Source organism: Oncorhynchus tshawytscha, linkage group LG06, assembly GCF_018296145.1.
Source record: "Oncorhynchus tshawytscha isolate Ot180627B linkage group LG06, Otsh_v2.0, whole genome shotgun sequence".
Classification (NCBI taxonomy): Eukaryota; Metazoa; Chordata; class Actinopteri; order Salmoniformes; family Salmonidae; genus Oncorhynchus; species Oncorhynchus tshawytscha.
The window spans coordinates 24,877,742-24,949,830 of NC_056434.1; the positions used below are offsets into that span (position 1 = coordinate 24,877,742).

The 72,089-nt window shown below is 42.6% G+C and overlaps 3 protein-coding genes and 1 pseudogene across 4 annotated transcripts; 2 read left to right on the forward strand and 2 right to left on the reverse strand.

Moving 5' to 3' along the window:
• The first annotated feature begins 3,967 nt into the window (after positions 1-3,967).
• LOC112252314 (hyaluronan synthase 3-like) lies at positions 3,968-14,307 on the forward strand. Its single transcript, XM_024423433.2, has 4 exons — positions 3,968-4,662; positions 9,262-9,906; positions 10,682-10,783; positions 10,911-14,307. Exons 2-4 carry the CDS (start codon positions 9,262-9,264, stop codon positions 11,838-11,840), a joined length of 1,677 nt encoding a protein of 558 aa, XP_024279201.1. The 5' UTR covers positions 3,968-4,662; the 3' UTR covers positions 11,841-14,307.
• On the reverse strand, positions 14,275-16,054 carry LOC112252316 (annotated as a pseudogene).
• Positions 16,055-16,068: 14 nt separating this feature from the next.
• Positions 16,069-24,725, forward strand: LOC112252313 (U3 small nucleolar RNA-associated protein 4 homolog). Its single transcript, XM_024423432.2, has 17 exons — positions 16,069-16,184; positions 16,574-16,742; positions 16,958-17,146; positions 17,254-17,338; positions 17,477-17,566; positions 17,690-17,901; positions 18,132-18,306; positions 18,412-18,503; positions 18,679-18,775; positions 18,941-19,005; positions 19,202-19,324; positions 19,740-19,896; positions 20,058-20,164; positions 20,280-20,375; positions 20,543-20,728; positions 20,966-21,076; positions 24,379-24,725. Exons 2-17 carry the CDS (start codon positions 16,584-16,586, stop codon positions 24,493-24,495), a joined length of 2,061 nt encoding a protein of 686 aa, XP_024279200.1. The 5' UTR covers positions 16,069-16,184; positions 16,574-16,583; the 3' UTR covers positions 24,496-24,725.
• A 109-nt stretch (positions 24,726-24,834) lies between these two features.
• Positions 24,835-36,318, reverse strand: LOC112252315 (WAP four-disulfide core domain protein 1). Of its 2 annotated transcripts, XM_024423435.2 has the most exons (8): positions 35,772-35,904; positions 31,908-32,082; positions 26,776-26,974; positions 26,516-26,599; positions 26,275-26,415; positions 26,142-26,192; positions 25,985-26,050; positions 24,835-25,862 (listed from the first exon to the last, which is right to left on the reverse strand). In XM_024423435.2, exons 2-7 carry the CDS (start codon positions 31,989-31,991, stop codon positions 25,986-25,988), a joined length of 624 nt encoding a protein of 207 aa, XP_024279203.1. In that variant the 5' UTR covers positions 31,992-32,082; positions 35,772-35,904; the 3' UTR covers positions 24,835-25,862; position 25,985. The 2 variants fall into 2 exon arrangements, with proteins under 2 accessions (XP_024279203.1, XP_024279202.1); XM_024423434.2 differs by lacking the exon at positions 31,908-32,082 and having other exon boundaries at positions 35,772-36,318.
• Positions 36,319-72,089: the final 35,771 nt, after the last annotated feature.

The window sequence follows — 72,089 nt, forward strand, 5'->3', positions numbered from 1 at the left end:
TTTACATACACCTTAGCCAAATACATTTAAACTCAGTTTATCACAATTCCTGACATTTAATCCTAGTAAAAAATCCCTGTTTTAGGTCAGTTAGGATCACCACTTTATTTTAAGAATGTGAAATGTCAGAATAACAGTAGAGACAATTATTTCTTTCAGCTTTTATTTCTTTCATCACATTCCCAATGGGTTAGAGGTTTACATACACTCAATTAGTATTTGGTAGCCTTCCACAAGCTTCCCACAATGAGTTGGGTGAATTTTGGCCCATTCCTCCTGACAGAGCTGGTGTAACGGAGTCAGGTTTGAAGGCCTCCTTGCTCGCACACAATTTTTCAGTTCTGCCCACAAATTTTCTATGGGATTGAGGTCAGGGCTTTGTGATGGCCACTCCAATACCTTGACTTTGTTGTCCTTAAGCCATTTTGCCACAAATGTAGAAGTATGCTTGGGGTCATTGTCCATTTGGAAGACCCATTTGCGACCAAGCTTTAACTTCCTGACTGATGTCTTAAGATGTTGCTTCAACATATCCACATAATGTATTGCCTCATGAAGCCATCTATTTTGTGAAGTGCACCAGCCTCTCATGCAGCAAAGCACCCCCACAACATGATGCTGCCACCCCCATGCTTCACGGTTGGGATGGTGTTCTTCGTCTTGCAAGCCTCCTCCATTTTCCTTCAAACATAACGATGGTCATTATGTCCAAACAGTTCTATTTTTGTTTCATCAGACCAGAGGACATTTCTCCAAAAAGTATGGTCTTTGTCCCCATGTGCAGTTGCAAACCATAGTCTGGCTTTTTTTATGGCGGTTTTGGAGCAGTGGCTTCTTCCTTGCTGAGCAGCCTTTCAGGTTATATCAATATAGGACTCGTTTTACTGTGGATATAGATACATTTGTAACTCTGTCCTCCAGCATCTTCACAAGGTCCTTTGCTGTTGTTCTGGGATTGATTTGCACTTTTCACACCAAAGTATTTTATTCTCTAGGAGACAGAACGCGTCTCCTTCCTGAGCGGTATGACGGCTGCGTGGTCCCAAGGTGTTTATATTTGCGTACTATTGTTTGTACAGATGAACGTGGTACCTTCAGGCGTTTGGAAATTGCTCCGAAGGATGAACCAATTTTTTCTGAGGTCTTGGCTGATTTCTTTTGATTTTCCCATGAAGTCAAGCAAAGAGGCACTGAGTTTGAAGGTAGGCCTTGAAATACATCCACAGGTACACCTCCAATTGACTCAAATGATGTCAATTAGACTATCAGAAGCTTCTAAAGCCATGACATAATTTTCGGGAATTTTCAAAGCTGTTTAAAGGCACAGTCAACTTACTGTAGGTAAACATCTGACCTAATGGAATTGTGATACAGTGAATTATAAATTAAATAATCTGTCTGTAAACAATTGTTGGAAAAATGACTTGTGTCATGCACAAAGTAGATGTCCTAACTGACTTGCCAAAACTATAGTTTGTTAACAAGAAATTTGTGGAGTGGTTGAAAAATGAGTTTTAATGACTTCAACCTAAGTGTATGTCAACTTCCGACTTCAACTGTATATAACTGCCTTAATGTTGCTGGACTGCAGGAAGCTGCCTTAGCAGCAGCTAATGGGGATCCTTAATATATACAAATTCAAAATTGGAGAATTAGTACTATAATGAATTTGCATAACAGGGGATACAGTACCTTTATAAGAAACGTGAGGTTCAGGTGAGTTACATTAGTGAACCCGGACACAGAAATTGCGGAAATGGTGTGTGTGCCAGCCTGCCAGGAACTGTGTCTCCTCAGCTTGACTGCCAAGGACATTCTTACAGTGAGAGAGATGCTCGGATACTGTGATGCTATGCTCTGTTTAATCTTGGCTCATCACGTGACAGTTACCAACACTAACTGAAACCCACAGCCAGCAAAGTGTCATGCACAAAGTAGATTTCCTAACCGTCTTGCCAAAACTATAGTTTGCTATCCATGAAATTGCAATCCATGAAATGGCTATTAATGTGTATGCTTGTGTGTGTATATATGTGTGTATATTCAGTGCATTCGGAAAGTATTCAGACCCCTTCCCTTTTTCCACATTTTATTACGTTACAGTCTTATTCTAAAATTGATTAAATCCATTTTTCCCTCATCAATCTACACACAATACCCAGTAGTGACAAAGCGATAACAGGTTTCTAGAAAATACATGCTAATTTATACATTTTGCTATGAGACTCAAAATTGAGCTTGGGTGCATTCTGTTTCCTTTTATCATTCTTGAGATGTTTTTACAACTTGATTTGAGTCCACCTTTGATAAATTCAATTGATTGGATATGCTTTGGAAAGGCACACACCTGTCTATGTAAGGTCCCACAGTTCACAGTGCATGTCAGCGCAAAAACCAAGCCATGAGGTCGAAGGAATTGTCCATAGAGCTCTGGGACAGAATTATGTTGAGGCAAATGTCTGGGGAAAGGTACCAAAACATTTCTGCAGTATTGAAGGTCCCCAAGAACACAGTGGCCTCCATCATTCTTGGAATCAATTTGGAACCATCTAGCGTAAAGGGTCTGAATAGTTACATGTATGTAAATGTGATATTAGCTAACATTTCTAAAATCTGCTTTTGCTTTGTCATGATGTAATATTGTGTGTAGATTGATGAGGGGGGAAAACGATGTAATCCATTTTAGAATAAGGCTGTAATGTAACAAAATGTGGAAAAAGTGAAGGGGTCTGAATATGTTACAAATGCACTGTATGTATATATACAGTACCAGTCAAAAATTTGGACACACCTACTCATTCTAGTTTATTTTTTATTTTTACTCTTTACTACATTGTAGAATAATAGTGCAGGCATCAAAAGTAGCCACCCACAGCTTTGCACACGCTTGACATTCTCTCAACCGGCTTCACTTGGAATGCTTTTCCAACCGTCTTGAAGGAGTTCCCACATATGCTGAGCACTTGTTGGCTGCTTTTCCTTCACTCTGCAGTCCAACTCATCCCAAACCATCTCAATTGGGTTGAGGTTGGGTGATTGTGGTGGCCAGGTCATCTGATGCAGCACTCCATCACTCTCCTTCTTGGTCAAATAGCCCTTACGCAGCCTGGAGGTGTGTTGGGTCATTGTCCTGTTGAAAAACAAATGATAGTCCCACTAAGCTCAAACCAGATGGGATGGTGTATCGTTGCAGAATGCTGTGATAGCCATGCTGGTTAAGTGTTCCTTGAATTCTAAATGAATCACTGACAGTGTCACCAGCAAAGCACCACCACATCATCACACCTCCTCCTCCTCCACGCTTCAAGGTGGGAACCACACATAGCGGAGATCATCCATTCACCTACTCTGCGTCTTGGCCCAATCAAGTCTCTTCTTCTTATTGGTGTCCTTTAGTGGTGGTTTCTTTGCAGCAATTCAACTATGAAGGCCTGATTCACACAGTCTCCTCTGAACAGTTGATGTTGAGATGTGTCTGTTACTGTGTTATTTCATAGTTTTGATGTCTACATTATTATTCTACAATGTAGAAAATAGTACAAATAAAGAAATGCCCTCGAATTAGTAGGTGTGTCCAAACCTTTGACTGGTACTGTTTATATATATATAAATGATGTGTGTGTTATATGGTAATTGGTAACTTGTTGTTCAGGGTATAACTTGAGTAGTGTGTTTGATTACAGCATGTATTGATTGTGTGTCAGAGCTTGCTGCAGTTTCTTTCTTTCCCTCACTCTACCAGCCTGTGTTGGACCTGAAGGCTGTCGGCAGCACCGGGAGAGGAGGGGTGGGTAAGTAAATAAGCCCATAAAGGATGCTTTGAGCCAGGCAGTGTGGAGGAGAGAAGAGGGGGTCTGTCTGAACAGTCCTGAGTCTTGTTGGAAGCTGGCTGCACTGCAGTGAGCTGGGACAGGGAGGGGGAGAGGACAGGAGAGGAGGGTGAGCTAGTGAGAGAGTAGAGGGATCTTGAAGAGGAAAAGCAACGTCAGTTTGGGCAGCTATGCACCGAGCCAGGACAGTGTGACAGAGGAGAGGGGAGCAGGGATTTGGGCTGTGCTGCAGAGGGATGCAGAGAGGAGCTGCCACTGCAGTAGGAGAGAAAGACTGAGACAGAGAGGGGGACTGAAGGACGGGTACCAGCCAGGAGGCTACAGAGATCCATTCTTAGACATCCAACCTCTACCACATCGTGGCCTGGCTGCTTGCCCATGGGAGAGACCTGTGAGCAGGCATGGACTCCAGACCAGATGGGCAAGATACTGCCAGGACCAGGGATGGGATCAGATCATCTGCTATCCTCCTGTACATTTCTCCCTGCCTAACACCCTCAATTGCTGGCTGAGATACTGGGATTTGAGGGCCTTCATGCCCCAGGACAGTCCGGGTAGATAGAGGAGAGGGAGAGGAGGTGGGTCAGGGGAGACAGAGGATAAGGAGGAGGCAGTAGCTGTAGTTTTTTGATGAGGGCCTCCTAAATTAAGTGAGTTGGAATAAAGATGTAGTGTGAGTGGGACGCAGAACAAGGAGTGAGCTGTGCTGCAGAGTGTGGTGGAGTGGAGTGGGGCAGACCGGGAGCTGGGTGGACTGACGGACACACTGCCTGAGCTGCAAGGGTAACTCCAGAGGAGAGACGGAGCCCGAGTTGTACTCTGGGTCAGGAAGGTACGGGACAATATATACTGTGTTTTATATGTGTATGTGTGCGAGAGAACATAAAATCATTCTAAAGGATGTCTTGTGTGTAGTGTTATGTGGAGCAAATTCGTTTCCTCTCTGTGCCAATGGCCAAAACAGGATATTGGTAGTAACATTTGCCTAAAACAAACCTTCTCAGAATATTTTCATGGTTATTATATGTGAGTAGTAGAAATAGAGGGAGTATGTGGTGGGGTGAGAGTAAATTACATTCTGTTCATGGATAGATGAATGTGTCTATGTGAGTGTTGTGTGTCGGCTTGTGTCAGGTTAGTATGTTAAGTGTGTGGTATAGGCTTCTGTATTTCATGGCAGAGCTCAGTGGTTGGTTCCCTGAGGCTGGTGCAATGTTAGAAAGACAGACCGACAGGAACTAACGCCTCAGAATTCCATTTGAAGACGTGACCTGTGCAAGGAAAACGTTGCCTGTTTGACGTTCCATTGGATCACTGGTTGACTCCAAATTTGAAGGCCCTGTTGGGTTTTGTCAGCAGACTAAAACAGGCCTTAAGGGAAGTGGTGCTACTCTAGCTGCTCATACATTCTATTTGACTAACAGTCAGCCCCAGAGTGTACAGTTACCAGCAACCTCAGTCTGCCAGAGAAGGGCTTTAGCTCTGCAACCACACACCTCTTTGTATTGGGGAACGAGAAAGATGGTCGGGCTGTTTTTCATGATACGAGCTAGGCCCCTTTGTTCCAGTGAAGATACGTTTTTTTATTTTACCCCTTTTTCTCCCTAATTTCGTGGTATCTAAATGGTAGTTACAGTCTTGTCCTATCGCTGCAACTCCCGTATGGACTCGGGAGAGGTGAAGGTCGAGACCCGTGCGTCCTCTGAAACACAACCTCGCCAAGCCGCACTGCTTCTTGACACAATGCTCGCTTAACCTGGAAGCCAGCCGCACCAATGTGTCAGAGGATACAACGTACAACTGGCGACCATGTCAGTGTGCATGCACCCGGTCCGGAGGAGTCGCTAGAGCGCCATGTGAAAAGGACAACCCAGCCGGCCAAACCCTCTCCTAACCCAGACGTCGCTGGGCCAATTGTGCGCCGCCTCATTGGTCTCCCAGTCACGGCCGGCTGCAACACAGCCTGGGATTGAACCAGGATTTATTGTGACGCAGCTAGCACCGAGATGCAGTGCCTTAGACCGATACGCCACTCTGGAGGCCCGTGAAGAGAAAGCTTAACGCTACAGCATACAATGACATTCTAGACGATTCTGTGCTTCCAACTTTGTGGCAACAGTTTGGGGAAGGCCCTTTCCTGTTTCAGCATGACAATGCCCCTGTGCACAAAGCCCACACAGAAGGTCCACACAGAAGATTTGTTGAGATGGGTGTGAAAGAACTTGACTGGTCTGTACAGAGCCCTGACCTCAACCCCATCGAACACCTTTGGGTGTTCCTAATGCTCTTGTGGCTGAATGGAAGAAAGTCCCCACAGCAATGTTCCAACATCTAGTGGAAAGCCCTCCCAGAAGAGTGGAGGCTGTTATAACAGCAAAGGGGGGACCAACTCTGTATTAATGCCAATGATTTTGGAATGAGATTTTCTACGAGTAGGTGTCCACATACCTTTGGTCATGTAGTATATGTTGTGAGATTGAAAGAGAGCCCTCTAGTGGGGAGTAGATGTGAATTGTTATACTGAAGATTACATAATATAATATTCTTAGTCCTGGTGACAATGTTTATATAGACATACTGTAAGCAGCTGATTCTTTTTTGCATGGGAAGCAGAAAGATCTCTGGCCCACTGAGTTTATCATTGTAATTTGCAGACACTGTGCCCTGGCTCCAGAGCTTTGATTCACAGGCTTGGTGGAAAACTATGACTCTTTAAAGAAAGGCTGTGGAAGTTACAGTTAGATTGATAAATTATCAAGTTTAAACCCAGCCAGCAGGAGACTCCACACACTTGCCCCATCGCTCTCTCCCTTCACACGGTCATCCACTCCCTCTCCTTTCCTCTTTGGTTTCTCACCCCTCCCTTCCTCCCTCCTTCCCTTCTTCTGTAGTCACTGTAAAAGTGCCTGTCCCACAGCCAAAATGCTCATTCAGTCTGCACCAGCCTGCCATTACACCTGAGAATACAGTCCATTCAGTCTGCTGGAGGGAGGCATTACACCTGAGAATACCTGCCTGGGACCCACCTGGGAATAGCTACCTGTGCCTGAGCTTGGATCTCGCCTGAAAATACCTGCCAGCCTTTCCTCTGTGAATGCTGACCTGCAGCTCGCCCGAGAGCCGCTGAATTGCAAAGCAGATTCTTAATGTGAATGGGAAATCCAAGCCAGAGGAGATACATGTACTACACCAGGATATGTATGTTTAAGTAGCAGGGACAAAGCCTTGATCATGAGATGATACCCTAATCCTCCAGGTGTGAGCCAGCTATCACCTCTACCACCACAGTGAGTACTGGGCTTTGACCATTAACTACCATGGAGACTACAGTATTGTTCAGATATAGCCTTAAGTGGTGATGAAGGGTTACAGTCTGTGTTGGTTAGTGCATTGTATAGTAGTGGAATGGTCTCTCTCTCTCTCTCTTTCTTTTTGGGGGAGATGTTAATTAGAGGGTTTAGTGCTGAAAGGAATGGTGGTTATAGAATTGATTTTGTGATTGTTTTGTCGATGTGACATTTCAGAGGCTAGAATTCTATGGGTTTCTGCATCAGTGATCAGTGACACTGTTCATCTTCATGATGCCTTAAAAACAGCAACAACTAACGTTACTCTTCGTTTTATTTATTTATTGTTTATACATTGGCTGTGCAGTTCAACTTGGAAGTCCTAGTTTCTACCTGAAACATGATATTTAGTCCATAGAGTTTGACATGGAGCCCCCTCTCTATTATTTTCTAATCCTGGCTGCTAACAGCCCCCCAATGAATGTGGCTCTCTAATTAGGGTCAAACAGACCCTGTCCCTGTCTGTCTGCTTGCCTGTCATCTTCTCTATGCCCAGGGGGCATTTAGAGCATGCTGGCTGCCTCGCCCCTCATATTGCCCCCCATGGTCCATGGATCGTAGACTGGCCTTCAGAGGGGAATGTGTTGTCAGTCGACACTGAATTAATCTGCACTCACTTTCCAAAAACAATTCTAGATACAATACCATGCATGGTGGAATACATTTGGAATAATGTGATATCCTGGAAATTGAGTTTGGGTAGTGTACTACTTATTCTGGTGGAGTACCATATTTACCCTAATTACAAGTTGCTTAAATAAAATAAAATCTACATGTTATTCGTCACATACACAGTTTACAGTAGGTATAAAAGGTGCAGTGAAATGCTTATGTGCTATCTCCCTCAATACAGTACATTAATCAATATAAATAACCATAAAAGAGTCAAAAATAACAAGTATTAGGAGAGGTAGTATGCATAGTAATGATGGACTTTATTTACACTGTATTTACAAATATAAAGTGGGTAGTGACTTGGTCACGCAGTAGAATAAATAATATATACACCAGTGTATTATTACATTGAAAGCGGGTCTCATAGAAACATGATGAGTGAATGTACTGTATGTGTGACAGTGCCAGGATGTAAATCCACTTGGTGAGTAGTTATTTACATTTCTGCCAGTGTTTTCCAAAGAAGTGTATGTTATGATATGAGGGCTGTGAATGAGGGCCGTCTTTCTCCAGCCGAACCGAGAGGGGTGCACAGGGAGGTAATTTAATCAATGAAAGGGGGGCAATTGTTCTCCAGTCTGGCCACTCCTGAGTGTCTGCCAAGCCCTGCCTCGCCTTTAATTAACGTCATTAACCTGGGAGGAGAGAGAGAGTCTGACTGAGTCTGAAGACTGCTGGAGATGCCAGACAGAAGTTACTCTAGCCAGTTGTTTCTGTCTGTCAGGAAAATGAAGGCCAACTGATGAACTAGGCATCATTTCCAGAGATTGTTTAAAGGTTGTAAACGGCTATGCTGTTTCTCCGTGTTTATTCTGCATTTTTTAGGTGAGGTCTTTCACATTCTTTCATTTGGAAAAATGTGGGTATTGCTTGAATCTTAATCTTTACTTTTCGACGTAGCCAAAAATCCCATTATTTAGTGTTATGAAGAGTGGATAGCCTAGTTAGTGTAGGTTTCAGAAGAGTACTGGTCGTTAAGGGTGTGACAGAAAAGACAGGAAATTACAATTACATTCACTGAAATAAGGGAGCAAATAAACATGTCTAATATGTAAACCTGTGAACTCATCATCTGCCTGTAGTTCCTAGGAGCTTATCAGGGCAAGCCTGTGTGAGCTATTCCCGGGTGTTCTCTATCACTGTATAGACAACTACTGATGTGGGCAATATAAAATAGATTCACCACTAAACAAACCCAACCACATGTATTTATACATTCAAGGCCTGGCTAAAAATGGTATTTGATGAATGCATATAAGGCATCTCAAAGTGTATTACCTGCTTTGGATTTTCTTAAACACATGTGGTTTCTTGTCTGCCTCCATCCAAACCCAGCCTGAGGTCTGTCTGTCCTCCAACATTTCTGTCTGTCCCCATTCTGACTCCTTCCCCTCTCCTTTCCCCCTCAGATGCCCTCTCGCTGTAGGACTGTGCTGCATATCGTAACCACCACCCTCTTCGCCACGGTGGTCCTGTTTGGGATCCTGCTGGCCTATGTGACTGGCTATCAGTTTATCCACACAGAGCAGCACCACCTGTCCTTCGGCCTGTACGGAGCCATCCTGTCCCTGCATCTTTTCCTCCAGAGCCTGTTTGCCTTCCTGGAGCACAGACACATGCGCAGCCCTGCCCGGCCCCAGCACCTGCGGCGCTCTGTGGCCCTGTGCATCGCAGCCTACCAGGAGGACCCAGACTACCTGAGGAAGTGCCTCTGCAGCGTGCGCCGCATCTCCTTCCCCAGCCTGAAGGTGGTGCTGGTGGTGGACGGGAACAGACCGGAGGACCACTACATGATGGACATCTTCCAGGAGGTGATGGGTGGAGTGGACCAGGCTGGCAGCGTGGTGTGGAAGGGGAACTACCACAGTGACGGGGGTGGAGGGGTGGGCAGAGGGGGGACTGGAGCAGCGTCCCTGCATGCGCAGGAGGCTGCATGTGTGGCCAGGCTAGTGAGAGGCTGTCGCTACTCCTGTATCATGCAGGAGTGGGGAGGGAAGAGAGAGGTGATGTACACAGCCTTCAAAGCCCTGGGAGACTCTGTGGACTATATGCAGGTAAGTCTCTTTGTGTTTAAATTTTGCATCTCTCAACGGGTCCTCTGTTCTCCTTGATATAAATAGGTAACCTCATCTCCTTGTGACTGAGTCTCCACAGACTTTGGCACAAGGCCTTGTATCGATGCTCTTCCATTACAGAGCAATATCTCAAAGTTGCGAACCCACACACACACACACACACACGCGCGCGCGTGCACACACACATTACTCAAAGGCCAGTCACAAGCAGCATTTCCCCCCCTCCCAAGTGAGTACTCTTTTATACACTCTCAAGTGTTACATATTATAGCAACTGATTGAAATGTCTGCATTTCTCCTGGGCTTGCATACTGTATACATAGAGCAATAATACATTATATTACTGCATTGCCAGGGTCAAAGTTCAGTTGTTCAGCTGGATCTCTTCTGTATACTTCTTGAACACCAGTGTGCTGTCAGAAGTCTCTAATATCTTTCAGCTAACTTGAGTGGCACCTGATGAAACACAGGGGACCTGAATCACCTGCTGTGTCCCTAAGCCTTCATTCTTGGGTCTTTTGCAATCATTTATAAACACTTAACCACTCATTTATTAATGTAGACCACATCAGTGTTTATTGCACACATATCATCCCTACAGCAATCGTAGTAAGATCAATAGCTGATTTTGTGATGGGATAAGCAAATTAGATTAATCCACTGTCAAAGCCAATCCCATTACCACCAACTTGGCTCCATGTCAGTTATATTATAAGGATGGAAATAATACACCTGTGTATGTGTGGCTTTGCAGGTGTGTGATTCAGACACAGTTCTGGATCCAGCGTGCACCATAGAGATGCTGAAGATTCTAGAAGAGGATGCAAAGGTGGGCGGAGTAGGTGGAGATGTTCAGGTGAGAGACTTCTTTCTCTAAGAAGACCCTTCACATTGTTGTTATTGTCATCCTTTCTAAATGTATTTACTAGTTCTACTGAATCACCAGTAACAGTTTCTCCTCACTTGTCTCTGTTTCCCTTCAGATCCTGAATAAGTATGACTCGTGGATCTCCTTCCTGAGCAGTGTTCGTTACTGGATGGCCTTCAACGTGGAGCGGGCCTGCCAGTCCTACTTTGGCTGTGTGCAGTGTATCAGTGGTCCCCTGGGCATGTACCGCAACTCCCTGCTGCAGCAGTTCCTAGAGCCCTGGTATCACCAGACCTTCCTGGGCAGCAAGTGCAGCTTTGGCGACGACCGCCACCTCACCAACCGCGTGCTGAGCTTCGGTTACAAGACCAAGTTCACGGCCCGCTCCAAGTGCCAGACTGAAACGCCAACGCGCTACCTCCGCTGGCTCAACCAGCAGACCCGTTGGAGCAAGTCCTACTTCAGAGAGTGGCTATACAACGCCCTCTGGTTCCACAAGCACAGCCTTTGGATGACATACGAGTCTGTGGTGACGGGTTTCTTCCCCTTCTTCCTTGTTGCCACAGTGATCCACCTGTTCTACCGCGGGCGCCTGTGGAACATCCTTCTCTTCCTGTTGACAGTGCAACTGGTTGGCATGGTGAAGGCCACCTACGCCTGCTTCCTGAGGGGCAGTCTGGTCATGATCTTCATGTCTCTCTACTCCCTCCTCTACATGTCCAGCCTGCTACCAGCCAAGATCTTTGCCCTGCTCACTATCAATAAGGCTGGCTGGGGCACGTCAGGGCGGAGGAAGATTGTGGTGAACTTCATAGGGGCGGTGCCCGTCACAGTGTGGGGGGCTGTGCTGCTGGGTGGGGTTGCCTACACCATCTACTGTGAGACCCAGGAGCCCTTCAGTGAAACCGAGAAAGCGCTTCTCATCGCTGGGGTCATCCTGTACGCCTGCTACTGGCTCATTCTGCTGGTTCTCTACCTGGCTATAGTGGCCAAGCGCTGCAACAAGAGGGAGGAGCAGTATCACCTGCCGTACGCAGAGGCATAAGACATGGATCCTTGTTCAGTCCCTTGTGTGCTGCTAGAACAACTGAGCCAGTCTGTGGCCCCACCACTCTGTCTCCATGGTGCTAAACCTCTGGGACCTATGGGGCATGAATGTGTTGTAGAATGACAATGGACGGACAGTTCTCACATTAACCTGGGAGACTTGGTTAAGTAGGTTACAAACCTTTTCTACAGTACAGAGTCCTCTACCAGTGGCCATGGTGCTTACCATGGATATAAAGCACATTATCACACAGCCCGTTTGGCCATGGTGGGACAAGGTGTGGTCAGGATATACCAGAGATCATAAGAGTTATGACACGGTGTGTGTCAGTATGAAGCAATGTTGATATGTTACTTGATGCACTGAGCTGAGGGCCTTCTCTGCCTCAATCAGGAGACACAATGATCTACAGTTGTATTTTTGTAATACAAAAATTGATAGACAATCTAACATTTATACAAACATAACTTACAAATACATTTGGTGCTGATGAACAGGCCCAGGGTAAACTTTTAGCTCGTAAGCTAATGGCTTGCAAGAGTATTGACACTCAATTGAATGAGTCAGTGTGTTTCAGTGGACATTTTGTTCTATGGGTACCAAATTGTATTCACATTATACTGCAGTGTTCATTATAGGATGTACTTTTCCAAGTGAGGATAATCCCACATTAATTCCATCATGTAGACTATGACCAAAGAGCACTTGTTTTTTGACATGTCGTACCATTAATTCAATACAAGTACTAACTCCATTGCTGTTATTAGTTGTAAATCCATGAGAAAAAATAAAAACATGATCCCATTTTATCAAGGTCAGGTGGTATTAGTGTAGGTGCTACCATGTCTAAGTTGACATGTGTTTTTTGTTGTTGGAGAATGGAGATAACGTCGTGGAAGTTTCCACTTGTGTGCTATTTAAGTTGTGTTCATATTATTTTATTAAATGAGGATTGCATAACTTGAAACTTGAACGTGCAAACAAGACACATAAAACAATGTTTGTTTACAGACTTGCTCAGCCTCTATCTACCAATGGTGCAGTAGGTCAATTTGATGGTACAGTACATTTCCAGAGGTGATATAGATGTTCAAGTACAAACTTTGTGGGCCACCAGGAATATGTTTTCAGTGTTGTCTTGGCAATGACTTAGAGTTTGCTGTTGTTGGGGCTCATCATTATTCATCTGTCTTAACATGTAGATGAGGCCTACCTTTCCCTTTTCAACTCCTGAGGGTGTATGTCAGGTGACTGTGTAATAAGACTATGCACATGTATGATGTGTGTAAACTAGCAGCACCATATCAGCAAGTAAAATTATGAGTATGTGTACATTTATTTGGCGAATAAAGGTGATTTTGATTCTTCGGATTTTGACATATTTGGATTATGTGAAGAAATGAGAGGCAAGGACACCATAGAGACGACTGTGACAGTGTTGTCTGACATTCGTTTGTGTGGTGTGGAGATGTCAAATACAATCTTTGTTATAGCCTATCTATCAGGCTGAACATCTGCTTTTAGTCTACAATATTGTCAGCAATTTTTGATTTCCTTGATACAGCCTGCCACTGTTTGACAACAAATCAATCGGTCTCATAATGCTGAGTGACTATAGATGTTCAGCCATATGATGTAAGCATATTTGACATGAAAAAACCCAGTCTTATAATTGTTTTGAATATAATTATGTAACTATTCAATACGTCTGTGACTGAAAATGTATGCCTTTTCTAAGGTGTCTCAATGCCGCAGAACAACTGTTGAGCCTATCGAACAAACCATGGTATCTCAGCTCATACAACATTCAATGTTACATAAAGGCAATGTTTCACAGTATATTGCAAAGTAATATATTTTGTGTATTGTATATATTCAAAGATATTTTGAAGATGTACAAGAATTATGGGTTTAAGAATAGACCTATATTTAAAAGGAACTATGGGATTTGTACATTTCCTGAAACAAGTGTTTTATATTATTTTTACAATGTGATGTAGTTAGCACAATGATCTGTTATTCAGTGTAGTTTGGTCTCTAGTGTTCAACATTGCCACACTTGTCTTTTTGTAGTTTCATGGATGAGAAATCCCTCATATCACCATTATCCCTATTATGATTTAGGGATGATGCTTCATGTAGATTTAGAACAGGCAGTTATAACTGTCATGTAAAAGTAGTAAACCAAGATAGCATTTCTAATACAGTAGTAGGGTACAAAAAAAATCAGAATCATGCACCAGCATATGGCTATTGAAACATAAAATACACATTTTATTGGTATGTAATAGCTGAAAATGAAGTATTGTAACCACCTATGTATTTCATTATGTTTAAATATAGAAGGCAAGACATGTTGTTGGAAAAAGGTTTTGTATTTCAAATCAAAACAGTTATTTTTCCGACTTGTACAGCAGTTGAAAAAAAATGTATTTTTTATCTGAATAAAAAAATATTCTCATTCGACTGTTGTGATTTCTTCCCCATCTGAAAGTAATCACTGTACAAATGTCATGTCAAGACATTACTAAATCATGTCATCTGATAAGTGCAATAATAAAGATATTTTAATAATACACCACAGCATTAAGCAAATTCCAGCAAATTCCAGCACTCAAGCCAGAGGAGTCTGTCCCAAGTACAGTCTTGCAATGGGTGCTCCATACTTGTGGGTCTGGCGTCATTAAGAGTGCGGCATGTCCTTTGCTCCCATAGAGGTGACCAGGGTCAAGGTCGTTAGGCACAAAACGGGAGAAAACAGACTGCAACAGGCACAAAACAGAAGAAAACAGACTGCAACAGGGACTATCTGAACTTGTCCATTTTTTTCCAGTTAAAGGTGTTTTGCGACAGTGAGCCCTATAATGCATATGACCAAGCACTTCACTACACTTTCTTGGGCACATTAGTGATGATGGGCTTTGGGCGAGTATTGAAGATGAGCTTCTTGATGAGGGCGGAAATAAGAGTAGGTGGTGGGGTTCTGCTGGTTGATTTCCATGGGAACCTTCTCCCCCTGTGGGAGGCCAGAGTGTTTCATCAGGACAGCGAAGGGCTTCTCCAGTTTGACCACCTTCCCATAGAGGATGTGGTATCCCACAATGAGCACAGGTACACCCTGGGGAGGGGGCACAGGTGAGTACAGTAAAAACAAGACACAACATCTCTGAGTGGAAAGAGGTAACAGAAGAGTGTACTAGCACTGCATTATAGTGCCATGTTGTAAAGTGCCTCTTTGGTGTAGAGCAGATCTCCCATCAGGTTCCCAGCCAATCCAGAGTTCTACCTGGACATCATCTCCCCCTGGAGTTCAACCAGCAGCCACTCAGTAGGACCAGGTCCATCCACACTGGACAGGGATGGATAGGGGAGTAGAAACAGATGTTCTCACCAAATACATAGACATCAAACATTGTCACTAAGCATGATGAAATTCATCTTTCATACACTACAGCTGACTGATTGCGAGTGTCAATGCTGTCAGTCTCTCAACATATCGAACTCTGTTTATAACCATCTGACAAAATGAAATAGTTAGCTAGCTAGGGAAGTTATACTATCCTGAATGTTTTCATACTCTGCGACGAGACAGAAAAAACTTATCTGAATTGACCATGTATAAGAATTCAGATGATTGAGAAGTCTTACCTTGAAGTTTTAACTATTTGAACCATTGTGCTGCTCGCAGAAAGGTAACTGAAACACTGACAGGGGAGGAGAAGAGAGATGCAACACAGGCAACAATGAAATATTGTTAGGTAAATATAATGACGCATTAACGCTAATTCTGTCACTGACAAGTCCTGTTTGTTTTAAGATGAAACATTGTTATGTAATTAATTTCATTATTCTTTTGGCCAAATTTCATATATACAAATGTCAATTTACAAACAAAAAACACATTTTCTTACCCTAGAAAAAGAAATTGAACTGTATTTTAAGACAATTAAATACTCTACTAACAAAAAAGCTGTTCGAAATATAAGTGTATGTAAGTTATGTCCTTTAAGGTCCTTGTGTAATTGTAATGTGATATTGTAGCCCCTAGGTCGATTGTCCATTGTATATAATCTATATATACTTGTGTTCCCTCATGTACCTTCTGTATTGATTTGTTGTTAATAAAATAAAATAAAATTAAAAATCCTGTTTGTTTTCATGTTTTTCCCGCCACGAAGATGTACCACCTTCATCCGGCGCACATTTGCGTCACTTGCATGTAGTGGTTTTCGTTTCCAGTTCAAAGGTGTCCAACGTGGTGTCTGCTGTAATTCGACGTGTGAACATAGGAATTAATGTTTGGTAAAAGTGAAGAAAATACTAAAGAAAGGGACGATAAAAGTAAGCGTTTTCTTTAACTGTTTGTATGTGCATTGTACATTGTTACATGTCAACAATATAATGATTTGCGCATAGGCAAGCGGTGTTCTTTCAGTGTCAAACGAGCAGCTAGTTTACCAGCCAAATTTTGTGCTAGCTAACGTAACGTTAGCTATCCAAGTAACGTAGCTAGTTAGTTAGCTAACTAACGAGAACTAATTAGCGTGCTATTTTTTTTAGTTGCTAAGATAGCCATTTTGTTGCTTACATGTTTCAAATTATGACTTGCATCACATTATGACAGTTTAGTCGGTAGTTAAACGGCACGAGGCTAGCTAACTCCATAACAATAATGACTTCCATGCAAAACTCTTAATCCTCTTAATTTTAGCATCTAACTGTTTTCTTAGATTAGCGACAATGGGGGAGTTTAAAGTGCACCGGGTTCGATTTTTCGACTACATGCCAACTGCCATCAGAGCTATGGCATTCAATGCCCACACAGAGAGATTGGCCCTGGGACGAATGGATGGGAGTGTGGAGATTTTCAACTTCGCAGACCGCTATTTCCAGGAAAAGGTTAGTAACTCGTTTTAAACATGTATGGCCTATTCAGAATGAAAATAAACATTATGCTTGATCCTTAGTCTACATTATAGCACACTTAAAAGGCTTTACACCTACCTCCTTAGGACATTGTTGATGCTTATTGTCGATTAACATTGTCGACAGAAATACACCCACGGTTGGTTGTCACACTTGCCATTAATTAACACTTGTTTTGGAATCTGCAGGTTATTCCAGGGAAGGACTCCCGGTCAATCGAGGCCCTGTGTTGGGTTGGAGGACGCCTGTTCAGTGCTGGCCTAAATGGAGAGATCACAGAATATGATCTGGAAACCCTGAGACCCAAGTACTCCCTGGAGGCATACGGGGGCCCCATTTGGACCATCACCAGCAATTCTCAGGGGGCACACTTAGCAGTCAGTCACATCTCTGTAATAGTGTCCTTTCAAACATATTGGAATTTGTGTTTTTCATGCTGACTTCAGATGGAATTTAATATTGTTTTTTTTTCTAATCATGTTAGATTGGATGTGAAGATGGGACAGTGAAGTTGTTTGAGGTGCTAGAAGAGAGCATTCAGTTTGAGCGCAATCTGGACAGACAGAAAGGTGAGTGGAACAGAGTATTGATTCACCTGTCTAAACATTACATTACAACCTTTCTTGATATGTTTTGTCATCCTTGCTGTCAATGGGGTTGCAGCTGTATTGACAACAAAGCTTAAACTGTGTAATCCTGTCTTTCAGGTCGCATCATATCCCTCTCCTGGCACCCCTCTGGCACACAGATTGCTGCTGGCATGATGGACATGATCCGTGTCTTTGATGTCCCGACAGGTAAGTTAAAAACAGCCATGTGAAAATATTGTCAGGCAGTTAGTATCCTAACCACAGTGCAATTTTGATAGGTTTTCAATTTTGGACTTGTTTGATCCTGACCTCCAGTGTTTGTTGTTTCAGGTCGTGCTGTACAGAGGCTCCTGGTGGACCGGGGCTTTGGAGGCTCTAAGAGTCGGGAGACTGTAGTCTGGAGTGTAGTCTTCCTGTCAGACTGTACTATCATCAGTGGTGACTCTGCTGGGAAGGTCCAAGTCTGGGACGGACACACCGGTACGCTCGTCAAAACACACCTGGTGACCAAGTGGGATGTGCTGGCACTGTCTGTCTCCAAGGTGAGAGGGTGTTCAATGTGATGGACACTTGCCCTTTACCAATATTTTATCCCTCCTTCCAGATTTTTGCCCTCTGTTTATTAGGAGGTGCTAGAGAATGTAGATGTCTCTTTGATTGTCTGAATCCATATGTTGCAGGTGAACATGATTTGTTTGACCCAACTAATGTGAATTCGTAGGCTTGACTAGAGTGGAGCTTCCTTGTAGACTGGTTTGTGTGTGATTGACAGGATGAGAGCAGCGTGGTGGTGGGGACGTCAGAGGGTACTGTGATCCAGTTCCAGTTCATTGCTCCTACTCTGCAGCAGCAGCAGGACAAGGAGTGGGTCAGAACCAGGACCTTCAAGAACCACACGCATGATGTCAGAGCCCTGGCTGAGATCGAGACCGCCATCGTCTCTGGAGGTCAGTGCTAATGTTCAAATGGATAAGGGGGAAATGCTACTGTAGTACAACAAATGCTGCTCTATATTGACTGCATTACTAATTCTGGATACATTCTCTCCTCAGGTATGGATACCCAGCTTGTAGTGAGACCCCTCTTGGAGAAGTTTGATGAGAGGTCACATGCTTCGGCACTTCGCAAGATCCAGTTTCCCCATGTGAGTACTAGTAGAAATTACTCTGGTATCAGAGCTGTTGCAAATAATGTTAATTGCATAGATTGTGAATAGTGAATTCAACAGAATGTTCATATTAACGTTGAACAGATTGTTATAGAATTGTAGAATTGCACAAAAAATCTTGATTTCATCCTGTTTGTACTGTTCTTTTCAGCGGAATCTAGTATTTTGTGCAAAGAAGGCAGGGCTGCTGCTCTTCCAGTTCCCTGGCCAGCTGGAGCTGTGGAGACTGGGAGAGAGTGATGGACATGGTGAGAATCTCACTCACATGGATGGAAAGAGGGAGATTGGAAAATACAGTCAATATCATGCACATTATTGTAGCAACTTTTCAAACAAAGGGGAATGATTATCACACTTGTTATAGGTATAGTTATTGTGTGCTTTATTTGACAACACATCTCTCTAACTTTCAGGGAAGCCAGGAGACAGCTTGCCTCTGAAGAGGAAACCTGAGAAACTCCTCCATCTCAAGAGAAAGGTAGGCATTTCTCCTGCATACAACTGTTTATCACCTCAGTCTGTAGAACTATCCAAAATCACCTCACCTTTGGGAGTTTCATTTTAACTGATCTAATGACAGTATGCATTGAATTTGAGTGGCATAGTCTGAGTTTATGTAATGCTGAAGAAACCCTCCAACTGTAGTTTTGTTTTTCTGTGATATTTGCCTTCAGGGTGAGGATCATATCTGCTGCAGTGCTCTGTCCTCCTGCGGAGGATGGCTAGCCTACTCCACCATGTCCAGTGTACGTCTCTACAGGCTGCAGACGGACAATAACGACATCAGTATAAGCAAGGTATAAACAAGTCTTGATTGTGGTCTCCATTATGTTAGATACACAATCAGCCTCCTCACCTACTTTATCATGTTTGCTAAAGTGGTTTGCTGATCTGCTACACAAATCCCATTTCATTGATTGACTAATTCATAAAATCCTGTTTAGTTGAATGTCATTTGAGCTTGTTGAATCTGAAAATAGATTGTGTGCTTTCACTCTCCCAAGGGACAGTCAAATTTATAATCATTCAGATTGTCCAGCTTTGATTGGGCAATAATTTTACTCTAATATTTAGACTAAGCATCCAGTAGATGGCACCATTTGTCAGTGCTTTAAAATATCAGTTTAAAATGCTAACATTGCTGGTTTAGCCCAGTCTTGTTCTCCTCGTACGTTGTTCAGTAAGATAAGTATAACAAATGTCTCTCCCCAGGTACCCAAGCTTCCAAAGATCCTGCGATCTGCACACCAGCTGTGTTTCTCTTCAGACTCCTCCAAACTGTTTGCTGCTTCCAGCCAATCATCAGTCCTCGTTATTGCCCTTAGCCAATCTGAGTGCAAGTATGTGCACACCCTCAAGCCTAAGTCAGGTCAGTGGATCATCAGCAATATTGGTTATCTGACCTGTCAACTGGCAAACTGCTTGCTGACACTGCAATGTTGATGTTCACTTAAAAACCAAAGCTTTGTGCTGGATAACCTAATCTCTGTTTTTGGTAACATGGCCTCACTTTGCTGTTTCCTTCTCTAGGATCCAGACAGCCCATTCACTTAATGACTAACAGTGTGGATGGGAAGTGGCTGGCGACAGCAAATAGTGACTGTGAGATCCACGTCTACAATGTACAGAAACTAAAGGTGATTGGGTTTTCCACTGATCCAGTCAAGCTCTACAGCTGTTCTGTAAGACTAAACGTAGCGTAATCTGTTTCCAATGACAGCCTGTTTCCATGACCCTGTTCTTGTGTTCCAGCTCCACTGTATAGTACCTGTGTATGGTTCCTGTCCCAGTGCCATGGGGATCCACCCCACCACCAACAACCTGACCATGGTGCACGCTGACCAACAGGTAAACACCATGCCATCTCTCATACTGCCACTGCAGATATTAGTATCTCTCAAGTATACTTTTAACAGGAGTAATCTTGTTGAAACTTGTGATTTCTGCTGTAGTTTTATGATTTAGTACTCTGACACGTGTAGATATGCTGACTGTTCTTTGGTTCATGTCTATAGATATTTGAGTACTCCATAGTGGAGAAGCAGTACACAGACTGGAGCCGAAAGCTTCAGAAGCAGGGGCTTCACAACTTGTGGTTGGACCGGGACACACCTGTCACCCATGTGACCTTCAACCCTAAAAATCCTGAACAGATCCTCTTGCACGACATGCACATGTTCTGCATCATCGACCAAAGTCTGGTAAGAAACCTGCATCTCTCCTACAGACATCCTTCTTTTTTGTTTTTCTTTAAAGTGTTTATCCATCAATGTCCTTGTCATAGTGGCCTTTAGCAGTCCTTCTCGGTTGAGCCTTTTCATCTATTTAAAGGAACAGTGTTGGTTAAGTGGCCTGTTATGGGTCATATTGACTATCATTAGAATACACCTGCTTTTACCGGCCTGTGAGGTTAACACTGTCACCCTCTTCCCTTTCAGCCCCTCCCTGACCAGAAGACCCAGTTCTACAATCAGATGACCCTCAGAAGCCTATCAGAGCAGGAGAGGCCCAGTCATCTCCATGCTTTCAAAATATGTAAAACCTTCCAGGTGAGTGTCTGTTTGGCCAGGTAGAACCCAAACTGGGACAATATCAGGATTCTGTTGGATATATTTTATATACAGTAGGATTGTAACAGTACACATTCGTACCAAACTGTTTGATGGGGGACCTTGGTTCAGTCTCTGTGAACCCAAATGAATACATACAAATAAAAACACTGCCTATTGTTTCAACAGAATAGCCTGAAACAATTTTTCAGCTCAGATTTACTTGAGGCATGGGTCTACAACAATAGCGTAGTAAATCTGAGCTGAAAAATTGTTTCAGGCTATTCTGTTGAAACAACGAGCCTATGCATAATCAAAATTATAATCTTAATTGGCATGTTTCAAACTGTCCTTTTGTGAGGTGCAGCCGGGAACTAATGTAGCTCTGTACGGTGGTGGGGGTGGTAAACCAGGAGGAAGATTCTCCAGTTTGGGAACATTTAGACTTCCTAGTCGATTACAAGGATGATTGACAGAGAGTTGTGGATAAAATGTTAACAGTATGTCTCCACGCTCAACAAGAATAGCCTATGCCGCTGCCAACACCTCAAATATGTTGACACATTTACATTGACATCGCCCCAGTCTTCCAGAGCAAAGAAACAACACATTGTCTCCCCTCTGCATTCAAGCAGTTGATTTTGACCGGTCCAAAGAAATTACAAGATCGATAGGTAGGCTATATTTAAGCAATAAGGCACGAGGGGTGTGGTATATGGCCAATATACCACGGATACAGCCCTTAGCCGTGGTATATTGGCCATATACCTCAAACCCCCGAGGTGCCTTATTGCTATTATAAACTGGTTACCAACGTAATTAGAGCAGTAAAAATACATGTTTTGTCATACTCGTGGTATACAGTCTGATATACCACAGCTGTCAGCCAATCATTATTCAGGGCTCGAACCACCCAGTTTATAATTATATATATTTTTTAGTCTTTGGTTTATAGCCACAGATATGTGCCTCTTCTCTGTGGTTAAGAATAGGGGTTTCAGCACCTTGTAAAAGTGCTGAAGCCACGTTACCAGCTTCCCCCTTGCACCAAATTCAGCAAACCAAAGCCAACGTTTTCAAGGAATTGGCCAATGCTGTGTTGTGCTTATCATTGAACGTCCATCACATTACTCTGGAGTTGGAGATGTACCGTGCTACAGACACGCCTCCTTTTATGAGAGTCACAAGAGCAAATCTGGCACTGAGAAGACGCAGTGTCATAGTGTGTTTGTAACCAAGTGGGAATTTACCACATACGACTGGGAAAAATCCACTTGGAACGGCTCTCCAACTGGTAATTATAAGTAGAGAAACTCGTTTATCATTATCCCACATGGTGACCTCTGATGTCTCGTACTAAGGAAATTGCCTCGTAACAGCATTTTCGGCTGTTAAATGCAACAACAATACACTATTTATAAAAGGCTATTTGTTTTTTGAACTCTTTAATTTGTTTACAAGCATGAAGCTGTACTTTTAGTTTATGGTTGATGCAGCTGGTTGGCCATTAGCCAATCTGTGTTTCTCAATGAGTTCAAATCACATGAATGCATCCAACTGGTATTTACGACTTCACAACTAGTAAATTCCCACCTGGTTGAAAATTAGGGGTCTACCGATTATGATTTTTTCGATGCCGATTATTGGAGGACCAAAATAGGCCGATACCGATTAATCGCACAATTTTTATATATATATTTGTAATAATGCCAATTACAACAATACTGAATGAACAATGAACACTTTTATTTTAACTTCATATAATACATCAATAAAATCTATTTAGTCTCAAATAAATAATGAAACATGTTCAATTTGGTTTAAATAATGCAAAAACAAAGTGTTGGAGAAAGTAAAAGTGCAATATGTGCTATGTAAAAAGCTACCGTTTCAGTTCCTTGCTCAGAACATATGAAAGCTGGTGGTCCCTTTTAACATGAGTCTTCAATATTCCCAGGTAAGAAGTTTTAGGTTGTAGTTATTATAGGACTATTTCTCTCTCTACCATTTGTATTTCATATAACTTAGACTTTTGGTTGTTCTAATAGGTACTTTAGTATTGCCAGCCTAATCTCGGGAGTTGATAGGCTTGAAGTCATAAACAGCGCAATGCTTGAAGCATTGCGAAGAGCTGCTGACAGACGCAATAAAGTGCTGTTACGAGCCTGCTGCTGCCTACCACCGCTCAGTCAGACTGCTCTATCAAATCATAGACTTAATATAATAACACACAGAAATATGAGCCTTAGGTCATTAATATGGTCAACCCCCGGAAACCATCATTTCGAAAACAAAACGTTTATTCTTTCAGTGAAATACGGAACCGTTCCGTATTTTATCTAACGGGTGGCATTCCTAAGTCTGAACATTGCTGTTACGTTGCACAACCTTCGATGTTATGTCATAATTACGCACAATTCTGGCTAATTAGTTCGCAACGAGTCAGGCGGCCCAAACTGTTGCATATACCCTGACTCTGCGTGCAATGAACACAAGAGAAGTGACACAATTTCCCCTGGTTAATATTGCCTGCTAACATGAATTTCTTAACTAAATATGCAGGTTAAAAATATATATATACTTCTGTGTATTGATTTTAAGAAAGGCATCGATGTTTATGGTTTGGTACACATTGGTGCAACGGCAGTGCTTTTTTCGCAAATGCGCTTGTTATATCACCTGTTTGGCGAAGTAGGCTGTGATTCAATGATAAATTAACAGGCACCGCATCGATTATGTGCAACGCCGGACAAGCTAGATTAACTAGTAATATCATCAATGTGTAGTTATCTAGTGATTATGTTAAGATTTATTTGTTTTTTATGAGATACGTTTAATGCTAGCTAGCACTTTACCTTGGCTCCTTGCTGCACTCGCATAACAAGTAGTCAGCCTGCCACGCAGTCTCCTCGTGGAGTGCAATGTAATCCACCACGATCGGTGTCCAAAAATGCTGATTACCGATTGTTATGAAAACGTGAAATCGGCCCTAATTAATCGGCCGTTCCGATTAATCGGTCGACCTCTATTACAAATGCTGCTTCAGAGTGGACACTTACAACACACCAGTCCTGTCACAACAGACAATACCAGGAACATTGTGAATGCAGAACAATGTGAATGGCATTTAATTTTCCTGCTGTACCGAAACCGAACCATGACACCAAAACCGCAATACGTACCGAACCGTGGGTTTGGTGAACCGTTAGACCCCTAATATACAATAATGAGATGTTTAGATTCTATAAATGTAATAATGGGTAAAATCAGTTTCTTTATCCTCTGATGTGTTTCCTGTGTAGGACTTGCTGTCTGTGAGTCTGCTGGATGACCAGTCTCTGGTGATGGTGGAGCGCCCCCTCCTGGCCATCACATGCCAGCTACCTGCTCCCGTCAGACAGAAAAAGTTTGCCACATAAACAATAGGGAGAGGTGTGTTTTTTTGTTTGTTTGTGGCTGCCCTTCGATTCTCTATCCTTCTCCCCGAAGTGGGCACACATTCATTGCATTTTAAAAGATTGCGACTGCTGTGACCAGTTGCACATTTCAGGAGCAGGGAAGGGAATTGGAGCACAGCCTGTCTCTACACCCCTGACCCATGCTTTGTAAAGACTATTTGATACAGTAATAAATAAAATATTTACTGTAATGTACAGACTTTTGTCATTTTTCGCAAGGACAGTCAATCATGCATGGTTAGGTTTCAGTGTATAGTTTGTCTCGGGTTTAAGTCAATTTACAATGTAAATAGCAGACCATTCCTCAAACATACAGTTTATTTGTAATACACAAAGCAACATTACAGCACCAGTTTGACATTTGGATATTACTGTCTCCCTCATAGAAAATGGTTACATGTTGTTCATACCTCTAGCTTATTAGTTGTAGAATTCAGTCGTGTAGACCAGCTTATTGTTCTGTTAGAAGAGACAGCCTTAGAACCGAGCACCATTTGATGTACTAAAATCCAGATATGGATATTCCTAACCACTCACACCCGTCTTTCTGGCATACTAATGTTCATTTTTGGACCGACTGAGGGAATATACTGAATGGAATATGTCCTATTTCATGTACAGTCGATACAAACACTTTGAACAGCTCCTGTGTGTTGATGATGGGGTCATACTGGTATAAGGCCCAGCTTGCTCTCCCACCATGATTGACATGCTTTGACATGTAAGCAGAGTGTATGGATTGTGTTGGTGGTTCTGGGTCTGTTCCTCGTCTGTGTGTTTATGGGATCTTCATCCTGCTGGCCTGAAGGGTGAGAGGACCAACAGCAGCACATAGTCCTTATTTTCTCATTTCTATGAGATAAGTGTGTGTGTCTGGTTGTGGGGGGTTTCAGTGCATCTACTTTGATATTGTGTATAGAAAAATGGCTGTTATTTTTGCGTTTTGAGACCGATCAAGAAAGGGGCTTTGTCTTGTTAATTTCTCCTTTTCAACCATAACACCATTACGTCTTACCCATGACTAAACCAAAGCATGTTTCTGTGTTTGTGTGTAAATCTGTCAAAGTATTGTTTAAAACCCTGCCTGTACCATTATTACAACCAAAGGAGTGTGCCAGTTTGAGAAGAGGTAGGAACTGAAGGCTTGGTTTCTTCCTTTCCCCAGGCCAGACATGGGAAGTGTAAAGCACCGTAGGGTTGTCTGGTTGTTCTGTGTTCCGTTGTCAAGAGAGGTATGATATGTGGGCTCTGATAGCTGAGGTTCTGTGTTGCGGTATCTGAAGATCTGAGGAGAGACGGCTTTGAAGAGACTACCAGCTTTTTACGATCTGTCAGATACAAATGGTTATTATAGATTGTTATATTGACCTTTGATAGCTCAGTCATAGCAAACAATATAGGCTATATTCTGTCCTCTTATTTTCCTAAATGGCATCCCAATAACACCTACCTCATCCCATGTGTTTATGGTGTTGTTTCTCATAGGCCACTGCATTATTAGAGCTGCTTCCAATTCCTATAGTGGAGTAATGACAGGCATTTTCATGTAAAAGAGACCCTAGCAGTATAATTATGGAGTATACAGGACAGTTGATCACCACACTTACCCAAGTAATCCTTATAGTCCTTGTAGGACTTTTGCCTCATGGGACGTCCATCTAGATGAGAAATAGCACCTCTAGTTCGTGATTATGCCAGTTTTTAGAACTACATTAAATGTCTGACTGAATCGGACCTTACCAGAGTTGCCACGAGACTTGATGCACTGTCCCCGATTGGGGATGCCAGCGGCGGGGTTTCCTTGGTTGATTATGTGGCACTCATAGCCTGTGGGACAGTGCAGGGGCTCGTCACCATCCTCTGTGGTGCTGCAGGCCTCCGCTGGAGAGCAGGGGACACACAGGTCAGAGGTAAACTAAACACACACACTGATGGTGTTGCTTTCAGGTCTGTTTTAATGGTGATGTTCCAGGCTACTTACCCTGCAGTACCTCCTCTGGACCGTCTAGAAGCCAGCCATTCCCTCCCAACCACCGAGGCTTGGGTTGGACCAGCCAGTCCAGCACTGGTCAACACAAGCACACATCATTGGTAAGTTTATCCTAATGACATCATCAGTATTTTACTGCATATCCTAGTACCAATGGTTAGAATTATGCCCACGCTATGTATGACCATGCGTGCTGTCATATGGGTCGATAAGTGGTTTTGTGTACTGTCACCTAGATCACTGGCGCTTACCTGGTGGTGGCTGCACTGACTCCAGACAGGCGTAGATGCAGCCGTTATAGCAGCAGCGCTTGTGGCGCTCACACTCTGAGTCAGAGCGGCAGCCGGGCACCTCGCAGGCCCGCTCCGGCAGCATCTGAGGTGGGGGTGGGCAGCGGTCATTCTTCTGGTGCTGCGTGGATTGGGACTGCTGATTTGGATACTCATAGTCCTTAGAGGAGAGAACAGAATTACTTTGTTTGAACAGAAATGTGCAGTCTACTATCCTGAGGCTGAAACAGAGAGACCTGGTCATTTTCAACACAGTAGGTGATTGCTGGAATCTTTGTGTACATACAGTAGGCCTACAAAGATGAATTGTGACGTGTGCTTGTCCTAACACCTTTGACCAGCAGGTGGCGGTAATGGATTTTTGTAACATGTTGCAACATTTTCCATCAGCTTCTTCTGTTTATATTTTCTGTGTTAAGCTATCATGCCTGTTAGTAAACACCTTGACCTTCACTGTAAACACGTAGAGCAATGAAGAACTGAAGGCTAATAATTTGTTCTTAGCTGCCTTGCTAGTTAAATAAATCAAATAAAAAATTAAAAGTCAAGGGGGAAACATTTTTTAAATTTTTTTTTAACCTTTATTTAACTAAGCAATTCAGTTAAGAACAGATTCTTATTTTCAATGACGGCCTAGGAACAGAATGTGAATGTGATACAGGAAAATATGATTGTCAAACACACATTCTCCACCTCACCTGAACAGTGGTGGTCTGTGATTTTCTCTAAAGGAGCTTGTGAAACACTTACATAATCAGTTCTGTAATACAGCCATGGCTGTACTTACTGCTTTGCTCGGTTCAATAAACTTTTAACTATTTACTTTCACCCATGGTGTGAACTACTTCTTGGAGGATTTCATACGTCAAACACTGTTTTATTCAGGTTTGTTATCACTGTATGTGATGTGCTTATAACCATAGAGCTAAGGAGGTAGCTTTTGTGGGTCTTTCCTAATATTTTCCAAGTGCTATTCCATAGAGGAGCTGCTCTGGCACAGCAACAGATACAGTGAGGTCCGGTTTCCAGTTGCAGCTGAGCTAGCCTACTGTACAGGGCCAGCCACACAGTCTCATTCTGAGGGGCTCACTCTGACTGCCAACACTAATCAGGATGCAAATGTTCCATGTAGTCTGGCCAATGTTAACCAAAGCCCATCTTTATCATGGAGCTCCAGACCAGACACTGTCATTTCAAGTGCACATCCTGCTGCTCTCGACGTGGATGCCCTGCTGGCCCGGGTAAGGTGTCCCGGTCCCTTTCCCCCTGACAGAGAGACTGTGCCAGGGGCCCTCTGAGAGTTTTTTTCCCCCTCTCACTAATTAGATAATGGGCTTGCCGACTGCACGTGATCGTTAAAACTGCACTGTTTATTTGGCAGGCTAAGCGACTGCTATTCCAAACCAACCATAAAAAAACGAAAGTAACTGTTTGGCGCTGGTGTTTGACACAGAATGCATGTTTGTAATAAACACACAAATAATTTTCTCTGTTAACTGCCAGCCTGGTGGGTGGGGTGCCAGGTCTTACCATGGCTCAGTGACTGGATCAACATGTAGCGTGTGGCAACACACGAGTGCACTACTTTCTTTCCTTCCATGTCAGTGTGACTGCAGTAAAAGTAACACAGTGCTGACTTGGTTAGGTTATTGATCCTGATTTTACACTAATTTACCATGTCTTAGTAACACGTCCAGATGTTTTATGCCCTTTACAGTGATTCTCCTTCCTCAAAATGAACCTTTTAGAGCTTTTTGACCTGATCAGAGCTTGATAGAGCAACAGAGTTAAATTCAGGATGAGTTATCAGGCAACATCAGTGCTCTCTTCATTCAAAGAATCCGTGCTTTTAGCAGCTGTGGTCCAGATTGGATCCATCATCTGTCAGATCTTCTGACTGTCTACTGAGGGTTTCTAGGCCGAGCTATATTAGCCTGTCCTACAGTATGTCAAAGAGAAGCCAATCACACGTCACAATGCTGTTGGGTCCACAAAAGGATTCTAATCATGTTTACAACTTTACAGGTAATGATTATGGGAGGCAAAGTAGGCCATTCACTTTCATCTATATGTCACCCTGTATCTTCACAAATGCACTTCAGACAACTCCAGGTTTAAAGTACAAGAGAGGTTGATTATCCATGTGTTTGGACAACGTGAGCTACAGTGACCATGGTTCATTATCTGCCCAGTTCCCATGGTTTCTCCTCAGATCTCAGTAGCAGAGGAAGTAGAATATCCGGTTCCTGTCTATCAGTCTGAATGCCAAGCTGCCCTACCATGTCCTGTACTGTGCCGTGCTGTATGTGTCTGTTTGATGTTCAGTCCCACATTGTTTATTTACAGTCATTGGTCTCTTCCTGCTGGGCCACAGAGATGCCGGCAGACCTGTTATATTGATTACTTCCAGGGCAGTGTTTTCAAAGCTGAGCGATTCAGCAGAGTGGGCTAAAGCCATCAGAGACCTTATTTGGCTGCAGACTGTGATGTAAACTGTAATCAGGCCATTGACGTCTGTACTGTATCTAGTCCTTAGATCAGACACATCCTGATTCCTAGAACTCCAGGAAGCACACCACTCAGCTTCTCCAGTGAAACGATGTGCAATGTGATAGTCGTACACCCCAAATAGATGTATGGATTGCAATGATTATTTAATGATAGTCATACTTAAGCATTGACTATGTTATTTAGATCCATATCTCTTTCTTCTGTAATACAACAGCATCCATTCTCCACCCTCCTTCCCATTCTGAGATCCCCTGTGCTTAGAAAGTTTTCCAGACCAGCCTTGCTCTAGCACCAGTTCATGTTGCAAGGGTAGAGCTAAAGGGTAGAGCTTCCCTGTTCAAGGTGCGGGACTCTAACCCGGAAGCTTACAAGAAATCCTGCTATGCCCTGCGACGAACCATCAAACAGGCAAAGCGTCAATACAGGGCTAAGATTGGCTACACCGGCTCCGACACTCGTCTTATCTGACGCTCATCTTGCAAACTATTACAGACTACAAGGGAAGTAAGGCTGCGGGGCCAGACGGATTACCAGGACGGACGTGTGCTCCGGGCATGTTCTGACCAACTGGCAGGTGTCTTCACTGACATTTTCAACATGTCCCTGATTGAGTCTGTAATACCAACATGTTTCAAGCAGACCACAATAGTCCCTCTGCCCAAGAACACAAAGGCAACCTGCCTAAATGACTACAGACCTGTAGCACTCACGTCCGTAGGCATGGAGTGCTTTGAAAGGTTGGTAATGGCTCACATCAACACCATTATCCCAGAAACCCTAGACCCACTCCAATTTGCATACCGCCCAAACAGATCCACAGATGATGCAATCTCTATTGCACTCCACACTGCCCTTTCCCACCTGGACAAAAGGAACAATTATGTGAGAATGTTATTTATTCCCCCTCAGGAAACTAAAAAGATTTGGCATGGGTCCTGAGATCCTCAAAAGGTTCTACAGCTGCAACATCGAGAGCATGGTTGCATCACTGCCTGGTACGGCAATTGCTTGGCCTCTGACCGCAAGGCACTACAGAGGGTAGAGCGTACGGCCCACTACATCACTGGGGCTAAGCTGCCTGCCATTCAGGACCTCTACACCAGGCGGTGTCAGAGGAAGGTCCTAAAAATTGTCAAAGACCCCAGCCACCCCAGTGATAGACTGTTCTCTCTATTACCGCATGGCAAGCGGTACCGGAGTGCCAAGTCTAGGACAAAAAGGCTTCTCAACAGTTTTTACCCCCAAGCCATAAGACTCCTGAACAGGTAATCAAATGGCTACCTAGACTATTTGCATTGTGTGCCCCCACAACCCCTCTTTTTACGCTGCTGCTACTCTCTGTTTATCATATATGCATAGTCACTTTAACTATACATTCATGTACATACTACCTTAATTGGGCCGTCCAACCAGTGCTCCCACACATTGGCTAACCGGGCTATCTGCATTGTGTCACACCCACCACCCGCCAACCCCTCTTTCAGGCTACTGCTACTCTGTTCATCATATATGCATAGTCACTTTAACCATATCTATATGTACATACTACCTCAAGCAGCCTGACTAACCGGTGTCTGTATGTAGCCTCGCTACTGTATATAGTCTGTCTTTTTTACTGTTGTTTTATTTCTTTACCTACCTATTGTTAATTAACCTAATACCTTTTTTGCACTATTGGTTAGAGCCTGTAAGTAAGCATTTCACTGTAAGGTCTACAGTTGTATTGTACTGTTGTATTCAGCGCACGTGACAAATAAACTTTGATTTGATTTCCTGCCATGACATTGACTGACTGGCTGAGAGGCTGACTGAGTCACTGGCTGGCTGACTGACTAACTAATTGACTGACAGCTGGTGAGTTTTGACCTTAATGTATAAAAGGATGGAATGTAGCCAGACATGCTATTTTTTAATAGTTAAACTGAGACATATCACCCATGCAGGTGACTGCCTGCTTATGCACTAACTGTTTTACCATGGTGTTTTATCTTGATGGATGTTTGGACTATCACATGTTTATTATATCACCAGAGAGCAGTGGGGGTGCTTCTCCAGCCTGCTCTCAGCGGGGAGTTGATCATCCTGTGGGTGTGTACAGTAATGTCCAGACCATCCTCACATGATATCATCTGACTGGGATTAACGTTCATAACTCCTATCGAGGCCTCAGTGGGCTAAGTGTATTAACTCTGACCTACACAGAAGTTTACTCAAACCAAGTATGAAACAGACTTTACCACCTGTGGATTTCTTCCAGACTATTTGTTTTACTGTATGCCAAGGCCATATTATGTTTTGTATTTTTTACGCATATTTTTTTACTCCTATTTATATAGAGAGTGGTATTTACTGGCTATACTAGAGGGATTATAACCTATATTGAGTGCAGCCATCTTGGAATAGCCTAGTAAATGAATTTGGCTGACATACTGGAATGAGCAAAATTAGGATGCCTCTTCCAGTCTTGTTTGTTCTGATGTCTCAGCACACAAACAGCCCAATCCCATGGGATTAATGTCCTTATTGCTACCATTGATATGGAGCTGTAGCAATTAGATGGTAAATATAGATGTGCGAATCACCTGGGGAGGACATAAAAGTCCTGAGAGGCCGTGGCAGATGGCCCAGAAACAGAACAGGAATGCCTCCTTGAGAATGTTGTTCATTTACAGCTCAGCGTTCAACACCACAATGCCCTCCAAGCTCGTCACTATGCTCGGGACCCTGGTAGTGAACGCCTCCCTCTGCAACTGGATCCTGGGCAATAAAGATAAAACACCAGATGTCATTTTAGATTCTGAGCTCAATTTCAATTCACATATTAGGAATGTGACCAAAATAACTTTTTACCACAGAAAGACTCATTCATGCTTTTATTACAAGCAGTCTTGACTACTGTAATGCTCTCCTGTCATTGGTAAACTACAAAACAAACAGAATGCTGCATCACGGGTACTGACCAAGACCAGATGGAGAGCACACATTACACCGGATTTAACGTCTCTGCACTGGCTGCCTGCCTTCTTCTATTGGTTTTTAAATCAATCCACTATTTTGCACCAATACATGTCAGACATGCTTTTAAGTTATGTACCCAGTAAGTCCCTCAGGTCCTCTGGCACTGGCCAATTACCTATCCAAAAGCCTAGGACCAAGACGTATGGAGAGGCAGCCTTTAGTAATTTTGCCAGAGATCCTGAGGGGGCTGAAACTGGTCATATTTAAAAGAGATCTTAAAACTCCTTTTTAGCTTTGCTTTTCCTTAGGGTGCTTTTTTCAGTTTGTTATTCTTTAGTTTTTTTTATTCCCTTGTGTTTGTTGTATAGTAAATATTACTCTTTTTATTATTTTTAATTTTTTTTGCGAAGTGCAATGCAATCATGTCTGAAATGTGCTATATAATTAAATTTGGTTTGATGATTTGGACATCCTGACGGGCTGCCCCCAGGTGGTGAGGGTAGGCAAAAACACATCTGCCACGCTGACCCTCAACACTTCAGGGGTGCATGCTTAGTCCCCTCCTGTACTCCGTTCACCCACAGCTGTGTGGCGGCGCACGACTCCAACACCATCATTGCATTTTCTGATGACACAACAGTGTTAGGCCTAATCACCGATGATGAGACAGCCTATAGGGAGGATGTCAGTGACTTGGCAGTGTGGTGTCAGGACACCAATCTTTCCCTCAATGTCAGCAAGACAAAGGAGCTGATGTGGACTACAGGAAACGGAGGGCCGAGCATGCCACCATCCACATCGACGGGGCTGTAGTGGAGCGAGTCGAGAGCTTCAAGTTCCTCGTCCACATCACTAAGGAATTTTTTTATTAATTTGAATTTTTATTAATTTTTTACTTTATTAGGCAAGTCAGTTAAGAACAAATTCTTATTTACTATGACGGCCTACCAAAAGGCCTCCTGCAGGGGCTGGGATTAAAAATATAGGACAAAACACACATCACGACAAGAAAGACAAGACAACACAACACCACATAAAGAGAGACCAAAGACAACAGCATGGCAGCAATACATGACAACACAGCATGGTAGCATCACAACATGACAACAACATGGTAGCAGCACAAAACAGGGTACAAACATTATTGGGCATGGACAACAGCACAAAGGGCAAGAAGGTAGAGACAACAATACATCACGCAAAGCAGCCACAACTGTCAGTAAGTGTCCATGATTGAGTCTTTGAATGAAGAGGTTGAGATACACTCAAACTGGACTTTTTTATGTTGGAGCTCGTTCCAGTCGCGATCTGCAGCGAACTGAAAAGACGAGCGACCCGATGTGTGTGCTTTAGGGACCTTAAACAGAATGTGACTGGCAGAACGGGTGTTGTATGTGAAGGATGATGGCTGCAATATATATCTCAGATATGGAGGAGTGAGGCCTAAGAGGGTTTTATAAATAAGCATCAACCAGTGGGTCTTGCAACAGGTATACAGAGATGACCAGTTTAAAGAGGAGTATACAATGCAGCGATGTGTCCTGTAAGGAGCATTGGGGCAATCTGATGGCCGAATGGTAAAGAACATCTAGCCGCTCGAGAGCACACTTACCTGCCAATCTATAAATTACATCTCCGTAATTTAGCATGGGTACGATGGTCATCTGAATCAGGGTTAGTTTGGCAGCTGCGGTGAAAGAGGAGCGATTACGATAGAGGAAACCAAGTCTAGATTTAACCTTAGCCTGCAGATTTGATATGTGCTGAGAGAAGGACATTGTACCCTCTAGCCATACTCCAAAGTATTTGTATGAGGTGACTACCTCAAGCTCTAAACCCTCAAAGGTAATAATCACATCTGTGGGGAGAGGGGCAGTCTTCTTACCAAACCACATGACCTTTGTTTTGGAGGTGTTCAGAACAAGGTTCAGGGCAGAGAAAGCTTGTTGGACACTAAGAAAGGTTGTAGAGAGTTTAACACAAAGTCTGGGGAGGGGCCAGCTGAGTATAAGACTGTATCATCATCATATAAATGGATAAGAGAGCTACCTACTGCCTGAGCTATGTTGTTGATGTCATTTGAGAAGAGCGTGGTTCCTAGGATTGAGCCTTGGGGTACACCCTTGGTGACAGGCAGTGGCTGAGACAGCAGATGTTCTGCAGTGACTTTATACACCCTACTCATTGAGAGAGGTAGTTAGCAAACCAGGCCAAAGACCCCTCAGAGACACCAACACTCCTTAGCCGGCTCACAAGAATGGAATGGTCTACCATATCAAAAACTATGGCCAAGTCAATAAAAATAGCAGCACAACATTGCTAAGAATCAAGAATTAATTAACATGGTCCACACACACCAACTGTTGTGAAAAGGCACTACAACGCCTCTTCCCCCTCAGAACCTCAACCATTTCTACAGCTGCACAATTGAGAGCATCTTCACTGGCTGCATCACCGCTTGGTACCGCAAGGCGCTACAGAGGGTAGTGCCTATGGCCCAGTACATCACTGGGGCTGAGCTCCCTAACATCCAGGACCTCTTTACCAGGCGGTATAAAAATGGTCAAAAACGGTTCTCTCTGCTACCGCACGGCAAGTGGTACCGATGCACCAAGTCAAGGAACCAACAAGAACATGTGAACAGCTTCTACCCCCAAGCCATAAGACTGCTAAATAGTTCATCAAATAGCTACAGAGACTATCTGCATTGATCCCCCCTTTGCACTAACTCTTTTGACTCATCACAAACGCTCTTGCTACATCTTATTATTTATCCTGTCGCCTTATCACTTTACCCCTACTGTACCTTTACCCCTACCACTTTACCCCTACCTAAGCTTTTCACTGTCAGCCTACACCTTTTGTTTACAAAGCATGTGACAAATAAAATTAGATTTGATGTCCAGACACATGTCAGGATCAGAGAATATCCCCCTAGATGTGATACAAAAACAGGTGTGTGTTACTAAGCAGTGGAAGCTGTGGTTATTGTAATGTTCTCCCCATGCTAGCAGATTGTTGGCATGTTTTTGGCCATGCTGGCCAGCTGCTCATTCTGCTTTGCTGCTCTGGAGGGAAAAAGAGAGCTCCATCCTGTGTGCCTCTACATCCCCTCTCTCTGCCTCCCATCTCTCTCTCTACCGCTGTCTCTGTCTGCTGCTCTTACTACAGAAACCCCTCTGTGACAATGGCCATGCTCTGTTTCTCTGTGTTCAGTCTTCTGCATGACCGTCTGTCACTCCTCCACTCCTCACACAGCCAGGACAGAGTGGGGAGGACAATACACAGGGGACTACACAGCATTCATGAAACCATGGTGCTGCTATTGCTAAAACCTCCAAACTACACCCCTCTGCCAGCCTGCTAAAACAGTGTATGTACTGTATGTCCACCAGCTTTACCTTCTCCCCCCCTCCACACACACACACACACACACACACACACAGTATTGCTGCTGTGAAGGTACTCATATCAGGTCTAAACCCCACCTTTTGGTTAAGCCCTCTCTTTCTGATCCGCCGGGCACCTCCTGACCCACAGGACAGCACCAGCATGCAGAGCACCAACATCAGGGGCGTCCGGATGTGACAGCCAGGCATGGTCCTAACACTTCACTCCTCCTGCCCTCCTCACTCTGTTTCTTCTCTCTTCTTCTGTCACTCTCTGTATTCCTTACTGTATCCTTCTTCCTTGAAGTTTAGAAAATGTTCTCTCCTTTTCTTCAACACTGTGGTGTTCAGTCCAGTGCTTGGTATTCCTTATTGGGCCGGTGTTGAGGCAGTGGCTCCCGTGCTTGTGAAGCCAGCGATTACACAAGCTCTGCTATAGGACAATTATTTTTATCCGTCTGCGCAGGGGAAACTGCAGGGGAAATAAGAAGAGAGGAAAGGAAAGGAGGAGATAGAATTAATAGAGCCACTGTGGAGGGGAATGAAAGAGGGAGATAGTTAGGGGAGTCAAGGAGAGAAAGCCAGCTGTCTGTGCATTGGTCTGCTGGCACGGCAAGCACATGTCTGCCTTTCACTGAGAGAGAGGGAAGGAGAAAGCGAGTGGGAGAAGGAGGAGGGAGCTCAAAGGAGGGAGGGGAAGAGAGAGAGAGATTTTCAGTATACTGTAAAGGGGTTACTGAATTTAGTCAGATCTGTATTTCATATTACAGTATTAACTATGTATGCATACATTTTACATAATGACTAACTTGTGGGAATAGGAAATGCATGATATACTGTAAGAAAGTCACTGGAAGTGCCATGACTATGCATTCCTGAATAGGCTGTATGTTGAGAGGATAATGTAGGCATTCAACCAGAAAGAATAAAAGCATGTTTCGTGATCCAGAGTAGGGGCCACTCGTCTGTGAAATAGCATGTTCCCTCTCAAACTAGGACATATCCCCTCACCCTTCTCATTCCCTAAATCCCCTCTACCCCCTGGCCCCCTCATTCCCATATCCTGCATTGAAAGGGGGAAAGAATGCTAAGCCTGTACAAATCTTTGTCATTATTAGTTTTACAGGAGCAAGGCTTATGTCACAATGGGGCCCTAGCTATAGTAACACAAAAGAGAGAGAGAGAGAGAGTAGAGCAAGGGAGAGACATGCCTGTCTGTCCCCAGCGGAGCCTGGATGAGGTATAAGTTGGGGAAAGTTGCTTAAAGACATGGCTACAATCACCCCTGATGATGGAATGATGTGATGTTTCCTGCCAGGAATTGGGTACTGCATTGGCTCGATAGCACAGTTAATGTGATACAGTAGCTACAGTAATAACAGCAGAAACCAAAGACTATGGAGCTATGAACTACAACTATGGTAACATAACTCAGAGAGGCATAATGCATGCACAATTTGGAGCTCAGATCAGCAAGTGATGAAACTCTTTAGAGCACATGTGTCAAACTCATTCCATGGAGGGCCAAGTGTCTGCGGGTTATCATTCCTCCCTTGTACTTGATTGATGAATTAAGGTCATTAATTAGTAAGAAACTCCCCTCAGGTCTTAATTGAAAGAAAAAAACAAAAACCAGCAGACACTATGCCCTCCATGGAATGAGTTTGACACCCCTGCTTTAGGGAATGTTTGTGTCATGTTGGTTGTTGGTATATGCCCATTATTACATCCCCATAATACAGCACGGGTAGAGTTGTTGAGTGGTGTTTATAGGACTGTTGATTATAGCCAGTCCATGTACAGCTCAGTATTATACGTGGCTGTGCTCCATGCAGACAACAGTCAGTCTAATTTCTACACCGTGGGGTTAGGGGGTCACCCATCACTGTCACTGCGACCCCATACTGCCCCACACACCCTCTCCCCCCGTGGGACAGCTGCAGCCCCCTGCACGCCTGGATGCCTTGCACTCCCTCCCCTGGAGCCAACAGCTGCATGGAGCTACAAAACACACATCCCTGTGTCCAGTCCACCCACCAGCCTAAACCCCAGTACACCAACACAACACTTTGTCATGATCCTCCCATTCTACAGCAAGGACACTGAGGAACTTGACTCAGAGAAGCTTGACACGAAGCCTGGGTGCCTTGTCACATGAAACAGGACCTGACTATGTTGTGTGTCTCTGTGTTTGTTACAACAAGCTCTCACAGTCTCATGTCAGAATTAAACATTCATCCATGTTTCTCAAACGTCAAATCTAAAAGTTGTTCCAAACATCAAATTTCGAAGTGTTTAAGCAGGTTACGTTTAGACATTAACTCTGAATTTTTAAGGTTAAGTTTAGTCATGGGCATTAACTCCGAATGATTATGGTTTGGGATAGGCTTAGAACAAAAATCTAAAAAACATCTTCCTATCACTGGATTTGAACATTCAACCTTTGGGACCAGAGCTAGATGCTTACACCCATCTACCATCAGTGGTGTAAAGTAGAGGAGTAAAAATACTTTAAAGCACTTCTTCAGTAGTTTTTTTGGGTATCTGTACTTCACTTTACTATTTCTATTTTTGACAACTTGTCCTTTTTACTCCATACATTTGATACCCAAAAGTAGTTGTTACATTTTGAATGCTTAGCAGGACAGAAAATGGACCAATCCACATACTTATCAGGATAACATCCCTGGTCATCCCCACTGCCTCTCATCTGTCACTGTTAGACTCACTAAACACAAATGCTTTGTTTGTAAATTATGTCTGAGTGTTGGAGTGTGCCCCTGGCTATCCTTAAATAAAAAAAACAAGAAAATTGTGCCATCTGGTTTTCTTAATATAAGGATTTGTTTTATTACTGTACTTTTACTTTTGATACTTCAGTATATTTTAGCAATTACATTTACTTTTGATACTTCAGAATATTTTAGCAATTACATTTACTTTTGATACTTCAGAATATTTTAGCAATTACATTTACTTTTGATACTTCAGTATATTTTAGCAATTACATTTACTTTTGATACTTCAGTATATTTTAGCAATTACATTTACTTTTGATACTTCAGTATATTTTAGCAATTACATTTACTTTTGATACTTCAGTATATTTAAAACCAAATCATTTTAGACAAGTAGTATTTTACTGGGTGGCTTTCACTTTTACTTGAGTCATTTTCTACTTTTACTCAAGTATGACAATTGGGTACTTTTTCCACCACTGGCTACCATCCCTGTCAACAACACCCTAGCAAAACAGAAACCTACTTGAAGGTAACAGCACTCACTGTTGCCCCTGGTGTCCGGTTTCCATGTCATCTCCCGACATCCTCAGACATGAACGACGAATACGGACTTGTATCACAGTGACCTGGCTGATTGTTATAAATTCTTATAGCATCTTGTTGCACACTATGATTGTAGCCTATATGTCCTTTGGGGCAGTGGGCTGTTTGAATGTAGTGTGACCATATTGGTTTTCCTAACACCAGTCTTTCCCACGCAGTGAAGAGAGATACTGCAAACAGATTCGGTCACGCAATCACACACACACACACACACACACACACACACACACACACACACACACACACACACACACACACACACACACACACACACACACACACACACACACACACACACACACACACACACACCTGACCTGTACCTTCTATTTTGGAGTCTGGTGAGAGTTTTTATAAAATCCAAGCATCACATTCCTTTGATCTGAGGCAGTGTTCTCTGGAGATTGGGAAGTTTCTGATAGAGGAGACAGGGCTTTCTGCACACATCACATGCTTCTTTCCAACCATGGTGGATAGCAGATTTCAGCTGCTCTACTGCAGGCCAGCTGGACAGTGGAGGCTCCTCAGAGGAGGAAAGGGAGGACCACCCTTTTTAGATAAAACTCTACTAAATATATTCACGTTACCAAATAATTGATTAAAACACACTGTTTTGCAATGAAGGTCTACAGTAGCCTCAGTAGCACTCTGTAGGATAGCACCATGGTGTAGCTGTAGGACAGATAGCTTCTGTCCTCCTCTGGTACATTGACTTCAGTACAAAACCTAGGAGGTTCATGGTTCTCACCCCCTTCCATAGACTTACACAGTGATTATGACAACTTCAGAGGACTTCCTCCAACCAATCAGAGCTCTTGCAGCATGAACTGACATGTTGTCCACCCAATCAAAGGATCAGAGAATTAATCTAGTACTGAAAGCATAGGCTGCAGCTATCTAGCACCGCAGTGCATAAAATGTGGTGAGTAGTCGACTCAAAGAGAGAGAAAGACAATAGTTTAACAATTTTTCCATTATTAAAGTGGCCACTTGAAAGTTGAGTCAGTATGTTGGCAGCAGCCACTCAATGTTAGTGATGGCTGTTTAACAGTCTGATGGCCTTGAGATAGAAGCTGTATTTCAGTCTCTGTCCCCGCTCTGATGCACCCGTACCGACCTCGCCTTTTGGGTGGTTGTTGTCCTTAATGATATTTTTGGTCTTCCTGTGTGTTACAGATACAGGTATCCTGTGTGTGTGTATGTATCCTGTGTTCTTTTCTCTCCTTCTTCCCTCACAGGTGAAAATCATCACTCCCCAATCAGTCACCAATCAATCATCAATCAGAAGACACACCTCCTGTTTCCTACCCAATCACAGTTCCTTTCCCTTGGTTTAAAAACCCTGTCAGTTGTTTGCTCTAGAGCTCAATCGCTCTGTAAATACCATATGTCTGTAGATCTCTATGGTTCACTCTCGCCTACTATGTCTCTGTCTCTTTGTATTGAGCTATATTTTGTTTGAGTACTTCCATACCTCCATATCACTTTGTCCTCACCTGTGAGTATTGTTTTTGGTTATGGTCTTTGAGTGTTTGTTTGCTGGTGGGAAAAGGGGGAACCAAGACAAGTCGCCCATGGGCATACACAACCCGTAGGTAAACTTTGTTAAATACACTAGTTAGACCTGGGAGGACCACCCACTGTATTTTTGGTTAGTTAATTAGCTGTTGAACTAGGCTAGTCTAGTTTAGGGGTGTTTTTGGATGCTTATTGTTTCTTTCCTTGGGTCCAGCTCAGCCCCTTTTCCTGCCCCCCCTATTAAACCATGTGTTTGACAGTCATTTAGTTGTCTGTGGTTATTTCGTTCTCACTGTTACTTTTTCACTATTATAATTTGAGTTATGTTACGGGTCTCGTTACCATCTCCCCTAGACTGTCGGGCCAAAAGGGATTCGTAACATCGGGTGGTGTAGGTGTCCTGGAGGGCAGGTAGTTTGCCCCCGGTGATGTGTTGTGCAGACGTCACTACCCTCTGGAGAGCCTTACGGTTATGGGCGGAGCAGTTGCCGTACCAGGCGGTGATACAGCCCGACAGGATGCTCTCGATTGAGCATCTGTAAAAGTTTTTGGTGACAAGCCCAATTTCTTCAGCCTCCTGAGGGTGCTGTATCACCCTCAGGGTGAACAGGGAGTACAGGAGAGGGCTGAGGACACACCCTTGTGGGGCTCCAGTTTTGAGGATCAGCGGGGTGAAGAAATTGTTACCTACCCTCACCACCTGGGGGGGCGGCCCATCAGGAAGTCCAGGACCCAGTTGCTCAGGTCGGGGTCGAGACCCAGGGTTTCCTGGGGTAACGATGTAAAAAAGAACAAAATACTGCATAGTTTCCTAGGAACGCGAAGCGAGGCGGCCATCTCTGTCGGTGCTGGAATGTTTATGATGAAGGGAGGATGTTAAATCAGACCTTAGTGCATTTGCCCATCAGCAACATTTCATCACATAATACCATCTGGGAAAGCCTGGATTCAATGTGTGGGACATGTGTGTGCTTGTGTGTGTGTTTTGCCTGTGTCTGTGTGTGTGTGGCAAGATGTATGTTTTTTCACTTAATGTGTAACATCAGCCAGGTCTGGCATGCTGTGACCCTCCATGGTGTCAGTGGGGCAGCAGGGGTCAGGAAGTAGTCTCATTAATGTTCCCCAAATTGGAGACCCAATCAGGGCTGTCCTCACTGGGTCAGAGATCAGCAATGACAAACTGATAAACCAATCAGCTTCCATTACAGTCCCTTACATTAACTGTACTGTTTTCACATGGGCTTTTAAGTTGGTAATGGAAAAATGATTTGTGCACAAATCTCATACACTCCTCCAGATATTGGGCTACCGAGTGGCGCAGCGGTCTAAGGTACTGCATCTCAGTGCTAGAGGCGTTACTACAGACTCTGGTTTGATTCCAGGCTGTATCCCTACCGGCCATGATTGTCCCAGTGTCATCCGGGTTAGGGTTTGGCCAGGGTAGGCCGTCATTGTAAATAATAATTTGTTCTTAACTGACTTGACTAGTTAAATAAAAATACAGATGCGTGGTTTATAGTATACTTTATTGTGTGCTTATGTTAGGTTATGTGCATACACAAGTGTTTGTCTAAGGATATTTTAATTTCTGTGGATGTGTGTGAGTATGTGGGGATGGTATATACATGTGACTGTATGCGTGGGGGGTGGTCTCGGAAACACAAAAGCACTGATGAGCCTGAGTAGTGCAGCTGTTTGAAGCTGCAGACTGGCACTGGCTGAGAGAAAGGAAGGTGCAGATTAGTGAGATAGAAGGGGAGGGAGGCAGGTGTGGACAGACAAGGTGTGGCGCTCAGAGACTAAACACATCTGTTTGGCTCCTGTCTCACTGCTTCAAGACGTAGCTTGAGATTTTCCAGATAGACAAAACAGGCAACAGGCAAAATGTTCACTTCCGTTCTCAGAATGTTTAAAAAAACGTTCAGTTTTACTGTTCAGGACGAATGGGACCACCTAAAAGGTGAGTTCCAACAACTTCCAAGAAACATGTGCTACCTGGGTTTGAACTTGAGTTAGAATAAATATATATTCCACTGAAACAATGATTTACGGACTGGAATGGTTGTACATCAGGGGTAAACTCAAATAATGTTTTTTCAACTTGAAAGATTTGCTTTCGGTTGACCACACTGGCCAAAAACTTGGCTTTAAAGATTTAAGTTTTCAGTCTGTATTCACTTTGAGTCTAGGATTTTGAACTTGTACACTTGAGTTTTACTTTTGATTTAAATTGGTTAAAATTACAATCATGTTCACTTAACACTTTCCCTCCCGTTTAGAACTTTTCCCCCAAGTTCACTAATGAAAGACGCTATATCAAATGTATTTATATAGCCCTTCGTACATCAGCTGATATCTCAAAGTGCTGTACAGAAAACCAGCCTAAAACCCCAAACAGCAAGCGATGCAGGTGTAGAAGCACTGTGGCTAGGAAAAACTCCCTAGAAAGGCCAAAACCTAGGAAGAAACCAGGCTATGAGGGGTGGCCAGTCCCCTTCTGGCTGTGCCGGGTGGAGATTATAACAGAACAACCTGCTATAGCAGGTCTTAACTGCTCATCTGGGAGGATCTTCGTGCTTGTAGCTGCTCATTATCCTAAGCCCCTGCAGCTGGCCCAATCACAACTCATTAAGGCCATTTTTCCCTGATCTCCCCCAATCAGTGCCGCTCTGCCACCCCTAGGAACTAGAGGGAGCCATCCACACTGGGCTGGGGGATTATCCTGTCCCCCCTTTAACCTAGACCTCTATCTACCGTTTTCACCCTCCACCTCCCTTTCTGCCCCCCTATTTCCCTCCATTTCCCCCTTTTCTCTCGTCTCCCTCCTCTTACCAACTTCTCTCTGTGACTTTACTTCTTTGTCTGTTCCTTACTTTTCCCTCATTCCTCAAACCTCACTTGGACCCTCCTTTTCCTTCTGTCTCCAGCTGTCCCTCTCTCCCCTTACGCATATAGCCGGGGGCCCTTTGAACTCAGGTAGCTGCCTGGAATTCTACAAGGTGACCCCTGAAAGCAAGGTCAAAGCAAACATTTAAACCCGCCGTTAGTATAGTGACCATCTGCCCAGGTGTCCAACAGTGAGGTCAAAGTGAAGGGGGGTTGGGTTGGGGGTGTGGTAGGGACTGGGGGAGAACGTGAGGGAGGTGGATCTGGAAGTTTTTTAGGACATCAAAGGGTTTCCTGTCTTACTGCTTTATAAGATTTTAAGTCTGAGGTCACATGTCCCACTTTCCCAACATATTATTATCTCCTGTCTCTCTGTAAAGACGTCTTGTAGGTGAGAACTTTATTTTCCTACTTTTTACTGTCCCTGCATTGTAACTTGAAGCATATGTGCTACGCTATGTCTTTCAGTGGCTGTGTACACTCAAGCGGGATTCCCACAGTTATCTTAATTTTCCGTATACTGTACCATTTTTTTCCAGTATAGCACTGAGGGCTTGTGTATTTGAATGGAGGAAATATGATGCTCAGAAAGGTTTTAACATGTGGGACCTTAAAGAATGTTAGCCATATATCAACATGTATTTTTTTTACAATGCATACAATATGCTCAAACAAGTAAGAGAGATGTGGGTTTAGATCAAAAGATGAAACATCCACTTACAACAGAGAATAGGAGTTTTAGTTCCATGGGACGGAAATCCTGTGGTAATTTGTTTCTTTGATCTAGTAGTCCTCTGTAAGATAACAGGTGGGCTCTTCCCTTGCGAGCCAACCATCTTACACAGACTGGGCTCTCAGTGTGTGTGTGCACTCATGCATGTGTGTGCGCACATGGGTGTGTGCTCGTGTTTGTATGTGAATGTGTTTGTGTGGGCCAGTGTTTATGGAACAGCTTACTTTGGCTATACCTCAGTTTACTATTCCAGATCTATTGAAGGTGACATGTTTATTAATGCTTATTTGTGTTATTATTTTTATCAGACCACCTTTGTTATTGCAGGTCTGTAGAGTTTGCTTATATTTGATGCATATTTTTCACAAAACATTCCAGAGCTGAGAAAACAGACCCCTTTTTTCTCTCTGGCATTCCCAATGATCAAGAACAATGTCATTTCTTACCTTTTGTGAGCAATATTTCACAGTAGCCTACACAATCTAATTTCCCCTTGTGATGGCAGTGAGTTAATGTGTTTTTAATGTGTATTTGTTCAGCTGTAGCTTTTACTACTGCAAAGGTTATTCCCTCTATTACTACTGATCCACAAAATGATTTACAACTGATAAACTCATTATCTAAATCATGTGAGTTAGTGCCAGCTCCAGCAATAAATATATTCTGACATGATTCCACTGAGTTTAGCCATAGAATACCCCCTAAATTCCACTAGAGGGAGTAAGTGTTGGCATTATCAATCCTGTCCCAGCTATTTGAATGTGTGGGTATCAGATGCACTGCACATGTCCTTCAAATCATTATTGTGGAGGAATTAACCTTACTTTGGTCATTATCCCATTTTATTTTTAGGAGTGAATCAAAAGTGAATCACTGCATAGTTGTTGTGATACTTCAAGCCACCTGGAAGAGTTTAGGGGCTATTTCCTTATTAGCTCATTTAAACTCTGGGCAGAACAGAGGTGACTGCCAGTGCTGTAAGGCAGTACTTTCAGCAGAAACAGTTTTAGAACATAAATCTTGAATGTGATTGTCACTATTCTGTTGAGGTTCTTGACTGGTGAGGCCTTTCCTCTCCTGTCTCTTCAGCCCTTTTGGGCTCAGGAAGTTCCTTAGGACTTAGCCCCACCTGTTTCCTCTCCATCTCATTTTTCCACCTACAGTTACAAATTCTCTAGGGTTTTCTCGTTTGGTCAAAAGTCCATCCTCCATCCTCTTTTCTCTCTGCCCTCTCTTCTCCGTGACCCGGAAATCGATAAGTGGTGGTGGTGGAGTGTGTCAATTCATTAGTAGGCAAACAGAAGATTTTGAAATCTGCCACACCGATGAATCCGCATTTGTTTTCTCAGAGGAGAAATACATGTATACGGTTTAAAAACAATATACTACTTACTGTTTTTTCTATAAATGTCTTTCACAACTAATTTAATTTATTTGGACCACTTTAAACATTTATTTTGGGATCCACTCTGAAAACGAAATTTGCCTAATGACGCATGAGCGGAGAAAAAACGTCTCATTCCAAGCAAGCGCATTTCACTCTCCTCGTTCACTCTCCTCGATTGACTTTGACCTTTTTCGAAAGGAGACGAGAGAGGGCGCAGGAGGTGAACAAATCTAACAGTTATTTTCACAATTTATGTGATCTAAGTATTTTGTTCCCCTCACTCCAAGGATTGCCTACTATTTCCAGACACTAAGCGGTTTAAGAACAACACAAGCCAACCCATATCTTGCTTACAATCAACATAAAACTTATCTTTAGCACAATATTCTTTATGTTAATGGCCTCTTAAATGAACTTGAAACAGAATTTGGTGATAAGATATTTTGAAACCGCCCCCTCTGTTCTCTCTCCCTCTCTCTCTCGCTCTCTCAGCAGTAGTGTTTAATCAGAGGGAAGAGTAATGGTGAGTGAGAGAGAGACTTTCTAGAAAAGCTATAGCCACAATGAAAGTCATGTTTTTACTTTGGTTTTTCCACTTGATTTAGTGTTGGATGTGCTATAAGGTAGGACACTTTCTGGCATGTCCGAGCTGTGTGGTGCCAAACCAAGCCTTGATTTGGCAGGCTATATTTACTGCTATTGTTTAGACTGAGAGGGGCAAAATGTTACCAGCTCAGTAAACAACCCCAAATGCTATGGTTATCAGAGATCTTCTGTGGGTGGTGGGGCACATCTATTGTACTGTTGGTATTCTTCCACAAGGTTGTTTCTATTTGTTTTGGACCTGAGCTAACTTTTAAGATTGCCGTTGCTGTTATTATTTTTACCCAATGCTGTGAGTGCAGTTGCTCACAAGGTCTGTGAAGAATCATAGTCTATGACACATAATTTTACATTCAGACAAAGAGCTGGAGCGAAGCGTGTGTGTTAGAAGAGGAAGTCAATGGAGAGGAAACCCATCCCAGAAAAATACATTTATCATGAGACCAATAGCCCATGAAATTAACACAACTGTAAAGCATAATGAAATATATTTGTGACCTTCTATGAATATGGTATCTCTGTATATGAATGTTAGTTAAAGCCCCAATCTACAGGATGATGACCTTTCATGGAAGATATAAAATCCCCCGGTGGTTAGCTACACAAGGGGATGTTCAGTTAAAACCAGAACATGGTTACAGTAATCACACAAGGTTCATTACTCAAGGTTACATGTTCTGTAAGCGAATGCCTTTTGCAATTATAGAGACAATGTCCTAGAGAATACCCTTGAGCTAATGGCAGAAGGGCTCACCTGCTGCGGGTGAGCACGAAGAAGCAGAGGGCGGTCCCCAGCCGCTGCACGCCCACCACATTAGCCAGCACAGTGATGTGGATGGAGACGCTGGCTCCGAACACCAGGCCATAGGCTCCACTCAGGGAAGGAGGAGGCTAGGGGACACAGCAGCAGGACTATACCCAGCAGGATCCAGGCTGTATCACAACCGGCTGTGATTGGGAGTCCCATAGGGCGTCCGGGCTGTGGAGGCGCACTGGAGACATGGTGCGTAGAACCGGCACAGGACTTAATGGGCCGTGGAGGCGCACTGGAGGTCTGGAGTGTAAAGCTGGCACAACGTGTCCTGGACAGATGACTACCTTCGCACGGCAAGTGCGGGGAGCTGGCACAGGACGTACCAGGCTGTGGAGGTGCACTGGTGACACGGTGCGTAGAACCGGCACACATTGTACCGGAACAATGACACTGTCCTCATTGCGAGTACGGAGAGCTGGCACAGGTGGCATCGGACGGCTAACACGCTCCTCAGGGTGACTGTCTTGCCTCTCCAGCCAAACCAACAGCTCTCTCTCATCAACTTTCGCCAACCACTCCTCGCTCAATCTATCCCAATATTCCTCCTTGGTTTCTGACTCACCCCTCAGCATCGCCGACCACCCCGTGCGCCCCCCCAAAACATTTTTTCGGGCTGTCTTTTGGGGTGCGTCGTGGCCTCGAACCCTGGCGTCGTCGCTGTCCTTCCCTCACCGCTTGCGTCTGCTTCCACGGAAGGCTTTCGTCTCCAGCCATAATTTCCTCCCAAGTCCAGGATGTCTTCTCCTCTTTTATCTCCTCCCAAGCCCAGGATACATTCTCTTCCCAGGCACGCTGCTTGGTACTATTGTGGTGGGATTTGTGGTGGGATCTTCTGTCACGTTCGTTAGAATAAATATCGGACCAAGGTGCAGCGTACGTAGAGTTCGACATGTTTATGAATGAAACTCACAAAAACAATAAAGAAGAATAAACGATACGTGACTCTCAAGCAGTGCTCACAGACACAAGATTCCACAAAACACAGTGGGGGAAATGGCGGCCTAAATATGATCCCCAATCAGAGACAACGATAAAAAGATGTCTCTGATTGGGAACCATACCAGGCCAACAGACTTACAATAACCTAGATAACCCACCCTAGTCACACGCCGACCTAACCACCATAGAGAATAAAAGGCTCTCTATGGTTAGGGCGTGACAGCTGGAGGAAGTAGGCTATGCATTTTGAAAAGATGTGCTTAGTTATTTGAAACCTTAACGTTTTAATACATATCATAAGGCATGTCTTACCTTGCTTCAAAGTAGCCTATTAGATCTCCTCTCTTTCTAAGTTCTAACAGATATTTCTGTCTCTATCCCATGAAACCGCTGGCATGTGAGGTGCCCTTTTGACAACAGTGTTTTCCGCTAATTGCTTTATGGAACGAACATTCGAGCATAGCCTACTGTCTGAAGAAATAGTTTATCAACGTTCTGATCTGTTGCATAAGACTCATTACTTTTTAATGTTTAGTTTTTATGTAGCCCATGCCTACTGGTTGTATGAATTTGGGATCTACACTACATGACCAAAAGTGTGTGGACACCTGCCCATCGAACATCTCATTCAAAATCATGGGCATTTTTTCTGCTATAACAGCCTCAACTCTTCTGGGAAGGCATTCCACTAGATGTTGGAACATTGCTGCGGGGACTTGCTTTCATTCAGCCACAAGAGCATTAGTGAGGTTGGGCACTGATGTTGGGCGATTAAGCCTGGCTCACATTCTGCGTTCCAATTAATCCCAAATGTGTTTGATGGGGTTGAGGTCAGGGCTCGGTGCAGACCATTCAAGTTCTTCCACACCGATCTCGACAAACCATTTCTGTATGGACCTCACTTTGTGAACGGGGGCTTTGTAATGCTGAAACAGGAAAGGGCCTTCCCCAAACTGTTGCCACAAAGTTGGAAGCTCAGAATTGTCTATAATGTAATTATATGCTGGAACAAAGGGGCCTAGCCGAACCACGAAAAACATCCCCAGACCATTATTCCTCCTCCACCAAACTTTACAGTTGGCACTATGCATTCGGTCATGTGACGACCCTCCCACTCTTTCTGCCGTATTCTCTCTTTGTTCTTGTTTCCTTATTAGGATGCCGGTGGGCAGAGTTGGGAGGGTCGTCAGCTACATGGGAAACACCTGGGCCCGGTGTCTCCCAGGATAAATACACCACTTCCCCATTCATGGAGGAGACTCTCTCCATGCAGACACCTTTACAGATTTTGTTGTGTATCTTGGTGGCCTTTTGGTTGTTTGCTTTAGCATCTTTCAACACCCTGCATTATCACATTCATGCATGCAAAACACTCACTTACTGATTACACACACCATTGTATATTATACTTAGTTACTTATTTAATAAATATATATTTTGTTACTCCTTATCTCCATCTTGTCTCCCGTTTGTTACGGGCGTTGAGCCGGTTCGTGACAGGCAGGTAGCGTTCTCATGGCATCCACCACACCCAGATTAGTCTGTCAGACTGCTAGATGGTGAATCATGATTCATCACTCTAGAGAACGCGTTGCCACTGCGGCGAGCTTTACACCACTCCAGCTGGCGCTTGGCATTGCACATGGTGATCTTAGGCTTGTGTGCTGCTGCTTGGCCATGGAAACCCATTTCATAAAGCTCCCGACGAACAGTTCTTGTGCTGATGTTTCCAGAGGCAGTTTGGAACTTATTAGTGATTGTTGTTACCGAGTACAGACGATTTTTTACGTGCTACGCGCTTCAGCACTCAGCTGTCCCGTTCTGTAAGCTTGTTGTGGCCTACCACTTCTAGATGTTTTCACTTCACAATAACAGCCATTACAGTAGACTGGGGCGGTTCTAGCAGGGCAGAAATGTGAGGAACTGACTTGTTGGAAAGGTGGCATCCTATGACGGTGTCATGTTGAAAGCCACTGAGCCATTCAGTAAGGCCATTGCACTGCCAATGTTTGTCTATGGAGATTGCATGGCTTTGTACTCGATTTTATACACCTGTCAGCAACGGGTATGGCTGAAATAGCCAAATCCACTAATTTCAAGGGGTGTCCACATACTTTTGTGTATATATAGTGTATCTTCCCACAACTGTCCCAAAGTCTGTTTAGAACTTATTGACCAGCTGACCAATAGAATAGGTAAACTTTTCTACTATGGGTGATAGTAGATTGACATAAGCTAGTGATTTTGCTGTTCATTACCTGTCTTGTTGGCTGAGGAAAAGTAAATGTGCACTTTGAAGATGTTCGAATAACTGTCCACATCAGAATTTGGTAAGAAGGACTGCAGATTATTGCATCCTAGACTTGCTTGTTCTGTTAATATTAATTACCATAATCTAAATGTGATTTCTGTCATTCTGAGCACCGTGAGTGGACGCCCTAATCAGGTTACACACCTAATGCATATGAGCCTGGCAGATTTCTCAAATGTCAGATAAATTCAAATGTTTCCTGTCAAATGTCTGGAGCCACATTTTCCTAATGGAAACCCTGCATGTTATACAGTATGTGTAGGCCTAACTATGTTAGCAAATGATGAATACACAACTACAGTTAAACATCACACACAATGTATAAACCTATTACAATTGGAGTAGACCGATCCTGCTGGATGTCTGCTGGGTTCTATAACACACCTGATTCTAAATCTAATGTGTGTGCGAAAGCTGGGCTGGAATAGAAGAGTCTGCTCACCCAGTAGATCAGGACCAGTGGATCAATGTTGGCCACCACTGTATGGAGGTTGTTGTTGTTAATAGCCTACTTGATATTACTCAATTATCTATTGTTGTTTAGACTAAGATGTCTAAACTTTACACAGTAGTTAGCTTATTTGTACATTTTGAAGTGATTAAGTGTTGTTCTTTGAAATTAAGTGTTTACATTTGTTTTAATTGTTAAACTATTACTCAAATGAACTAGTGTCAATGTTGGTGAATCACTAATCACAATCCTGCAATAAAGAGGGGAAGGGGTTCTGTCTCTGTTTCTATTGTATGTTGTAACCTGTACCCCCACACATTGAAAATTATGTCATGGCTTTAGAAGCTTCTGATAGGCTAATTGACATAATTTGAGTCAATTGGAGGTGTACCAGTGGATGTATTTCAAGGCCTTTTGTCAAACTCAGTGCCTCTTTGCTAGACATCATGGGTAAATCAAAAGAAATCAGCCAAGACCTCAGAAAAAAAATTGTAGACCACAAGTCTGGTTCATCCTTGGAAGCAATTTCCAAATGCATGAAGGTACCACATTCATGTGTACAAACAATAGTACATAAGTATAAACACCTTGGGACCACGCAGCCATCATACCGCTCAGGAAGGAACCGCGTTCTGTCTCCTAGAGATGAACGTACATTGATGCGAAAAGTGCAGATCAATCCCAAAACAGCAGCAAAGGACCTTGTGAAGGTGCTGGAGGAAACAGGTACAAAGTATCTATATCCACAGTAAAACGAGTCCAATATCAACATATCCTGAAAGGCGTCTCAGCAAGGAAGAAGCGACTGCTCCAAAACCTCCATAAAAAAGCCAGACTACGGTTTGCAACTGCACATGGGGACAAAGATTGTACTTTTTGGAGAAATGTCCTCTGGTCTGTTGAAAGAAAAATAGAACTGTGTGGCCATAATGACCATCGTTATGTTTGGAGGAAAAAGGGGGAGGCTTGCAAGCCGAAGAACACCATCCCAACCGTGAAGCAAGGGGTTGGCAGCATCATGTTGTGGAGGTGCTTTGCTGCAGGAGGGACTGGTGCACTTCACAAAATAGATGGCGTCATGAGGGAGGAAAATGTTGTGGTTATATTGAAGCAACATCTCAAGACACCTGTCAGGAAGTTAAAGCTTGGTCGCAAATGGGTCTTCCAAATGGGCAATGACCCCAAGCATACTTCCAAAGTTGTGGCAAAATGGATTAAGGACAACAAAGTATTGGAGTGGCCATCACAAAGCCCTGACCTCAATCCTATAGATAATTTGTAGGCAGAACTGAAAAAGCGTGTGTGAGCATGGAGGCCTACAAACCTGACTCAGTTACACCAGCTCAGTCAGCAGGAATGGGCCAATATTCACCCAACTTATTGTGGGAAGCCTGTGGAAGGTGACCCAAAACATTTGACCAAGTTAAACAATTTAAAGGCAATGCTACCAAATACTAATTGAGTATATGTAAACTTCTGACCCACTGGGAATGTGATGAAAGAAATAAAAGCTGAAATAAATAATTTCCTCAGAAATTGTGAAAAACTGAGTTTAAATGTATTTGGCTAAGGTGTATGTAAACTTCCGACTTCAACTGTATATGAGGCAAACCATATGCCAGATTTGTACATGACTTTTAAGTGCTTACATATAAAATTGTTTAGTGCATATCCAACCCTTGTAATTTAGGTACAATAAAAATAGAAGGAGATGACAATTAGGCTACTGGAGATGAGCATTACAGGTAACATTTTATGAGGTTTATTTAATTTAAATCACTTGAACAATGATGCTTGCAAAATAATTGCAGTTGTTCCCATACTGTAGATAGAGCAGCTATTTTCTGTCTACGTATCGTTGACCCTGGATAAGCTAGTGACTGGGCTAACACAACTAACCTTTTAGGTCAATAATATGCTGCTTTTTAAAAATGTTGTTGGCTTTATAATCCTGAGAAAAAGTATCTGATTTCTGCCATGGAACCTCCCCAGGCTTCCCCCCAGCTAGGGTAGCCTGGGTCACTATGAGGCTACCCTGTCTAAAGCTGTTGATTACAACCGTATACTGACACCTGGTGGTCAATATCTCAAGAGACTGACAAACACAGACTGACATAAACATGTACTAGGAATAAGAATACTAGAAATAGTCAAGAAAAGTCCAGAAGGTTTGGAGCCTATATTTTGTTCCACTATTGACTTGAATAACACTGGTTTAACTCATTCAGATTTCACTGAAAAAGACACTCAGATTTCATTCTAAGGACCATGTTCTCACCTCTACAGTGGATGGTTGCCACAGTGATGGATGTAATCCAGGAGGTTCCTGTTGCCGTGGTCTCAACGTAGCGGTGGATCGCCACGTAGAAAACTCTGAAGGCCTTGATCACTTCAAAGGTCAGCCCAAACACCAGGAAGCAGGCAAGCATGATGAACCATCCATATCCTCCATCAGGGGGGTCCAATATAGACCACTGCTACTCCCGCACAGTCCCACTCTTCACTGTGGAGTCCATCTCTAACCTCAGGCTGACAGGCTCCTCTCAAGCATCTATGCTAAGATACAATAATAGATAAGATAATATCTAATTTGTTCTTATATCTGCTACACCTAGCCCATCACGTTGAAACAGGTGATTGTTATGCCTCCAGTTACATCTACATGACAGTGATCTATGTGCTATTACATGGTTAACTTGACCTTAGTTTAATCACTTTATACCTCACCCATAATATATTTTCCTGTTAAAAATACTGAGAATTTTAGAAAATCTACTTTTTCTCCCATGTCTAAATATCAGTAGGGCTGAAAAGACAGTTGGCGGGGAGCTCACCTTGACTGACAGTTCTTTGAAACGCCTATGTCAAGCAATGATGCAATAAGATCATAAGAAAATATGTTCATACAAAAATAACGCAAACATTAAAATTGTATGAAACATCCAATCCTGTCATATATCACATCATGGTTTCACAAATGATTTGTTAATCCAAATGTTTGGTTATTGTAATAGAATCAATATAAACAAAACACAGGCTGTTTAATTTAGCTATAGCCAAAATTGAATGGTTAGCACTGTTCAATCAAGCTAGCGCTAGTTAATCTTGAACAATTGTACTTGAAACTGGACAAGGAGAGGTCTGCGTTTACTTAAAGTATATTTATTGACTGCCAGTGCCAGACCATGCACATAAACCACGAGTCATGACTCTCCATGATGTCAAGAATTTTGTATACATCTCCCGTTTGGCATGTCTCTTTTGTTGCGGTTTGCAGCAGCACTGAGAGATGTGTTGAGATGACAACTGCGTCTGAGTTCGGAGTGGAACTTCCCCCACTTTTTTTGCTGCCTGAAGACCTACAGGTAACTGCCAAAATAAAGTGTCTTCATAGGGCATTGGACCACCGCGAGCCAGAACAGCTTCGTTGCACCTTGCCATAGATTCTACGAGTGTTTGGAACTCTATTGAGGGATTCAGCACCATTCTTTCACAAGAAATTCCAACATTGTGTTTTTTGATGGAAAACGCTCCCTCAGGCACCGCTCCAGAATCTCCCATAAGTCTAGTGACTGACACACACACTATGCTCCTTTGAGACCCCTCTTTCAAAGTCACTGAGATCTCTTCTTCTAGCCATGGTAGCCAAAATAATTGGCAACTGGACAGTTTTAGACATGAACCTATGCATGATGGGATGTTAATTGCTTAATTAACTAAGGAACCACACCTATGAGGAAGCACTTGCTTTCAATATACTTTGTATCCCTAATTAACTCAAGTGTTTCCTTTATTTTGGCAGTTACCTGTTTCTGGACAGTAACTAGCTAACACCAGACACAGATGAAAGGGGAAGCCTGTAATTATATTTGCCATCACCCTGGAGTCAGATTTTGGCTAGCTATGTAAACCACACCTCTTAATTTGATGAACCATGAATTTCACTGTTCAGGACCTTTATGGTTCAGGACATTTATGGCAGCCCAATTATGATATTCTTTTCACTAATTGGTCTTTTGACCAATCAGATCAGCTCTTTTGCCAATATTTGGGCAAAAAAAATCTGAATTATGCTGCCTGTGCAAATGCAGCCTAAGTAATCTACACTGTAATAAAGCAGATTTGTGGAGTGCTGTCATCAGGACAGCATTATTATTCCCATTTGAAATAGTTGCCAGCTTCCCTGCACTGCAGAGATATTGCCCGCACTTTATCTAAATATCTGAAATAGTTGACTGGTGCAACAGGTGTTATAAGAGAACATACACCAGTCTGAGATGGTCTCTGACCTGCCGTTACCACAGTGGTCCAGTTTTGTATATACCGTATATATGCTACCGTTCAAAAGTTTGGGGTCACTTAGAAATGTCCTTATTTTTGAAAGAAAAGCAAATCTTTTGTCCATTAAAATAACATACAATTGATCAGAAATACAGTGTAGACATTGTTAACGTTGTAAATGACTTTTGTAGCTGGAAACGACTGAGTTAAGCTGGATAGTTTTAAGTTTCTGGTCATACATATCACTGAAAAACTGAAATGGTCCACCCACACAGACAGTGTGATTCAGAGAGGTTGAGTTAAATGCAGAAGACACATTTCAGTTGATGGCATTCAGTTGTACAACTGACTAGCTATCCCCCTTTCCCCTTTCTTCAAACTCAGGAGGTTGAAGATATTTGACTTTGCACCTAAAACCCTCACAACTTTTACAGATGCACAATTGAGAGCATCCTGTCGGGCTGTATCACCGCCTGGTACGGCAACTGCACAAGCCATAACCGCAGGGCCCTCCAGAGGGTGGTGCAGTCTGCACAACGCATCACCGGGGGAACACTACCTGCCTTCCAGGACACTTAAGCACCCGATGTCACAGGATGGCCAAAAAGATCATCGAGGACAACAACCACCCGAGCCACTGCCTGTTCACCCCGCTATCATCCAGAAGGCGAGGTCAGTACAGGTGCATCAAAGCAGGGACCGAGAGACTGAAAAACAGCTTCTATCTCAAGGCCATCAGACTGTTAAACAGCCACCACTAACATTGAGTGGCTGCTGCCAACATACTGACTCAACTCCAGCCACTTTAATAATGGAAATGGATGGAAATTGATGTAAAAATGTATCAGTAGCCACTTTAAACAATGCCACTTAATATAATGTTTACATACCCTACATTACTCATCTCATATGTATATATATATATATATATTGTACTCTATATCATCTACTGCATCTTTATGTAATACATGTGTCACTAGCCACTTTAAACTATGCCACTTGATGTTTATATACCCTACATTACTCATCTCATATGTATATACTGTACTCTATACCATCTACTGCATCTTGCCTATGCTGTTCTGTACCATCACTCATTCATATATCTTTATATACATACTCTTTATCCCTTTACACTTGTGTGTATAAGGTAGTAGTTGTGGAATTGTTAGGTTAGATTACTCGTTGGTTATTACTGCATTGTCGGAACTAGAAGCACAAGCATTTCACTGCACTCGCATTAACATCTGCTAACCATGTGTATGTGACAAATAACATTTGATTTGAAATAATCTGTCTGTAAACAATTGTTGGAAAAATTATTTGTGTCATGCACAATGTAGATGTCCTAACCAACTTGCCAAAACTATAGTTCGTTAACAAGAAATTTTGGGAGTGGTTGAAAAACAAGTTTTAATGAATCCAACCTAAGTGTATGTAAATTTCCGACTTCAACTGTACGTATTGGTGTCTTGTGAGGATCACGTGTCAGATCAGCTTGGCAATGATTGACAATAACCAGAAGCCACTGCTCCCAAACCGCCATAAAAAAAGCCAGAATACGGTTTGCAAATGCACACGGGGACAAAGACCATACTTTTTGGAGAAATGTCCTCTGGTCGGATGAAAGAAAAATAGAACTGTTTGGCCATAATGACCATCGTTATGTTTGGAGGAAAAAGGGGGAGGCTTGCAAGCCGAAGAACAACATCCCAACCGTGAAGCACGGGGGTGGCAGCATCATGTTGTGTGGGTGCTTTGCTGCAGGAGGGACTGGTGCACTTCACAAAATAGATGGCATCAATGAGGATGGAAAATTATGTGGATATATTGAAGCAACATCTCAAGACATCAGTCAGGAAGTTAAAGTTTGGTCGCAAATGGGTCTTCCAAATGGACAATGACCCCAAGCATACTTCCAAAGTTGTGGCAAAATGGATTAAGGACAACAAAGTATTGACCTCAATCCTACAGAAAATGTGTGGGCAGAACTGAAAAAGCATGTTTGAGCAAGGAGGCCTACAAACCTGACTCAGTTACACCAACTCTGTCAGGAGGAATGAGCTAAACCTCACCCAACTTATTGTGGGAAGCTTGTGGAAGGCGACCCGGAACATTTGACCCAAGTTAAACAATTTAAAGGCAATGCTACCAAATACTAATTGAGTGTATGTAAACTTCTGACCCACTGGGAATGTGATGAAATAAATAAAAGCTTAAATAAATAATTCGTTCTACTATTATTCTGACATTTCACATTCTTAAAATAAAGTAGTGATCCTAACTGACCTAAAACAGGGAATTTTTACAAGGATTAAATGTCAGGAATTCTGAAAAACTCAGTTTAAATGTATTTGGCTAAGGTGTATGTAAACTTCAGACTTCAATTGTATGTTTAGCTTTTCAATCAGAAAATAAACAGTTATTTCTAGTTGTTTTTCAAAGTTAGCTGGCTAACTCAATGATCCTATTTTGTAGTACACCCCTCAGTTGCAAAGTAACCATGTATTGTACCATACATGTCATGTGTAAACACTCTACACATTTTAGTGGTTGGTTTATTATACACTGGGGGGATATTACAATATGTTAACGAAGAAGCACCAGTTCAATTAAAGCCAATATCACATTCTATTCTAATGTGCGATTGAGAAATCCCTCTTCAAGCACATTACTATCTGGTTGTGGAGCAGAACCATATCTGACCTTAAGTCAAAACAATTACCCAACGTTCTACTCTAAGCTAAAAAGGCAATATAGGCGGAGTTACTGGGAGCACTTACTGTAGGCCTACAGTTGTGAGACCAGCTATATTTTATCACAGATTACACTCCTGAATCTTCCTAATGCTGTTGAGTCAGAGGCCTGTGTGGGATCATTGGATTTCTGCTTCCCCTAGGGGTTTTACCTGTACCTCAGCAGTTGAGACTATTGTATCTAACCTGTGTTGAGCACAGCTGGTCAGCAGAGACGCTGAGCTAATGTTATACGGGTGTGTTATATTTCACTATAAGTTTCACCAACTCTGAGTTGTAATTCAGAAATGAAAGGTGAGATGATATTGTTTGCCATTTAATTGTGGCCTTTGAAAAGCCAACATCTGTGTTTTGTGGTTTGTGTATGTCTTATTGTTATATGCATGTAGCATAAAGTATCTGGATTTAATTGATATTTGCAGAAATCAATGAATCCTTCACACTTTGCCTTTCCCTTAATAAATCTCACTGCCACCAACCTAATCAAAATAGTGTAGAAAATGTACATTCAACCCCTTGGCTTTTCCTATTTTATACAGAATACAGTAGCAGAAGTTTCCATAATAAATATTAATTGACTTAGGATGCTAAACTCCTGGGGGGATAAAGTAGATTCTCACATGACAAACAGTATGTGATAAGCAAGCAAACACAGTCTGGGCTCCATGGAATTAGCACATCATTAATGTGAAAAAGTGGAGAGTTTATTAGGCCTGTTGCTTGTCAGTCAGATCCATATAAAGTAAAACTATGAAAACAGAAATGAATTCTCTTCACATTTCAACTGAGAACATTTTCTGCAACAACATTATTAGCCTTGAAAAGAAAGTGTTTGGTAAGATAATGTAAGAGTCAGTGATGAAAGTACATTTGGTAATGGCTGCACATCCAATGATTTGCCTCTTCTGCAACATAGGGGTGTCCTCTCAACAGCAAAACAAAAACATCTGTGATGGCTTATCTCCTTCAGCACTGTTAGGGCAATGGGATTGATGTCACTTGTATCGCATAGTGAGAGGGATCTCTGTAACGCCATGTGGGCCTCTGTGAAGTCAGCACTCCAGCTTTAACAAGTCAGGTTTATCGAGAATATACAGCCACTGAAGACCTTAGGGCAGTCAGGGGTGGTTAAAATCACATCTCCTGCTCTTCTAAGTGTTGGATCTCTGCATGGGCTATAACCTGCTGTCAGGAGTATTAGTGCTTTGTCTTGCTATGTTGACTAGGATGTTCCAGTTCCTCTAATGAGCAGCTACAGAGACACGGATGCTGTTTAGGCAGGGTAAATAAGATCCACTTAGAACTATTGATTGCAGATAATGCCACAGTGCTGTTCTACAAGAAGTCGCTTTAGTGATTGGCGATTGCTCTAATCTAAAGTAATGTAGTGCCATCTCTACCTGTGTTTAAAACAGAACTGTAAAACATTGAAATTGTTTCAACCAGAATGTGAGCTGGCAATTTCACAGCAGGCCTATGGATTGATTGGGTCACTGTTATATTGGCACATTCGATGAATGAGTCAGGGCTGGGGTCAATTCCATTTAAATTCCAATCAATTCAGAAAGTAAACCAAATTACAATTCCAAATGTTCCTCATTGAAAAGTATTGAGGAGAATTTGAATTTGAATTTTTGTGTACTTCCTGAATTGACTGGAATTTAAATTAAGTTGACGCCAACCCTGGAATGAGTTTATTTGGTATTTGTCTTGCTTGCTTCGCAGTATGGTTTATCTGGAGTGGGGGCTTGTTTTAGTTTGGTTAACATCTAACTCGAAGTCCTCCTTTCCAGACCAGGGGAGGGGGATTGTGAGGTGGTGTTGTAGGAAGGAAGGGAGCATTTTTCTAATCTGGCCCCAAGAGAACATATAGCTTTTACTGGGATGAGAAAGTTTCTGTTTTCAGTATTGATTTATGAAGCTTTTGCTGCATATTTAGTTTTTGTCAAACTTTTGCAATGTTCCACTGTCACATATTTGACTTAACCCACTGAACCGGACTAGCACTGAAATAGCATAATTTCTCATCCCAAGCGATTCTGGTAACAAAATATTTTATGTCGTGTTATTATTCAGGATGAAGGATTTGGTCTCCTCCAAATTCTTGTAAAAGTAATGGAATCTTCTATGTTTTGGGTTTAAAGCTTAGAATACAAAATTACAAATCAAATATTCTTTATCCAAAGCTGGTTCCCGAGTTGGACAGTAATTTAGAAAGGAACAGATCCTGCCGCCTGTATTATGGCAGCAGATCTTCACATATTACATAATGTTCAGTGGCGACCTGTCATTCAGGGCAGGTGGGGCAGAGCCAAACTTCTTTAAAGCTGCATGCTTTCTTGAGTATGGGAGCTTCAAAATGCAGGTTTCAGCCTAGCTCAGTGCTTCCTGTGGTGGTGGTGGGGCAGCCAGCAGAAAATATAAAGCGCAGGGCGTGGTAATGTTCTCTAGTTGCGCCGTGATTGGCTCAGTATTCTGTCACCCATGGGGACACTATGTCACCGCAAAATCTACAGGGAGAGCTTAAAAATTCAAGCCCCTTGGGTGCTGCCATAGATTTATATTAGAAGTGCCCATCCGAGAAAGCTCAAGGTCATTGGCCACAGATAAAATTATGTCAAATCACGTTATATCATCCGTAGCTCTACTCTATCTTAGCTAATTTAGCTGTCACGCCCTGACAGTAGAGAACTTTATATGTCTCTATTTTGGTTTGGTCAGGGTGTGATTTGGGTGTGCATTCTATGTCCCTTTTTCTATGATTTGTATTTCTGTGTGTTTGGCCGGGTGTGGTTCTCAATCAGAGGCAGCTGTCTATCGTTGTCTCTGATTGAGAACCATACTTAGGTAGCCTTTTTCCCTCACCTGTATTTGTGGGTAGTTGTCCATGTATAGTTGCCTGTGAGCACTACGTTGGTGTCACGCTTTGGGTTCGATGGTTATTGCTTAGTTGGCGACATCTTATAATAAAGAAGTATGTATGCTCACCATGCTGCGCTTTGGTCCGCTGTTTCCACCTTAGACGATCGTGACATTAGCAAACTAGACAAGCAGTCATTATCATGAATCAAGTCGACAACCTACTGGCAAATCCTTTTCAATCCTTGTTATATGAAGATATATTTTTTATAAACGTATCGGTGCTCATCAGCCATTGGACATAAACATTACACAACAACTTGGAAATCGCGAAGTCAACAATGAGTGGTTTGGAAGGAATCAGTGGCTAACTACAAGTGTTGCAAAGCAATCACTAGCCTGCTATTCAGTGGAGAAGGTGTGTGTGTGGTCCAAGTCTGTGTTTAAGGGTCTCTTTTCCAAGCTTAAAAGGATAAACATTCACATGCAATACCATCGGCCAGAAAAGGTTGAATACATTGGCCATGCTGTCAATCCAGCATGACAACTGGAAACTCGTAACTGGGAAATCTCAGACTTCAGAAAGTTCAAGAGAACTGGGAACTCTGACCTGAAGATTACTGATGTCATGATTCAACCTTGTTTTTTTTTAGTTCCCAGTTGTCTTGAAAGCACCATAAATCTAGAGAATGACAGACTTTAATGACAAAATTTGATGACAAAATCTGCCCACAAGAAGGACTGCCGCACATCCTTCCTGTTCAAATGAGCACAGCACAACAAGGTGAGTCCAAAAATGTCTATACTGCTGCATAAATGATGTAATATGACCGGGAGATATGTATACTGTAGCTAAGAAAGAAGTGCATGTTGTTTAGTAAGCTGTTAGTAGCCCATGTGCCTCACCCTAATAATCTGTTTCGCTGCTCAACTGATAGCCAGGCCCTAACAGTTTGTGGGCACCGTTCTTCCCTGTTATTGTGCAATTAATGTATTGTTTAGTGTTGTGTAGCGGCTTTGCTGGCATGCATCAAACATTTTTGGGGGAGTTTCCCCACCAAGATGCTAAAATCTCCACTGTTAATATTACACATGTGGCTTCATAGTCATTTAGTTTTGGCAGAAAAGCTTGTTTTGTAATGGTAATGGATGTTAAATAATACATCTCAACTTGTGGTCAGTATGATAAAAGATTGATAGTGGTGAGACGTTATTGAATTATGTATCTTTGGTGGGGGATACCTCTGCTGAAAAATACAGTAGAATAATAGTGGTCATATACAGGACGAACCCTGAATAATGGATTCATCATGTTGGTGAATCCCAGGATCTCCTGGTGAATGTGATGGAGGAGAGGGTATATACTATACTACAGGACCTGTGATGGTGTCTGGTTGTCTGTATGTGTGCTACCGGGGAGCTCTGTTTTATTCCCCTTAGTGTTCATTATTTACTACTGTTGGTTGTTTTCTGTATCCAGATACCGTGTGATGGTGCTGCTGTTCTGTTCTCATGGGATCAAAAATGCATGTTTTAACACTGTGTTACTGCAAGATCACACCAATCAACACTTCATCATATGTTGTTTTTGTTTAAGATAATATCAGCAGTCTCTTTATGAACTTTGTCATTGAATCAGCAGAGTAAACTTGTCTGTTATTACATTATTCCTACATGTCTGTTTGGGTTTAATTTGTCCCCTCTGCTTACTAAGAGCCCTATTCAATCATTAATCTACACATTCATTAGTATAGCGCATAAGAGGGATCATGTTCTTGACACCCAAAACCCACTAAGCATCTTTGATTAAATGGGTCTAATTTCTCTCCTGTGCACAAGTAAATATCAGTCAGCTTCCTTCTCCTGTAAAGAAAAAAAAGACATTTAAAATATATTTATATACATTTTTAAATATTTAAAACAATTAATTTAATACATTTGAAATACATTCCAACATCTATTACGGTATATATTTTAAATGTATATATACACATGTATGTCAAATGTAATATCACAATATGTTAAATGCATAAATCATTTATTTAATGTATATACTGAACAAAAATATATAAACGCACTATCCAAAATTATATATTTTTGTCTGTGGTTGTGAGGCCGGTTGGACTTATTGCCAAATTCTCTAAGATGACATTGGAGGCGGCTTATGGTAGAGAAATGAACATTTCAGTTCTCTGGCAACAGCTCTGGTGGGCATTCCTGCAGTCAGCATGCCAATTGAGACATTTGTGGTATTGTGTTGTGTGACAAAACTGCACATTTTAGAGTGTTCTTTTACTGTCCCCAGCACAAGGTGATATGCCACACCTGTCAGGTGGATGGATTATCTTGGCAAAGGGAAACGCTCACTAACAAGGATGTAAACAAATTTGTGCACAGAATTTGAGAGAAATAAGCTATTTGTGCATACAGAACATTTCTGGGATCTTTTATTTCAGCTCATGAAACATGGGACCAACACTTTACATTTTTATATTATATTTTTGTTCAGTATATAGTTGTCTTTGCATGATCTTGCATTGTAAAACATTGCCTATTAGATTATTACCAATCCAGCAGCATCTGTTTGGTCCAGCATGGTAATAGGGAAATCTCTTAGATCAGGTACAGACGACCGTTAGATGACCCTGACAGGTTATCCACGCTTGGCTGTACTTCTGGTTCTGCTACACAGCATCTAACAGTAGCACCATCTGGGTAAACCGGGGGACACCTGTGCTTTTTGGTAGAATGCCACAGGAGTAGAAGGGCTGCCAGAGGAGGACGCCCCAGAATAACCATCTCATTCTCATCCGGAGAGGATAAAAGAGAAGTTATGACAGGACAGACACAGGCTTTAGTTTTACCAATTCACTTTACAAGAGTTACAGGTCAAGGTTGTGATGCGTGGCTGCTCTCCCAGTCCATGCCCTCCAAAGGGGAGGAAATGTCAAAGTTGCTCCATGGATTAATGGTTATCTGCATCAAAGGTCAAATCCATTTTCGGAAGCTCAGTCCATGTTTTCCCTGAAGATGCCTGAGTCGGCAGTATTTCTGAAAGGGCTGTGGCCAAAGCTGTCAGCAGCCCGCTGAGCACTGCAAGTCGTCTCTTCGCTAGCTTGGTGGAATAATTCATGCTCAGCTAAAAAACTAAACTGATCTGTGAACACACTGGGGGTTAGATGAGGCAGAACAGAAATATCTGGCTGCTGTGTGTGCTTTGATTTTTAAACAGACATCGGCATGCCATGGGAACTTCCTGGTTGATCAGGGTATTGACTTAGACATTCTGGAGGAGGAAGGGGAAGATGTGTGGAATTGGATGGATGAGCTGATCAGACTGTAAGCAGAAGAACACAATCGGGTTTTAATAATTATCAGGTTTATAAAATTATCAGGTTTTTATAATAAAAACTTTGGCCAGATTTTCCAATCTAAACACGAGACAATCCAACTTGAGAGCTAATCAGGGATCATGGATTGTGGAAGAGGGTACCCGCGGCGTCATTAACACCTCCTTGTTCTGTTATGTCCTTCATTCTTTCACGTTCAAGGTTTCCTCGTTTATTTGCTGGAAGTTGGACGCTGATGGCAATTACTGTGGTGCAAGGACATTCAGATGGGTGATTGAGGACCTTTTTACTGAAGAATGTGTTTATATTCTATGGTTGTATCTCTGTTTTGCTTTTCATAGTGTATTGATGTGTATATTTTTGTGTACTGTATATTTTTGTAATTACAAGGCTCATCTGTACAAGAGACCTTGGTCTCAGAATAAAGGTTAAATAAAAAGAATAGCCAGTAGTATACAGTGTGAGGAAATATGAATGTCATATAAAATGTCTTTCAAATATCGATAGATACATTTGCATCTTCACTAAAATGCATGTAATGCCTTAAAATGTATTCTAGAGATGCATGGCTATGACATCTAGTCTACAGGTTGGTCAAAGTGGTTCCTAATTCAGCTCCTTAAATTACTCTTTATATGTTGATCAATGGAGATAATTTTTTGGGCCACCAAGCCAAGACTTTGGCAGTGATATAAAAAAATAACATTTAGATTTCACTAAATGTTTACATTCTGTCATAAGGAGCACACGTTCAACTTCACAAAAGACATCTCAAGAAGTAAAAAAAAACAAGACTATAAAGTGCCTCTCTTCAGCTTAATACAAAAATTGTCTGTTTTTAACGTACAATGCTCCACAATAGGTGTAGGTCTAGGTATTGTGCTTCCAATGAGTCGTATTATAGCGGCTTTACAGTGGATGGTTAGTTGTGTTAATAAGGTGCGCTCGTAATCAAGTGTGAATTTGCCAATTCTGGTAAAAATCCACTTGAACGGCCCTCCAACTGGTAATTACAAGTTAAATAAGCCATGTGTCAAGTACAATAACGCAGTTGTTGTAAAACATGTCTAGCCTATCTATCTATGGGTAACAGGGTTGACGTTTTATGCTCGACCCGCTCAGTTTTTCACCACAAAAAAACTGAAAATTGCCAAAAAAAGCAGAACCAGCTCACCTGCTTTTACACTGTGATTTAACTACTAGATGTTAAATGTTTCTTTTGAATAAATACATGTTTTAAATGGAATAGTTTCACTATATTTAAACTAGTTATAGGATTGACCTTTAAAATGAGGGACACATGTCAATTAGGCACTAATCACATGAAATAAATAATCATCTTCAGAAATAACTTTGTCAGGGCAAAGTCTTCTGAACAAAAATAAAAACTCAACATGCCACAATTTCAAAGATTTTACTGAGATACAGTTTACAGGAAATCAATCAATTTAAATATATTCAGTAGGCCCTAATCTATGGATTTCACATGACTGGGAATACAAATATGCATCTGTTAGTCACAGACACCTTAAAAAAAGGTAGGGGCGTGGATCAGAAAACCAATCCGTATCTGACGTGACCACCATTTGCCTCATGCAGTGCAACACATCTCCTTCTCATAGAGTTAACCGGGCTGTTGATTGTGGCCTGTGGAATGTTGTCCCAGTTCTCGTCAATGACTGTGTGAAGTTGCTGGATATTGGCAGGAACTGGATCGCTCTGTCGATCCAGAGCATCACAAACATGCTCAATGGGACCTGTTCAGATATCTGGTGAGTATGCAGGCCATGGAAGAACTGGGATATTTTCAGCTTCCAGGAATTGTGTACAGATCCTTGCGACATGGGATATGCATTATCATGCTGAAACATGATGGAGGAGGATGAATGGCACGACAATGGGACTCTGGATCTGGTCACGGTATCTCTGTGCATTGAATTAGCCATCGATAAATTGCAATTGTGTTCGTTGTCCTTAGCTTATGTTTGCCCATAACCCCACCGCCACCATGGGGCACTCTGTTCACAACGTTGATATCAGCAAACCGCTCACCCACACAACGCCATACACATGGTCTGTGGTTGTCATGCCCGTTGCCAAAATCTCTAAATTACGTTGTAGGTGGCTTATGGTAGAGAAATGAACATTCAATTATCTGGCAATAGCTCTGATGGACATTTCTGCAGTCAGCATACCAATTGTATGCTCCCTCAACTTGAGACATCTGTGGCATTGTGCTGTCTAACAAAAGCGCACATTTTAGAGTGGCCTTTTATATGGACAACAGCACAAAGTGCACCTGTGCAATGATCATGCTGTTTAATCAGCTTCTTGATATGCCACATCTGCCAGGTGGATGGATTATCTTGGGAAAGGAGAAATGCTCACTGAAAGGGATGTAAACAAATTTGTGCGGAACATTTGAGAGAAAAAAGCTTTTTGTGTGTATGGAAAATTTCAGGGATCTTTTATTTCAGCTCATGAAACATGGGACCAACACTAGATGTTGCATTTATATTTGTGTTCAGTAATTATCAGATCCATTATCAATGTATTTAAACTTAGAGGTGTCTAAGCGACTCCTTTTAATCTGGAAATATGGAAACATTTCATTTTCAAAGCTTTGATGTGCATTTGACAAAAAAAGAAGGGATTATTCAGCTGCTGTTGAGGAGTCTAAATGTGGATCTCCCTTCTCTCTTGGGCGAGTGTAAAGGACTCATGCTGCTTTCTTAGCGTGTACTACTTCCAGTGGTGACTGCTGATTGGCTGAATACCCAGGGCGCAAGGTAGTTGAAGTTGTCAACAAAGCAACATGACAGAAATATGATGCTTTTCGAACTACCCGTAGCTTTTTTGAGATGATATATAAAGTGATCTGTGCATTTGAACAACAGCATAAATACACCTATTTCACTTTTGCATGTCAAAACTGAATGGCCACATGCTGCAACTATTTAGAACAGATTAGATTATACTATTTAGAATGAGCAGCCAGCTCACAAACGAACAAGTACACCAAGGAGAACACAAAAAGCATGCAGATGCAATAAGTGAAAACACATCATTATTATTATCTAACTGGGGATACGTGGTGATAGCTATAGCTAACAACATGATGCACTAGCTAATTAACTTTTATTCTGAAATAACTAAATATTTCCGAGTTAGATATTCATTTATAAAGACTTGAAATTGGCATGGGAGCTAACTAGCTAGAAAGCTACCAGCTAGCTATAGCTAGCTGCTTATCAAAGGTAGATAACTGGTTAAATTGACAACAAAAAACTATTTCTCAATGTTTCAAAAAATTACTGTAGCTGGCTACTTAATTTGATCATGCTTTGTAATACACCCAGTTTTGTACTGTTTTAGTATACACAACATATCACCTTGTCACCCACAGTATAACCTGATGAACAACATGGGGGGAAACAAAATTGGCCAGCCACCATCATGCTTTCTTGTCCAACCAGATCTGCGATTATTTTTTATTTCACCTTTATTTAAACCAGGTAGGCTAGTTGAGAACAAGTTCTCATTTGCAACTGCGACTTGGCTAAGATAAAGCGTACCAATTCGACACATACAACAACACAGAGTAACACATGGAATAAACAAAACATACAGTCAATACTACAGTAGAACAAATGAAAACAAAAAGTCTATATACAGTGAGTGGCAATTAGGTAAGTTAATGAAATAAATAGGCCATGGTGGCGAAGTAATTACAATATAGCAATTAAACACTGGAATGGTAGATTGGTAGAAGATGAATGTGCAGGTAGAGATACTGGGGTGCAAAGGAGCAAAATAAATAAATAAATACCAGTATGGGGATGAGGTAGGTAGATAGATGGGCTGTTTACAGATGGGCTATGTACAGGTGCAGTGATCTGTAAGCTGCTCTGACAGCTGGTGCTTAAAGCTAGTGAGGGAGATGTGAGTCTCCAGCTTCAGAGATTTTTGCAATTCGTTCCAGTCATGGGCAGCAGAGAACTGGAAGGAAAGATGACCAAAGGAGGAATTGGCTTTGGGGGTGACCAGTGAGATATATCTGCTGGAGCGCGTGCTACGAGTGGGTGCTGCTATGGTGACCAGTGAGCTGAGATAAGGCGGGGCTTTACCTAGCAGAGACTTGTGGATAACCTGTAGCCAGTGGATTTGGTGACGAGTATGAAGCGAGGGCCAACCAACTAGAGCGTACAGGTCGCAATGGTGGGTAGTGTATGGGGCTTTGGTGACAAAACGGATGGCACTGTGATAGACTGCATCCAGTTTGCTGAGTAGAGTGTTGGAGGCTATTTTATAGATGACATCACCGAAGTCGAAGATCGGTAGGATGGTCAGTTTTACGAGGGTATGTTTGGCAGCATGAGTGAAGGATGCTTTGTTGCGATATAGGAAGCCGATTCTAGATTTAATTTTGGATTGGAGATGCTTAATGCGAGTCTGGAAGGAGAGTTTACAGTCTAACCAGATACCCAGGTATTTGTAGTTGTCCATGTATTCTAAGTCAGCCGTCCAGAGTAGTGATGCTGGACAGGCGGGCAGGTGCGGGCAGTGATTGATTGAATAGCATGCATTTAGTTTGATTTGCGTTTAAGAGGTTAAATGCAAATAAGTTAACAGTAAGGTTAAGTTAACAGTGTCCAAGGAGGGGCCAGAAGTATACAGAATGGTGTTGTCTGCTTAGAGGTGGATCAAAGAATCACCAGCAGCAAGAGCAACATCATTGATGTATACAGAAAAGAGAGTCGGCCCGAGAATTGAACCCTGTGGCACACCTATAGAGACTCAGAGGACCGGACAACAGTCCCTCCGATTTGACACACTGAACTCTATCAGAGAAGTAGTTGGTGAACCAGGCGAGGCAATCATTTGAGAAACCAAGGCTGTCGAGTCTGCCATTAAGAATGTTGTGATTGACAGAGTTGAAAGCCTTGGCCAGGTCGATGAATACGGCTGCACAGTAATGTCTCTTATCGATGGCGTTTATGATGTCGTTATGCACACCTCATTATGCACACCTGGCACCCCTCAGATTAGAAGGTTCTAGCTAGTGAATCCCTCTGTCCTTCGACTCTTGTTGGGTGTAGATGTCCGGTTTATCAGGTCCCAGGCTCCCATGACTGTTATGATTTATATACAGAGCATTCGGAAAGTATTCAAACCTCTTGACTTTTCCCACATTTTGTTACGTTACAGCCTTATTCTAAAATAGATTACATTTTTTCCTCATGAATCTACACACAATAACCCATAATGACAAAGCAAAACAGGTTTTTCGAAATGTTTGCAAATGTATATAAAAAAAACTGATATCACATTTACATAAGTATTCAGACCCTTTACACAGTACCTTGAGGCAACTTTGGCAGCGATTACATCCTCGAGTCTTCTTGGGTATGACCCTACAAGCTTGTCACACCTGTATTTGGCGATTTTCTCCAATTCTTCTCTGCAGATCTTCTCAAGCTCTGTCAGGTTGGATGGGGAGCGTCGCTGCACAGCTATTTTCAGGTCTCTCCAGAGATGTTCGATTGGGTTCAAGTCCGGGCTCTGGCTGGGCCACTCAAGGACATTCAAAGACTTGCCATGAAGCCACTCCTATGTTGTCTTGGCTGTGTGCTTCAAGTTGTTTACCTTCTGGAAGTTGAACATTCACCCCAGTCTGCTGTCTTGAGTGCTCTTGAGCAAGTTTTCAACTAGGATCTCTCTGTACTTTTCTCTGTTTATCTTTCTCTCGATCCTGACTACTCTCTCAGTCCCACACTATGATGCTGCCACCACCATGCTTCCTCCAGACGTGATGCTTGGCATTCAGGCCAAAGAGTTCAATGTTGGTTTCATCAAACTAGAGAATCTTGTTTATCATGGTCTGAGTGTCCTTTAGGTGCCTTTCGGCAAACTCCAAGTGGGCTGTCGTGCCTTTTACTCTACCTTATGGTAGAGTGGCTTCCGTCTGGCCACTCTACCATAAGGGCCTGATTGGTGGATTTCTGCAGAGATGGTTGTCCTTCTGGAAGGTTCTCTCATATCTACAGAGGACATGTCCCATCGGGTTCTTGGTCACCTCCCTGACCAATGCCCTTCTCCCCCAATTGCTCACTTTGGCCGGGTGGCCAGCTCTAGGAAGAAGCTTGATGGTTCCAAACTTTTTACGTTTAAGAATGATGGAGGCAGGGGCCGCTAGGGGCGCAATGTGCAACTGATGTGTTTTCCATTTGCTCCAGCAGAATTCTTACATTTTATGTGATTTTTGCAGCAAAACCATACTTATTTTCAAGTATTAGTTTGGTGATCCCTTTTCGTAATACTCAAGACTACTTTGCTTTCAAATGTCAGCATGTCGACGAAACATAAGGCCCAAAACACGGCATACGAGACCCATTTTTATCACCACTCTCTCCTCAGTCTGAGGGCCTGGAGACTCGCGCTTTACCCGGGGGTGCTACTTTGCCTGGTGGCGCTGAAATGAACTTTCTCAAGACCTTCAAACTGCTATGCTCTGAGATAGTTGAAATAAATACAAGAGGTTTCTTATACTATAAAAGCAGATTTAACTACTGTATCCTGCAAAATGAGAAGGTGCCATCTATCCCATTACTCAAAACAACAGAGTTTCACAACATGACGATTGCAGCACTGGAGACCTCAGCTACCAGTGTCTCCGACCTGACTACCTCCCTGGAGGCTGATGTGAAACACCTGGCTGCAGATCTGAAAAAGGTACAGGAGAGATGTTTGAGCTAATAGGGATTTTCTCGCCGCAACAACCTGAGACTGGTATCGGTACCAGAGTCCACGGAAATGCCTCAAACTATGTTTAGTTAGAACTGTACTATTCTGATATTTCTGGAGTTGGCAAACCCACTCAAGCTTATTTGATGTGATTGAATGTTTTGATCATCTAGTGTGCTTGCCTTAAAAGCATTGTCATTTTTTCCATTTTATTAAGGTTATGTAATTCCTTAGATTCCTTGCTGTCATTGACCTATTGAGGTTTTTTTTACATATTGACTCAAAAATATTTTTGGTTATTTGTCAATCGGATCCGTTTGTCTCGACCCAGTAAATGCTCTTCAATGTTGAAGGTTTTGAACATCATTTAGACCCAGCAAATTTTTAATGTTGCACAGACGTAGTTCTGTGGTCTTGGTTGAACGTTGTCACATTTTCTAACTAGATTTCTTTTGGTAATTTTACTGTGATTTGCTTACTTCAAATGAGAAGTTTTGGGCTGAGAGCCTTGATACATTTAATTTTTTAATTCTCTGAATACCTGTTAAGACTGAATATAACTTTACACATCTACAAGTGGTGCTTTTCTAATTTAGTTTGCACATGGGATTCACTTTTTACATTTACATTATTTTTACTGCTTGATTCACTAACACAGAATACTACTTTAAATGGTGGGAGTGCAATGTTAAACCCTGTGAAATGTAAGAAGGTGCTGACATATTTTAAAGAGTTTGAACGCAAATGTTGCATTTCTGCAAGAGCACTTTAGGATTCGCAGGGACTGGGTTGGCCAACTGTTCCAGTCTGCTTTGCCAATTCCTGTCTGGATTATTTGCAGAATGCCTTAATACATCAACGTTTCATTACTATTAAAGAAAAACAAGGACTCCCTGGAATGTGGATCTTATTTCCCAGTCTCACTTTTTAAACTGTGATTACAAAATCTTAGCCAAGTAATGCACCAAGTGATACAGTCTGACCATACTGGCTTTATGAGAAATAGTCATTCGTTTTTCAATATTAGAGACCTTACATACAGTACTCCCCAGGGTCGGGGGACCCGGAGGAGGTGGTCTCGCTCAATGATTTATTTCTTCGGTGGCTTCGGTACAGACTATCAACATGTCCTCTGACTTTTCCCTTGCACCGTGGATCCAGACAGGTTTGTCCACTTTCCTCGTTGTTTGTTATGGCAATCGAGCCCCTCGCCGTCGCACTGCACTCTAATGATGCTATTCAAGGTATACTGAGGATGGGCTTAGAGCAGAAAGTCTCGCTATATGCTGACGATATGCTCACTATATATCTCCAACCCTGATACCCCGTTACCACATGCCTTCTATTCTTCAACAGTTTGGAGCAATATCAGGGTACAAGCTGAATCTGTAAATGAGGCCGCTTTAAAGTACTCTTTTACAAGCATTCAGTTTAGGATTAA

What these genes read in the sequence shown, in the direction of transcription:
- LOC112252314 (XM_024423433.2), top strand. Translation starts at nt 9,262, where the DNA reads ATGCCCTCTCGCTGTAGGACTGTGCTGCATATCGTAACCACCACCCTC. An exon ending in ACTCTGTGGACTATATGCAG is followed by an intron (nt 9,907 to 10,681) that starts GTAAGTCTCTTT and finishes GTGGCTTTGCAG; the next exon opens with GTGTGTGATTCAGACACAGT. An exon ending in GAGTAGGTGGAGATGTTCAG is followed by an intron (nt 10,784 to 10,910) that starts GTGAGAGACTTC and finishes GTTTCCCTTCAG; the next exon opens with ATCCTGAATAAGTATGACTC.
- LOC112252313 (XM_024423432.2), top strand. Translation starts at nt 16,584, where the DNA reads ATGGGGGAGTTTAAAGTGCACCGGGTTCGATTTTTCGACTACATGCCA. An exon ending in CAATCTGGACAGACAGAAAG is followed by an intron (nt 17,339 to 17,476) that starts GTGAGTGGAACA and finishes CCTGTCTTTCAG; the next exon opens with GTCGCATCATATCCCTCTCC. An exon ending in ACAATGTACAGAAACTAAAG is followed by an intron (nt 20,165 to 20,279) that starts GTGATTGGGTTT and finishes CTTGTGTTCCAG; the next exon opens with CTCCACTGTATAGTACCTGT.
- LOC112252315 (XM_024423434.2), bottom strand. Translation starts at nt 35,882, where the DNA reads ATGCCTGGCTGTCACATCCGGACGCCCCTGATGTTGGTGCTCTGCATG. An exon ending in CAAGTCTCGTGGCAACTCTG is followed by an intron (nt 26,193 to 26,274) that starts GTAAGGTCCGAT and finishes TTTCTCATCTAG; the next exon opens with ATGGACGTCCCATGAGGCAA. An exon ending in GGACTATAAGGATTACTTGG is followed by an intron (nt 26,051 to 26,141) that starts GTAAGTGTGGTG and finishes ACTCCACTATAG; the next exon opens with GAATTGGAAGCAGCTCTAAT.